This window comes from Nuphar pumila, chromosome 5 (assembly GCF_984573655.1).
Source record: "Nuphar pumila chromosome 5, dmNupPumi1.hap1.1, whole genome shotgun sequence".
In the NCBI taxonomy this organism is placed as follows: domain Eukaryota; kingdom Viridiplantae; phylum Streptophyta; class Magnoliopsida; order Nymphaeales; family Nymphaeaceae; genus Nuphar; species Nuphar pumila.
Genome location: NC_143253.1, coordinates 102,965,953 through 103,038,041, shown reverse-complemented (window position 1 = coordinate 103,038,041; position 72,089 = coordinate 102,965,953). Strand labels below are relative to the sequence as shown.

The 72,089-nt window shown below is 36.8% G+C and overlaps 2 protein-coding genes across 3 annotated transcripts; one reads left to right on the top strand and one right to left on the bottom strand.

Moving 5' to 3' along the window:
- Positions 1-15,015: 15,015 nt before the first annotated feature.
- Positions 15,016-27,023, bottom strand: LOC149837959 (uncharacterized). The gene is made up of 4 exons (XM_090007544.1): positions 26,601-27,023; positions 16,696-16,779; positions 16,244-16,333; positions 15,016-15,455 (listed from the first exon to the last, which is right to left on the bottom strand). The coding sequence occupies exons 1-4, from the start codon at positions 27,012-27,014 to the stop codon at positions 15,189-15,191; spliced, it is 855 nt and encodes a 284-aa protein (XP_089863670.1). The 5' UTR covers positions 27,015-27,023; the 3' UTR covers positions 15,016-15,188.
- A 16,173-nt stretch (positions 27,024-43,196) lies between these two features.
- On the top strand, positions 43,197-69,660 carry LOC149837958 (uncharacterized). 2 transcript variants are annotated; one of them, XM_090006297.1, is made up of 7 exons: positions 43,197-43,830; positions 52,260-52,338; positions 64,325-64,479; positions 65,920-66,046; positions 66,131-66,316; positions 66,995-67,066; positions 68,432-69,660. In XM_090006297.1, exons 1-7 carry the CDS (start codon positions 43,421-43,423, stop codon positions 69,248-69,250), a joined length of 1,848 nt encoding a protein of 615 aa, XP_089862423.1. In that variant the 5' UTR covers positions 43,197-43,420; the 3' UTR covers positions 69,251-69,660. The 2 variants fall into 2 exon arrangements, with proteins under 2 accessions (XP_089862423.1, XP_089862424.1); XM_090006298.1 differs by lacking the exon at positions 66,995-67,066 and having other exon boundaries at positions 43,220-43,830.
- The last annotated feature ends 2,429 nt before the right edge of the window (positions 69,661-72,089 follow it).

Here is a 72,089-nt window from a genome sequence, read left to right as displayed (position 1 = left end):
TCAACAGCTAACAACACGGCCGATAATGAAATGTTCTTTTGTGGGCCCACAGCATCTCAAATATCAGTGTGAGAATTTTTCCTTGTCAAGGGAAAAGCTCGTAGCACGTATAATACTTAAGGTAGGGACGGCAATGAACCTTTGAAATGGGGCGACGCCCCGCTTCGACGCATTTGTACTGGAGATGGAGGATATGAAACGGAGATGGAGGTTAAAAAATCATAACCCGTGTGGGGATGAAAGCGGGGATGAACTTACTTTTTCCCCACCCTGCAGCATCTCCATCATCGATCTCCGCCTTGTCCCTGATCCTTCTTCTTTAGAGATGGCAGTGGACCGAGGAGAAATGGGGCCCTACTCCGCTTCACCCCATTTAGACCCGGGATGGAGGACATGAAACGATGATGGAGGCAGGGATGGAGGGTAGGATTTCGAGACGGGCTAGGGTGGAGACTTTGTCACTCGCCCCCGCCCCGGTCCATTGCCATCCCTACATCATGGGGCCCTACCTGGGGTTTTCCTCGCCTTGGCAAGGGTTCCTCGTTATCAAGGAAAAAAAATGTCACAATAAAATTGTGATATTTTCAAATTTTTCTTAAATATTGTGACTATGATGAAGATGATAACCCCATGCACGAGTTGTGTATCCCATGCCAAAGCAGGCAGGCTTTATTGCATGTAGTTGTTTCATTCTTCTTGAACTGCTTGTTTGTTTTATGCAAGTTCTATGATAAGTTTCTGATTAGAAAATCGACTTATTATTGCACTTCAAACTTGAAGAAAGGATCAAGAGTCGTAGGAAATCAATGTCACATGGATGCGCCATTTTTACTGTGTCTAGTAACATGATACGAGATGTGACGTGGAGACAATATTTTATTATTTTTAAACATTTTTATATTTTTTTACTAACAAATCAGTACTAAATATATTCTTATATATTAAGAAATCAATAAAATATAATGAAATAAATTAGTGTCCTCATGTCCTTTTTTCAAAAAATTTGCAATCTAAATTTACGATTTACGGATCGTGTACTTTTCTTTGTGACAACACGAAACACGACCAAGATCATGATGGTACACCCCAATCGAAGCCTGGCTTTTTTAGCAGCAGATCCAAATATGAATCCACTACAACAAACCAGTGGATTAGTGATGACCTAAATTTGTCGCTAATCTGTCGTTAATTCGTCGCTAACAAGATTAACGATGGATTAGCGTCGGAATAGCGACAGATATCTTTCATCGTGATTTTTTTGACGCTAATAAGCGACGACATATATTTGTCGCTCGTTCCGTCGCTAAGTAGCGACATATTGTATCTGTCGTCAATTTCGTCGCTAAGTTGAGACGGAATAACAAATGACAACTTATGTTGCAAGGCCGTCGTTACTAAACGACGACTTCGGTTTGACGACGGATTTAATGTTGTCGTTAATCAGTCGCTAACTTCAACGGTAATAATAAATAGCGACGGATATATCTATCGCAAACAAGAAAAAAAATAAAAAAAATATTTGAAAATTAAATATCGAGAAAAAATTTCTCGTGCTACAATTTATATTTCTTGTATAATTTATATTTTCTGTGAATAAAAAACAAAGTACATATAAAAGGAAACTAAAACAATTAATCGTTCCACTTTAAAATTTGCAAGTTTTAATTATTTACAATTCAACATTTACATTTTCGAAACAAAAAGAAAGTAGAACAAATTCAACACATTAATCTAATCATCGCCAAGATTTTGTGCGTCTTCTTGTTCATTGTCTTGATCTGTCCCTTCAGCTCCACTACGCTGATTATCGCCAGCAACCTATACAAGAAAAGAAAGGTCAGTATTGATAGACAAAATATATTGAAATAAATTATACATTATATGTGATTCTATCATGAATGATATGTGTTCTAAGGCAGTAAAAAAACTTTATATGTGGTTATATCATGCTCATATGTGTTCTAAAGAAGTCAGAAAAACTCTATATGTGATTCTACCATGCTCATATGTACTCTAAGGTAGGCAAAAAGTTGTATATGTGATTCTATCATGCTCATATGTGTTCTAAGACAGTCAAAAAACTGAATATGTGACTATAGCATGCTCATATGTGTTCTAAGGCAGTCAAAAAAAATTATATGTGATTCTATCATGCTCATATGTGTTCTAAGACAGTCAAAAAACTGAATATGTGACTATAGCATGCTCATATGTGTTCTAAGGCAGTCAAAAAAATTTTATATGTGATTCTATCATGCTCATATGTGCTCTAAGGCAGGCAAAAAACTTTATATGTGATTCTATCATGCTCATATGTGTTCTAAGGCAGTAAAAAAACTGAATATGTGATTATATCATGTTCATATGTGTTTTAAGGCAGTCAGAAAAACATTATATGTGATTCTACCATGCTCATATGTGATCTAAGGCAGGAAAAAGTTGTATATGTGATTCTGTCATGCTCAGATGTGTTCTAAGGATGTCAAAAAACTGAATATGTGATTATATCATGCTCATATGAGTTCTAAGGCAGTCAAAAAAACTTTATATGTGATTTTATCATGTTCATATGTGCTCTAAGGCAGGCAAAAAACTTTATATGTGATTCTATCATGCTCATATGTGTTCTAAGGCAGTAAAAAAACTGAATATGTGATTATATCATGCTCATATGTCTTCTAAGGCAGTCAGAAAAACTCTATATATGATTCTACCATGCTCATATGTGCTCTAAGGCAGGAAAAAGTTGTATATGTGATTCTGTCATGCTCAGATGTGTTCTAAGGCAGTCAAAAAACTGAATATGTGATTATAGCAGGCTCATACATGTTCTAAGGCAGTCAAAAAAACTTTATATGTGATTTTATCATGCTCATATGTGCTCTAAGGCAGGAAAAAACTTTATATGTGATTCTATCATGCTCATATGTGTTTTAAGACAGTAAAAAAACTGAATATGTGATTATATCATGCTCATATGTGTTCTAAGGCAGTCAGAAAAACTCTATATGTGATTCTACCATTCTCATATGTGCTCTAAGGCAGGAAAAAGTTCTATATGTGATTCTGTCATGCTCAAATGTGTTCTAAGGCAGTCAAAAAACTGAATATGTGATTATAGCATGCTCATACATGTTCTAAGGCAGTCAAAAAAACTTTATATGTGATTTTATCATGCTCATATGTGCTCTAAGGCAGGCAAAAACTTTATATGTGATTCTATCATGCTCATATGTGTTCTAAGGCAGTAAAAAAACTGAATATGTGATTATATCATGCTCATATGTGTTCTAAGGCAGTCAAAAAAAATCTATATGTGATTCTACCATGCTCATATGTGCTCTAAGGTAGGCAAAAAGTTATATATGTGATTCTATCATGCTCATATGTGTTCTAAGACAGTCAAAAAACTGAATATGTGACTATAGCATGCTCATATGTGTTCTAAGGCAGTAAAAAAAAAATTATGTGTGATTTTATCATGCTCATATGTGCTCTAAGACAGGCAAAAAACTTTATATGTGATTCTATCATGCTCATATGTGTTCTAAGGCAGTAAAAAAACTGAATATGTGATTATATCATGCTCATATGTGTTCTAAAGCAGTCAGAAAAACTCTATATGTGATTCTACCATGCTCATATGTGCTCTAAGGCAGGAAAAAGTTGTATATGTGATTCTGTCATGCTCGTGTTGTATATGTGTTCAAAGGCAGTAAAAATATTATACTGAAATAAATTATATTCAATGCACCTAAGTTAAGGCAATCAAAGTTATATGAAATCTAATGACATGCAATATATCGAATGAAACTTTCATACCTAAGACGCACCTGCAATCGAAATTCCCCTGTTCAGCAAAAAACTGTTGAACTCAGCTCAGAGAACGTTGGCGATAGTTTCATGGAAGTAGTCATGCATTGTGTCCTTAACGATCTGGCGTACATCATCACTGAAAAAAATAGGATGCTTGGAGCTTATATCGACGAAAGAAGTCTGTGAGCCGTGACTGAAGGAAGCAACGACAGGTGAGGTGTTCATATTACTCTCAAACCCGAACACACGACCATTTTTGGGTTCACCTGCTGCAGTCACCCATGCTGCAGGATCAAATGATGGATGTTGAGTAGAGTTATCGTCATATCACTCTATCATTTGTTGTTCATATGTCTCCTACAAAATAATGTTTATAGTATGCATTAATAATTAAGAATTATAATGTTTATGATAACTTGTATATTACAATGATTATTAATAGGATGAATGCATATCGTTGTCGTTCTCGTCTTCTCTGATACGAAGTCTCTCGTGGTCTTCCGTTTATGTGTTTCAACAAACACATCCTTACATGGTACAATGCCTCTTTTTTTTGCTTCCTACGAAGTTAAATGATAAAAGATTTAGTTAACAGGTTTGCAACAATACTTATAAAATTGATAATATATATTGATGAGTTATCATTTTCTTCAGGTGGCTCCCAAAAGTCTTCGATTCACCTGTGTGTAGATGGGCTTTGAGCATTTTCGCTCGATTTTGTGCAACCTTCGCAGAGCGATTTCGAAATGCATCTCCCGCCCACTTGTCGCATATTTCCTCTCAATAATCTGTCCTGATAGTAATAGGGTCATGGCCCTTACACTGTAGTGGATCATCTATTCCACCAGATGTTTTTTTTGCTGCAGTCTTCATATGGTGCAGCATGTTTGCAAATCGATTGGCAGCCACCATCTGCCACACCTTCATTGCATCATGTTCCTCCACCGTAGTCGCGAAGCGATTCGAAGCCTATATATATTTTTAGAAAGTTAGTAGACATGACTATAAAAAAAATTTAAATATGAAACACATTAACTATAACAAACAACTGTATACCGTGAATGAGGAACACAATCTGTCTATCACCTCTTTTGGATACTCTTTTCATTGAGCGATCGGTCCTGGTAGATGTTGAAGAAGTGAATTCCTAATCTCGCGTACTACTTCTTGTAGCTCAAACCTCATGTTGCACATAAATTCGTACACAGTAAATATCAATATAAAATATTTATAAGATATGCAATAAGTGAAAATGAAATATTTACGATCGATTATCAATATACACTATTTGAATGAGTCTTCTTATGACAGACTAAAAAGACTTTGCATCCTATGTTGTCTCCTGACTTGTATGATCAACTGGTGTAGGTGAGTCATGTACAGGCGAAACATCATTTGTAAAAAAATACGTTAGAAATTCTCAGAATGCGCATTTCAACTAATCAAGCATCTAATTAGTTAAATGATATACCTATCAAAGGAATCTGTGAAGATGAAGGTTGAGCCTGGTTACTACTGGATGAATGACTACTGTAAGCTCCACAAACCATATTCTAACAAATAAAAAATGTCACGCAATACATTCAAATAATTCACATCAAGTATTACAATACATTCAAATAATTCAAATCATTAGAATACTTGCAAATCATTCATATCATTGCAATACATTCAAATCATTCACATCAAGTATTGTAATACATTCAAATCATTTGCATCAAGTATTACAATACATTCAAATAATTCAAATCATTCACATCAAGTATTGCAATACATTCAAATCATTTGTATCAAGTATTACAGTACATTTAAATAATTCAAATATAAGAACATCAAGTATTGCAATACAACTCATTCATTCGCATCAAGTATTACAGTACATTCAAATCATTCACATCGAGTATTGCAATACATTCAAATAGAGGTTTGTATTACAAGATTTTGCTCTCTAGCTTGAGAATTTTTCCTCATCACTTGTTTAACTTTCATATTCTTCTTCTTCATTGTTTGCCCATCTACTTAGTATATCATTTGGATCACATTCTTCTATGAATGTTTCATCATTCAATGGAGATATGACATGCATATCATGCGCAACATTGTGACTATAAGAGAAGTCATAGATATCATTTTGTTGAATTTATCATGAAATATATGATGTCATACAATCATAAGAATTATGATGCATGTATTGATAACTTAATATTTTCATGTGCAAACTATTCATTTGAAGCATGCTTTCATTATACAATTTAACATGGAAGTTATAATCAAATTGAAAGTAACTATATGCAATCATGGATACAATCATATCAAACATTGCAATACATCTAAATCATTCATATCAAACAAATGTCAAACATGTACCTGCAACAAATACACTTTAATATTCTGCTAACTACTACCATTCTTAGAATGAAATCCGTACTCCAAAAATAAGAACACTTCTATTCTCATACATTAAATCATGCTCAGCATGATCTCTAAACGCCAACAAGGCAGTCCTAGATATCAACAACTAAGTGAGTGTGTGAACAGTAAAGTGTTACATCCAATAAATTAAATAACATGTGATGCGCTTGCATCACTTACTCACCACGAGTATTTACCTGATTTGCATTGTTTTTTATCACTTACCACGGGTGGCGGGGCACAAGCGGGTTCCTTTGAGAAATCTGCAAGAGACACTATGTTAAAATGAAGTCACCACCTGTCGAAAAAAAAAAAAAAACCGAGGCAAGGTCGCCCTCCTACCGGAAAAGCAGAGGTTTGGAGGGCAACCCCCTGCCCGAATAAAAAAATGGCAGGAGGGCGTCCCCCTACCGAATAAAAAAATGAGGCATGAGAGCGACCCCTACCGAAAAAAATAAACGAGGCATGGGTCGCCCCCCTGCCGAAAAAAAAAGAGGCACGGGAGCAACCCTCTGCTCGAATAAAAAAATGAGGCAGGGGGGCGACCCCCTGCCGAAAAAAAAATTTGAGGCACAGGGGCGACCCTCTGGCCGAATAAAAAAATGAGGCAGGGGGACGACCCCCTACCGGAAAAAAAAACAAGGCAGAGGGTCACCCCCCTGCCAAAAAAAAAAGTGGCAAGAGGGCGACCCCCTACCGGAAAAGCAGGGGGCGACCCCCTACCCGAATAAAACAACGAGGCAGAGTGGTCGACCCCTACCCGAATTAAACAACGAGGCAGAGGGTCCACACCCCCCTGCCGGGAAAAACAAAACGCGGCAGAGGTCGCCCCCTGCCGAAAAAAAACAAACGAGGCAGGAGGGTCGACCCCCTGCCAGAAAAAACAAAATGCGGCAGGGGGCAACCCCCTGTCGGAAAAAATAGACCGCGACAGGGGGTCACCCCCCTGCCGAAAAAAACCAAATGCGGCAGGGGGCACCCCTCTGCCTGAAAAAATAAAACAAACGCGGTAGGGGGCGACCCCCTGCCCAAAAAAAAAAGGGGCAGGCGAGGGGGCGACCCCTCTGCTGGGGAAAAAAATTACCTGCGGCGGGTGGGGTGCGACGGGCGGCGGACCGGGGAGCGACGGGCGGCGGACCGGGGAGCGACGGGCGGTGGGCCGGGGAGTGTGTCTGTCGACGGGGCAATGGGCCGGGCGGAACGAGGGGCGACGGGTCGGGGAATGCATTGGTCGATGGAGGAAGGCGTCGGGCGGAGGGGTGATAGGCCGAGCGGCGGAGGAAGGCGTCGAACGGGAGAGGGCGGCGTCGGGAGGGCGGGAGAGAGGAAACAGGAAAATAGGGAAAAGGGCTTTAGTTAGGGATTTACGCGAAAATTAGCGATGGCTTTGGCGATGAACTTATTCCGTCTCCAAGCCATCGTAAATTTACAGGAGCCTTTAGCGACGGAATATTTTTGTCGCTGACATCGTCGCTAGGTAGTGACAGAAATCTTCCATCGCCAATCGCCGCATTTCTTGCGACAAAAACCGTCTGTCGCTCAATCTGTCGCTACGTTGCGACAGATTGAGCGACGAACGGTTTTCGATCGCTACATCCGTCAATATTACAAATCGCAGCGACAGATTAGATTCTCTCGCTAATCCGACACAAAGTTGCGACGGAAAAAATCCATTGCTAATATTCGTCACTACGTCGCATTTTTCTTGTAGTGATTTAGATCTGAACTAGATCCGATGTATAAAAGTTGAATCTAGATCCAAATATTATGTAGTGGTACTAGAGGATTCAATAAAATAAATGTTTGAAATTAAATGTAAATCGTGCAAGGCAAACAAATTTCACGTGGATTTGAATACAAATCCGATAGAAAATTTTGATTCACACCCAAATCTAAATTCCTAAAAGTCCAATCACATAAACCCAAATCCAACCTGTGCAGTTTTTTATTTTGAAGATCCATATCCGAAAAATAACTTCCGGGGTTCGAATGGAATACTGGACCAAGTCCAACCCTGTTGTACTCTAGTCCAAATTCATAATCCAAATACCCCATTTTTTTCGATGAATTTTTTTTTGGATGAATATCCAAATACGCCACTTAAGATCAGCATTCATGCTTGATGCTCATAGAGAAGGGAATATACATTTATGTTCGGTGACTAATTCAAGCTGTCAACTGTAATCAGGTTACTTTATTAGGTTTATCCAAGAGTTTTGATCATTTTTTTGGTTTATAAAACAAGGTTAAATGCACCAAGGAGGGTTGGTGTATTGGGGTGGGACCTTGGCGGATAGACAGGCAGTCAAGGTTTGATTCTCATGGGCATCGCCCTTCTGTGCAAGCTAATGCGTATCATAGGCCCCGAGGGCAGGGGTCCTAGCCATAGAGTTTTAGGCTGCCGGCACGACAACCCTAAGTATGACAGGCTGAGCTAGCGCATCCAGGTCTTTGTGCCGGACGCAATTTCTTCTACTTATAAATTCAAAAATAAAACAAGATTAATATTATAAATTTGACAAGTCAAAATTCAAACCCCATTATGGTCCTTTTCTAACTATTTTTGGTCTCTGTGTATGACCAATTGCCAACTTGTTTTTCAAAACTTGGTCGCATAGAATCGTAGACAGCCGAGCCAAGCCAAGCCCAGCCGTGTTAGCCATATGAGCTAAGTCGAGCCATACAAGCCAGTGGAGAAGTGGGCCCCAGATTTGCCCTTTTTTAAAAGTTTAATACTGAAAAAAAAAAAAGAAGGAAAGGAATTTGTTTGCTTCTCTACTTTTAAGGGAAGCACGACTCTTTGTTTTATTCATTTTTTATTTTATTTTCCTTTTTCAAAAGAACAAAATTTCATTTTTTTTTTCCTGATGGAAAATTATTGACTAATTTATTGTTCGAGTAGGAAAACCACCTTACTGGTGGGCCTGGGTCTGGCCTCCTCTGGTCCAAGTCCCATCAGGTTCGGGTCTGAAGTATGTGATATAAATTTGAACTCTTCTTTTGCTATAAAGATCGGTAAGGGTGCAAACGGATAGGACTAATTGGTCAGATATCCGGTATGAATTGTCCCATTATTTCCTGGTCCAGAGCTTAAAATAAATTCTAAGTGTGTTGAAATCCCTCAGACCTTTAGATCGAACGAAGAAGATCTGAGGATGACCAACGATCTCTCCTCCACTCCCTTTTAGGCTGCGTTTGAGAGGATGGTACCGGAGAAAATTGGAGGGTGTCGGAGGAGCAGTTATAGTAGTTTGATGAAACCCAACTTCTGTGACAAGTGTTTGGAAGATGGTGGAGTTGGCGTTAACCATGATTTTAAGCTCCCAGATCCCTCTTTTTCCTCTCTTTGAAATCCTCCACAATGAGGAGGTATTTGCAACTCCTTGTTTTAGAAGGATTCCTGTGGATGTACAATCTTTTTCGGCTTCACCACGAGTTTAAAATCAAAACCCCTATCGTCCTGTTCATAGAACCAAAGTTGGTCGATGTCTTATTTTTAACGGAAAATGGCATTTTAAAAAATGCTCCACAATTTACCAAATCGACTAAATGAACAATTTTGCAGGTTTTTATTTTTTATTTTTTTTACAATTTACCCTTCACAAGTGTAAATTTTTTATTTTCGCTGATCATGATGCTAAAAGTGGGTTGGATCCACGGAACTTGTCAATAAAATTGCATTTGAATTGTTATATTCCAAAAAAGATTACGAAATTCTAAAACACTTGCAAAAATTGTGATGAGTATCGCAAGGCACATTGCAAAAATCCATTAAGTGTTGCGAAAGTCCGTACCTTGCAAAATTACATATAAGTTTTACAGAAGTATAGTGAAATTCTGTTCTATATAAATAACGTTTGGTTTCTCAACCTCTTATTTGGATCTAGACGCCTTATTTTCACAACCTCAGTGTTCTTTTGGTCCTCAATCGATAGTCCCTAATCCTTTCGACGACATTCAAGCTTTGTGAAATCCCTCATCTGCGATGGTTCACCGACGGTGGCAAACCCCAAAAGCATGGGCGACACTTCATCGATGGTAAATTTTTTTAGTAAAAACATGGGCAACACTTCATCGACGGTGAGTTTTTTTCGGTAAAAGCATGGGTGGCACTTTATCGATGGTGAGTTTTTTTGGTAAAAGCATCAGTGGTGAAAAAATAGGTGGCACTTCATCTATGGTGAGTTTTTTCGATAAAAGCATCAGTGATACTTTATCGATGGTGAGTTTTTTCAGTAAAAGCATTGGTGATAATTTATCGATGGTGAGTTTTTTGGTAAAAGTATCGACGATGAGATCTTATGGTATGGGTGAAATAGGAAACCAAAGGTTCATAAGTTGTCCGTGAAAGTTATTCTCATCATAGAGAACGTGAAAGATGATGATGTAAAAGGCATTCACTCTAACGAACCGTGATAGCTGAAAAGATGTGTTGGGCAATGATGATGTAGAGTCAATGTATCTCACAATTAGTGTTCGTTCAATTACATGATATGGGTGAGATAGAAAAAATCAAGAGAACACAAAATGTAAAATCAACAATGATATACTATGTTTTCTCACTATCAAAGATATGGTAAAATTTAGCATTCTTGAGGTCAAATAAATGAAGGTATCTCTGCACATACTTTGTTTTCTCTTGTTCAAAGAGGTAATGAGAAACAACATTCTTATGAAAGAATGACATGAATGCAATATATGAGCAACTTCGTTTTGTGAAAGATTGAAATGAATGCAATGTATGAGCGGCTTCATTTTGTAAAAGAATGGAATAAATGCAATGTATCAGTGACTTCATTTTATGAAATAATGAAATGAATGCAATGTGTGAGCAACTTCACTTATAAAAAGAATAGAATGAATGCAATGCATGAGAATCTTCATTTTGTAAAAAAATGAAATCAATGCAATATTTGAGCGACTTCATTTTGTGAAAAATTGATGTTTTATTTTTAACTCTTTTTGTTTGCATTTGAATGCCCTATTTTCACAAATCCCAAATTTTGGCCCTCCTCCAATGATTTTTTAAGCAAATCTCCTGCAAATGGTGGAGGCGAATAAGAAATTTTGCAAGAAAAAAAATTGCAACCCTGATGCGAAATTCTCCATAATTTTCACATTTATAGTATAAAAATTGTGACATTACTTATTAAGTTCGTCAAGAATTTCAAAGTGTTGATTGCAAAATTCCTGAAAAGATTGCAAAATTCTTGAAATGTTTGCAGAATTCATGAAGTTTCGCATGCGGTGATACGAAATTTCTTTTTAGTGCGTGAAATTACTATTGCATTAAATGTGATGTTTTGTTTCCAGCGAAACACATATCGACAACACTTCATCGATGGTATTTCATCTTGTTGCTGGTTTTTTACTCAAAATGAAGGAATCTGAAAAACACACAAAAGAACATAGATTCTATATGAAAATATCTTTTCGATGATATTTTATTCATTGAAAAACGATGAGCAAGCGTTGAGATACAACTCTGAGAACATTCTTAAAATAAGAGATGAACAGGTGCAATTGCACCTATCTTTATAATTATATGATATTTTCTAGCCACTTTTGCCTAAAATTCAGAAAAAAATAATATAATAAGATCAAGATGTTAACTTTTAAATGCCACCAAGATCACATCGATCTGATGAACGGTTAAAAAGAAACGCCTTATGGAATACAGTCTGATTGGTTGTAAAAGTATGCAAAACAATTTTGTGTTCCGATGTTGAAACTCAGAAACGAGAACCCTTGAGGGGTTTTTAGTTGTTTTCAGTTCTCACTCAAAACAACAATGTTTGAGATTTGTGTCTCAAATTTTCAACAGCTATAAAAATGTGGGTTTTCAATATTGAATGATTGAGACATAGATATGAGAACAAAGGTTATTCTGCAAATTTTTAAAAAAATTCTCATGGAGGTTGCAAAATTCATGAGGTTTGCACATGAAAAGGGTAAAAGCATCCAAAAAATGAAAACCTAAGGAATTGTTTAAATGAGAACCCCTGAGGGGTTTTTAGTTGTTTTCAGTTCTGACTCAAAACAACAATGTTCGAGACTTGTGTCTCAAATTTTCAACAGCTATAAAAATGTGGGTTTTCAATATTGAATGATTGAGACATAGATATGAGAACAAAGGTTATTCTGCAAATTTAAAAAAAAAAACTCATGGAGGTTGCGAAATTCGTGAGATTTGCACATGAAAAGGGTAAAAGCATCCAAAAAATGAAAACCTAAGGAATTGTTCATTCGACGGATTTGATAAATTGTGAGTCATTTTTTAAAACGCATCATTTTTTATCGTACAATAGCGTCATTTTTTGTATTTTTAAATAATCTTTTACACAATAAAAATCTGTTGGACCCAAATTGGAAATGGCTTGGTCCTGCACCCATATATAATGTATTGGATCAGATTGCCTTAGTGGGTGTTGTCCAATGTCAAGATTCACTCTATTGTTACATTAAAATCCTGGGTTGGAACAGGACACAATTGATCCCCTAGCAACCTGTAGGATCGCCTTCAAAGATTACACCCATTTAGAAAATTGGCTGAAACAGTTAAGCTTATTTAACGACCAACGTTGATTGATCCAACTGTGAGTGTTGGCACAAGCTATTGAAGGTTAGACCTGGGTTCGTTTGGACCCACATTCAGGCTTGCTGCATAACCATCTAGGGCCTAAATATTAATCATATTTACTCAATAGCTCTAGTTGATCAGGCTTCCATGCTTGGACCCTACTAGATTGCATCTCCTACAGGATGGTGGATGGTGGATAGTAGATATTGGCCAGCGCCAACTTAACCCAGAATGACTCAGGTTATGAGTTCAAACCATAATCACAAACATTGTGGGTACTTTTATTTTTTCATGGTTCTATTGTGAGATTCACATGCCATGATCTGGATCCGATTTTTTTTTTTTTCATTGGCTCTGATCCGACTATATCCATATTATTTGCTCTTCAAATTTCATGTCATGTCAAGTTGGTCTCCAAACAATCAAGGAAGCAGGAGTTGAAAGTCTAAATCCTTTACTAGTGCTTCCAAAGAATAGAGGTATCCATAACTCCCTTGAAAACCGCTTCCATTGAAATCCAATATTTGTATATCTCTCAACTCCTTGCAAATCCCTCTAACACCGGCTCCCAAACAGAGCCTTATATTAGGTATTATGAATCCCTTATATAAGATCAGCTGCTTGCAACCACTCACATCTTCGATGTGGGGCCCACGTGATATCAACGAGTCCCATGCAAGCTCAGATCTAAGAATCTGAATTCCAAGGGTTTCAAACACCTCCTGCATGTGCATTTGGATTGGATTCGAGTTTGTATCGTCGACTCCATTTTAAATATTGGATCAACATTTTGCATTGGATCTATCTCCAGTCCCAAATCAAATTCAACGAACTTGTGGTTTTTACATGTAAAATTCTTGTTTTCATTCTCTTTTTTTTTTAGGCAGAGAAAGCTGGGGTTAGGCAGACCCCTACCAGTTATACAACCATACACCATATAAGATGTGATCTATAAGGTGACGTGCACTAACTGCTCCTGCCAAACAAGCCCGTTGGTATTTTCAATCTCTTTTACTGGTGCAAATACTATCATATAAGATTTGGATTGGGATTCAACTTTACTGCGCCGAATACATTTTGGATCCAGACTGGAATTCTGCTTAAAATTTGGATTTTAATTTACCATCATGCAGAGACCATAACTGACCTGTTTCTACCCCTAAAGCTAGGTGACAGAGGCACTAAATGGAAACCAGAAAAAAGCTTTCCCTTAGATAGGACCCTGACAATCCAGATCCCACTCTGCACTTATCTCACGTCACCTTTTTTTTCTCTCCATAAGTGCTTATAGATTGCATCTTGTGTGTTGCCATATTTGTTACTACACAGTTCATGATAATTGGATAACTGGATTTGGGTCATATGTTAGACAGATCCAGCTAGAAAGCAAACCCCTTTTTTTCTCCTTTGAAGAAAAAAAAACAAGGGCAACTTAACCAATGATACCAGATAAAGCATACCATCATTTTTTTTTTTTTTGCTTTCAAGTAAAAACAAGAGCCAATAAAACCCAACAATGGTACCAGATTTTGCACCTTGAAACCAAGTTGCTCTCTCTCTCTCTCTCTCTCTCTCTCTCTCTCTCTCTCTCTCTCTCTCTCTCTCTCTCTCTCTCTCTCTCTCTCTCTCTCTCTCTCACACACACACACACACACACACACACTCACAAGGATAAAAAGGTGAAATATGATAGTCGGATTTAGAATTGCACCATCTTGAGTGAAGACTGGGGCCCCCACCACAGTAAGAAATATTGTGATATTTGTCACTAAAATTGCAAAACAAACACAAATTTCTGCCACCTGTTTTAAACATTAAATATATCGTCATATATTGAAAGTATCACAGTTATTATCCTTTAAATTCATATTTCACGATTTTATCCCAATATTTATGTTTTCATCAGCAAAACCGAGAGAAAGAAAACGTACAATTTATCGACAAAATCCAGATTCTAGCCCTACCAGCACATTAAAGATGTTGGTTTGGTGGGTTACCATTACCAGCATTGAGATCGGTGTCTACTACCTACTTTCTCGGTGAGTCCCTGGTGCAGGAAAGATTGAACCCTGTCGAATGGACTCCAGCCGAGCTATGTGTGAGTGTGAAAAGTTGGATCTATATTTATTGAATCTCACCTGAATTGCTCCATTTGTCCTCTTGAAAAGAGAGAGAAAGAGAGAGAGAGATGAAAACTGCAGTTCCACGCAATCAGAACATTATCATAGAGAGATGAACAAATGCAGCCTCCATGTAATCAGAACATTATCATAGCAAAGCTACAACAAAATTTGAACCACAGTTGACCAAAACACATAAAGACCTACAACCTTTTCCTAGCTTGAATTGAGATCAATGGGAAGCTACTGGTTGAATGAGACTATGATGACATTGGTGTGGAACCAGATTCTACCTCAGGCGATTCAAACGGGATTGGCTTGGTTGGGGCAGGTAAACGGCCAATGCTATCGACTTTATCGAGCTGTTTGGGGGGCGGTCTCGCTGGTCTTGGTAACAGCCTTCCCTTCTTCTCAAACCACTCCGGCTTCAGCAACGCACGCAAGCCCAACTTGTTGTAGTAAACCCTCCTCACTGACCCGCCTGCTGTTTCTACTGCTTCCTTTGCCCTAGCTGTCACCCTTGATACCTGAATGCATTGCATATAATAAGAAAACAAGCAAGACGCTCTAGCAACTCTCAGTTACACCAAGTGCTGTCCATTTCTAAGAGGATGGTACCTTGATTTTATCATGCTTGATCATCCAAATACTCATAATACAGAGTTTCTATCAGCACGTTAAACTATCTTTAGATGGCAACTTTTTCTGTTACCAGGTCATGCTTTAAATTGAGAATTTTGATTTTCAATGATCTGGAACAGGGAAACCGTAAGTAGAAAATAACTTTGATAAGCGTGTGCATGTGCATGCATGTATGGGGTGCATGAACTAAAATAACGGTCTTCAACTTCTGATGTTAAGCTTCGAACCAATATATACAAATCTGAGTTTCAAAAAGCAAGGTGTGATCCGACATAATCAGCAATCTGCTCAAATGACAAAAAAAAAACCGTGATCAACAAAAGTAGCAGGTAGTAATAGTGAAGCTGGGTGACAGCCCCTGTTCGATCCGAACTGAGACCCCCCGTCATATGCCATGAATCCCACCACAAATGATGGCATTTCAGGCCCCCCAACCCAAAGAGGAGGACGAAGCTCTCATCCATCCTGAATGAAAATCATGGCCTGCTCAATGGGAACCTTGTAGTTTCCATGCTGAACAAGTTTGAGCATTTGTACTTCCATTAACACATCTAATTGACATGTTCATCATTTTAACAAATCATCAGTTAATTTTCCCACTCAGATCTCTAAAATGTTGTGTATATTGCTCAATTATAGAGAGTTGAAGGCTCAGTGGTTTAAATCTGCTAACCTCAAGATGAATTGGCCACTTGATCTGTTCAGCACCACGTCCCATCAATCTTACACCATCTTTAATCTGCTTGCCGATGGCACCAGTATCCTGCATGTGCAGATATTTAGATGTATATTCTCCATCTATGTCACAGGGACATGCCATTTTTGGCAGTGTCCCCCATGACACACACGGACATGCAGACACAGACACTGACACCTACAGTCCTTATTCTAATATTATTTTGATAATTTTTAATGTTTTTTAGCATTTTCAATAAAAATGCATATTTTATATTAAAAAAATAGTTTTTATTAAAAAAACGCGTGTTCTCATGTCCTATTTTTCCCAAAAAAATTGAATCTGCGAGATACACCCACATCACACATCCTTGTCTGTGCGTATCTTTGTGACCTAGCTTTCCAGACAATAAATTTGATGCAGAAAGTGAAGAGAGGGAGCAGGGATACCTTCAGTGTTTTTATTGTTATCAACTCTGAGGAGTCAATCTTGCCAGCATTTATTAGATATGCAATCTTTCCCAAGCCCACTGGCTGTTCTTGGAGTAGAAGAAAAATAAACCATATTAGAAACGCCTGCCTTAAATACAAGGCAAGAAACCACAACATAATTGAGCTTCCTGTAAGATGAATGCACAAAAGAAACAGAAAAGTCTAGAACCACAGAATCTTCTGATAACCAGATTGATAAAGCAGTGACAAGCCCAAGTTGGCAAACAACAAAAGATTGACTACTTGGGCCCATGTTTCACCAAGTTGACACGGAAAACAGAAACATAGAGCCCAGCTCCATTACCACATGAAAATGGTTTACATGACTAGAACCAAATTATGATTATTGAGCTACTATGCTTCCTCATGGTTTTGTTATGACCCTAGTCATCCACGGTTGCACACAACTGTTAGCACTAATTCTTCTACTCATAAAATGCAGCCCTCATTAAAAATTCAGACATAACAATAAATTCAGTTGCAGGACACACAACATGGTGCAAGCACATAATCCTAATATTCTTGATAACATCATTCAGTCCTGCATGTGCTACTCAGTGATAGGTTCATTGCAAGATGATAACCTAGTGAAAGCATCATTTCGAAGGATGGATCAAAAAACAAAAGGCATTGAATAGAGAAAAAAAAGAAAAAGATTGAACAGTGAACAGATTTTTATGTCAAATATGAGCACTGATATGAACGGAAGTTTTCAATGATACAGGCAATAATGATATTGTGAACAATTAAAAAAAATAGTGATGCAAATAGTGCACAGAGATGTGACTCATTATGTCCTTTTTCTCCTCGGAAAATAAATTAGAAAGAAAAATCAGATTAGGTGCAAAAAGAAAAGGACTGATAAAAATAATGCAGTACAAGAGGAGGATTCAAGGAAGGCATAAGACACAGTATAAGGATCAAACATAGGACAGAAACAAGGTAAAGGATAGTGAAAGATAGAAGCTAATTATGCTTAGAACAAAATTTATGAGATCATTGACTGATGCAACCTGCTCATTACCATGACATATTCTGTTGTAATCCAATGAAGAATGAAAGAATATCACTGCAGGGAGTTCCACAACCAATTGGTCAATTATCTTTAAGAGAGTGGATAATGAGTATGATACTGTCACTATTGAGATCACAGTACTTGGTCAATCCATGTAAATGTAATAGCGCATGTACAGTAGTTTAACTCACATAAACGGCATCACACATATATATATATATATATATATATATAGTATTTGCTTTCCTTACAAGGAGCATAGTTTCAGCACAGGCAAAGGCCAAATCAAAGCATCAAGAAAGAAAATATGCAACTAGATCAATAGTTTGGAAGTACTTCTTTGCCAAGCCTTACTCAGAAATGAATCTTAAGCTGCTTTATTCAAGATGAGTCCACCTTGCATAACAGATAACAGTAGGATGATATTTAAGGCAAAAAAATAAAAGGATGGTCATCCTTTCTTTAAAGCTAAATCACAAAGTCTTATAAAACAGTTGAATCAGCTTAAATTATCCAACAGTGAACTTAATACACCTATTGAAAATAGGAAAATCTAAACTTCATATTTTACTCCAATAATTTTACCATGAATTTGTGATATAAAACCAATGGCATGTTGCCTTTGTCAAATTTCCATCATTTTAATGAAGTGCCAAACTATTTTTTGGTGCATATGTTGATATACAGATTGTCATGACATAATTCATAACAAGTGAACTTGCTGCTTGTGACATCCGGCTTCATATCAACTGATGTTCCTCTAGGACTACTCGGTGGAATATACTGTTAATTGCTTCATTTTTTCCAGTTGTATATTTCCTAGATCAGTTCTTGCATCTTAATGTAACATCCATGCTTTTTGCAAACTCAAGCCTCCCATGGAATGATTTGCTCTCAATTTGATCAAAGAAAACAACTAAGAAAAGGTGAGGAGGGTAACCAGATTTAGGTTCAAGAGCTCAAAACTGAGTACCAATTTAAACTACTGGAGAAACTCAATCACCTTATGCAACTAATATCGATAAATATAAAGAGAACTTGTACATTAGCTCCCCGCTTCAAGAGTCGCCTCGTGCCGGATCGGTCCCCGCTTCAAGAGTCATCTCGCTGATGAAGGTGGACGCCCGCTCTGATACCACTTTGATGCAGGGGGGGTGCGACGCTTAAGCGTTATTTGGACCCAACCTGCTGCTCTTCGGCACAGCGACAGAAAGAACAAATCACCCCGCAAGGATCTGACGTTGTCGCATGCATGCCGAACGCTGAAGCTATTATTGCCGTGACAGGATCAGCGTTCCCAAATGGACAGACGCTGGAGGCTCCTTCCAAAACCACTCGTGCGGTATCAAAATGGCAATGACAACGTGCAATGACAAAGGCTCGGTCCAACCGATCGAGCAACAATCTTATTTGGAATTTAATAAACGATTACAATGAAGGTAAAGAACGGTAAACCAACACGCTAGTAGAACAATGAGTACGCCAATCCGGAATGCAGTAGCAATAGACTGAAACAGTAAAAAAAAAGTATGGTTGAATGCAAGAAATAGGAAAAAGGATGCTGCAAATAAAAGACAAGCAAAACAGGCTGAAAAAGGGAAAACTGCTGAAAGGGAAAAGCTGCTGGGATTTTTCAACGTTCTCTGCCTGTGCACGAAACCCTAGAGGGGGTTTTAAAGACTTTGGTTGGATCCGGGTATTGGGTCCGGGGCCGGACCCGATGCTGCTCTGGCATGATGTTGGATATGGAGTTGTCTGACCCGTACTCTCTGTACTTGCCTGGCATTGGTACACAGTGGAACCTTCCCTCCATGTCTTGGAACCAATATGGGAATTGGATCCACTGCTTGGATCTGATTCCCAGAGTGCAAATCTAGTCCCCTACGTGAGTCACGTTGTATGAACCCAAGTTCATCCTGCTCTGCATCAGATAGACGGACGCAAGAACTGCCTCAGCCCAAAATCTTTTTGGAATGTTTTGAGAAATAAGTAAGGTTCTAGATGTCTCAATGATGTGTCTATGTTTTCTTTCGGCCAAACCATTTTTGTTGAAGTGTTTTGAAACATAATTTTTGATGGATTATCCCATGTTTTTCAAGATAACTCTTAAATTCATTTGAGAGATATTCTCCTCCAGAATCGGTTCTAAAAATTTTCAAATTTTCGTCAAATTGATTTTTAATCATCATATAATAGGTTTTAAATGTTGAGAAAAGCTCATGTTTATGTTTGAGAAAGTATATCCAAGAATATCTAGAATAATCATCCACAAAAATCACGTAATATGCAAACCCTCCTTTTGAGATAACGGGTGTCGGTCCCCAAACATCCAAATGAACAAGTTCAAATGGTTTTATAGTAAACATAGATCTTTGATAAAAAGGCAAACTTCTCATTTTTCCAAGAGTGCAATCATTACAAGTGAAATTATTCTTACATAGATGTTTGGCAAAAGGTAAATAAAAAATCTTGGAGATATTAGGATACCCAAGTTTGTTGTGTCATACATTAATGTCTTTATGTTGCACAACATTACAAAAAGGATTCTTTGGAATACGAAAAAGATTCATATAGTATAGATCTCCCTTCCTAGAGCATTCCCCAATCAACTTTTCGGACTGGCGATCATGTATCCACCATTTATTAGATGAGAATTTTATATCACATCCATGGTCCAAGAGTTGAGAGACTGAAAGCAAATTTAAATTCAATTTTGGTATAAATCTAATTTTAGGGATAAGAAAACCTTGTTCTTCAAAATTTTTGATTCCTTTGATTTTAAGAGAAGTGTCATCCGCGGTTGAAACAAAAGTTGGAGAGAAAATTTTTAAATATTCGGAAAGAGAACAAATATTTGAAGACATATGAAAAGAGGCACCCGAATCCAAAAGCCAAGAAGTCTTACCGGGAGGAGAGAAGGTGGACGTGGCCGCTCCAAAAATTGTCTCTTAAGAAGTGGTTGAACTGCTTCCACAATTTGATGCAAGAAAAGAGCTCAATTTAAAGAAGATGAACTTTCTTCCTTTTGGGGTTGAGATGTGGTAGTCATAGCTAGCAACTTCTTCCATTTTGGGCAAACCGGTTTGATGTGTCCCGGTTTCTTACAAAAGTGGCACACAATCTTGCTATAGTCTTTTTTACCTCCTTGACCACTTGATTTTGATTTTTGAAGTGAGGAGGTTTGTAAGTTCTCAAATTGTTCTCCGATCTTGAAACGACATTTACACCACCACTTTCTTCTTGGTTGGAGGATGTTGCAAGAACACTTGGGTTGTTTTTGCTTATACCCATATGAGTTTCTTCCCCACTTAGTTTGGTAATAACATCCTCAAGAGAAGGGAAAGTGAAGGAGGAAAGAAGGGAGGATCGTATTTGTTCGAATTCGAGTCTAAGCCTATTTAGAAAATTAAAAATTTGATCCTCCTCCAATTGCTTATGTCTAAGCTCAATGGTTTTACCAGTCCATTTGGGTTCAAGCATGGCAAGTTCATCCCAAATGGATGACAATTCCGCAAAATATTCTCTAATAGTCATTTCATTTTGTTTGAGGGTCAAGGCCACTTTTGGAAGATAATACTTGTGAGATAAATCTCTTGAAGTATACATCTTTTCAAGATATTACCATACTTGAGAAGCTTTTTTGAATTTTATGATGTTGGCATTGATCTTTGTCTCAACGGATGAGAAAATCCATGATAGGATTTTAAAATTTCTCATCTCTCATTCCTCATGCTTCTTGAAATAGTCTTCTAGAGCTTTATTTCTTTCTTCACCTTCAAGAATTTTTATTTCTCCTCTTTATACCAAAGTAATTTTTGGTTTCGATTTCGGTTCCGGCATTAAGCCTTGAACATATCCCCAAAGCCCTTTACCCTTGATATGGGCTTGCATATTTCTGGCCCAAACATGATAATTTGAGCCACTCAATTTGAACCCAAAAGAGAAGTGTGAATCCTTTTCCCCCATTTGAGAAGAGAAGAAAAGAGGAGAGAAGAAATGCTTACCACAAAAGGGTTCCTTGGAGCTTACTTGATGAAGTATGCTTCTTGATACAAATGGCAAAAGGTCTTCACGCCAAAATCCAAGAGAGTGTGGAGTGCATGACTTTCGAGGCGCATGATGAAATGAAGTGGCACACTATTCACTTCTATAATAACCAAGCTCTGATACCATGTGAAAATGTCTTTAAAGAGACAACATGCATACAAGCACTAATTCCTCACAAGAGATGTGCACAAAGGCACCCAAAGAACACTTGAATGATTATGCACAAAGGCATAAAAATAAATCTCTTTATTGAAATGCAAAGGAGCATGCGCTCTCACACTAAAAAAACTATTTATGTACAAGGGGAGAACCCCTATTTATAAGAACCAAAGAGAGACCCTTGGAGGGGCTCCAATCTAGTCGTTGGACCGTTGGAGGGGCCCAACGACTAGATTGCCCCTAAGGGTGGCAATCGGGTCGGGTTGGCAGGTCAGCATACCTCAACACGAACCCGACCCGTTTATTAAATGGGTCGGTTGTGGCAAACACGAACCCGACCCATTTATTAAACGGGTAACCCGACACGACACGGTTAACCCGTTTAATAAACGGGTCGGGTAAACGGGTTGGCGGGTTAGCGGGCGGGTTGGTGGGTCGGGTTCGGGTAAACGGGTTGGCAAGGACGAGGTCGAGGTCGGAGAGTCGGCCGTCGAAGAGGGCGTTCACGGCAAAGGCGGCGGCACTGGCCGCGCTCGAGCCAAGGCCGCTGCCGAGAGGGAGCCCCTTCTCCAGCGACACCGAGATGCCGACGGATCGGACACCGAGGGCCCGGAGGGCTGCGATCCCCGCGCAGTTGTGGAGCGGGTCGAGGGTGAGCCTGGGGGCGCCGTGGATGGTGGCGATCGCGATGCGGCCGGGATAGACGGAGGGATCGACAGTGACGTGGTCACCGAGCCCCGAGACGGCGCAGCCGAGAAAGTCGAAGCTCGGACTGAGGTTAGCAATGGTGGCAGGAGCGAAGGATCGAACGGTGGAGAAGACGTGGGTTGGCTCGAACTTGAGGGTCTCCGACTTGAGCCGCCGTGACCTGCATAGGACGACGGTGGAGGGTCTGCAATGGTTGGGGTTAGGGTTAGGGGTGCAGCTGGGGAAGGGCAAGGGGGAGAGACAAGAGAGGGCATCTGGAGGAGGTGATCATTCTGTGAGAAAGAGTGAGAGAGAGTCGCAAAAGGGGGCAGTTTGTGGGCAGGGTTTAGGGTAGGATGACGCTGAGGTGTTTTGTTTGGGTTTTGGATCAATGACATGACCCGCCCGCCTAATCTGTTTATTAAACGGGTTGGCAGGTTGGCATACCCCTAACACGAACCTGACCCGTTTAATAAACGGGTTAAGCGGTTCGACCCGTTAACGACACGAACCCATTTAAGCCAAACCCGAACCCGCCTAAGAAGCGGGTTGGCGGGTCGGGTTGGCAGGTCGTGTCAGAAATTGCCACCCCCCCCCCCCAAATGCAAGTACGAAAAAAAAGAAAAGAAAAAAGAAAAAGAAAGAAAAAATAAAGAAGAAAATAAAAAGCACAAGCATATTCCTATTGGAATATGCGTAAAATGTGAAAAGTCTAAATTACCCTTTATCGGGTTAGAAAAAGATATATATATACATAGAGATACGTATACATATATATATACGCTATATATGTATATGTAGCTCTCTCTATATATATAGAGAGAGAGAGAGGGAGAGATAATATATATATATAATAGGAATACATTTTAACATTAACTTCATAAACTCATATCCAAATGCTTCTGGAGCAATACAACTCCCATAGGATGAACGCTGATGACAATGTTGTTGAAGGTGTGAACAAAATATTAGTTATGGCCAAAGACCTGGCTATGACTGAAAATGCCATACCAGATTGTATGCAAATATCTACAATCTTGAACACTTTATTGTCCTCCTAGCAAGTGGTCATTGTAGCCCTTAGACTTGATTCCAAGAACCTGAATCTAACTGAGCTACCAGCCCAATTATCCATGGAACAGAAGCATATAATCAAAGGAAAAAAATGAATTGTTGGTAGCTTGAGATGTTGGGAGTGGTAGTCGTGTTACACCAGAACCCTATCATTTAAAAAAAGGTCAAAATAGGCAATCTGGCAAATTTAACAAGGGTGGTCCAATATTTCATAAGCCACAAGGAAACGCCACTTAGGTTCAGTATTACAAGTGCAGAAAACTTGGACACGTGAAAAAGTGTTTTTGAAGTCGTGGTGACAAAAGGTAACAATCCCAACAATAATGACAACAACAATGAAAGAATGAAGTAGAAGCATGATGTCATTTGTGTGGCATTCGAATGTCACTTTGTGGATCATGACCTTTTAGGTTGATGGATGGATTCAGGTGTGACCTGACATATTGCCAAAAGCAAGGACAGGGCAACAAATATGCAAGAGTACCAACCTAGAGAGCATTGTGTTTATATGGGCAACAATACCTATTGTAATGTCTTAGGTGTTGAATCCTATAAACTTGGTGTACTAAGCACCAACGTGTTATGATCGATGTTTTATTTATTTCATCCATGAGACAGAATCTAGTATCTATTTCAGCCCTGATAAGAAAGGGCTTTGAAGTCAGATTCTTCGAGAAAAAGGTTATTATGGGTAAACATGCTTTTATTAAATTTGAATGCATATTTGTCGAAGACCATGGGTTATTTACAATTTAAACTCTTTATTTAGTTTTATTTTGAATAAGTGTTGTGATAGACAAGCTTTATAAATAAATGTTGATTGTTTTTACTCATTAATGATAATATTGTTTTTTATTTGAATGAATGAAAAATGTGAATATTTTTTTTTTCGCATAGGATGACTTTTCTCTATACAAATTTAATTGCTAAATGTGTTGATTATTATGGTTATTTGTGTGCTTGACCACTTTTATGATTAGTCAAAGCAATGAATCGATGAGTATTGTTGTGGATGAAAATGGATCTAGAAAAATATAATTATTTTGTAAATGACAAGAAAATATGTCCCTTATATTGAGTGTGTTTTTCTTTTATTGTGAATTTGCCAATATCAGGATAATGTTATTGGAATATTTGTACTTTTTTTAAGGGACATGAGGTACATAATTTTAATTTAGTTTTTCTAGAAAGCAGGAATATGATAAATATGATGTTTTTACTTTTTTTATTAAAAAAATTTAGAAACATGCTAGAATATATATTGTTTGCACGCAATATTAGTTTTTACCATTTGGAGAAACCGCTTCATTAAATGTTTGAAGCTAAAAATATCAACAGAGGTTAATAAAATTGGAGTTGAAAACTCCATGAGAATTGGAGTTGAAAACTCCATGAGAATTGGAGTTGATACCTCCATGTGAATCGGAGTTGAGAACTCCATGATTAGGCAAGGATGAATTTTTATCTACCTAGTATTAATGGCTTCTTAACCATGTCACAGGGACTCTGCAAACTGGGTGCCGCACCCGCGTCGACGTGATGCGATGCGTGTGCGCGTGCGGTCAACCTGACCCTGGGTGCGTTGACCGCACCTAGGGTCATTTATGTCCAACTTTTGGACTTTATATATATATATATATATATATATATATATATATATATTTTTTTTTTTTTGCCGCACCCCCGCACCCAATTTTTTTAAAAGTGTCGCACCCCCCGCACCCGCACCCATGTGACATAGCTTCTTAATGATAATTTTGTTATGATAGAGTAGTGAGCCTCATAATCAGATTTGAATTTGAAAGTTTTAAATAGTGGGAGAAAACCACTATATTGAGATTCGACCATGTCCAAGAGGAAGATTGTTGGCCCTAGGATGGAGGGCCATGTGGTCATGGAGCCCTTATCTCTAACCGTGTGGAATAACCTAACTAACTAATTTACCAAAGTTTACTTAAAGTATAATTAAGTATTTGTCCTAATTGTTTACTTAAGTTTTATCTCTTATATTTACCTATTCACTCTACATTTTGATTGTTTAACTTAGTTAGATAAGGTTGGTTGTTTGAATGGTGAGTGAAATAGAGAAGGGTCGTTTCACCCGGGATTACGGTTGGCCAAAGAGAGGAGGATGACTTTATAGAAAGGAAAATCTCTTAGAAGATCAAGTAAGCAGAAAATATACATCACAAAAATCTCTCTTTGGGAGATTCTGATTCCCATGAGATCACCAGCCTAACCGCACTTCCTTTCCTTATTTTTATCACCATTCTCCATAGCTTCCTTTGTGCTGCACCCAACAGAATGTTAAAATTTTGATCTAGATAAGATAGTTTCCATAATTAAAATAGAAGTAGTTACAGTCTTACAGATGAATGTTTTATACTATGTAACTCTTCACTACAAAAGAGGCTATAAGATTTCACGTAAGATAGAGTTGGATCATAGAACAAATATATTTTTTCTCCTTCTTCCGGATTCAAGAAGCCTCTATTCCTTGTGGACCCAAGGTCGCAATGATCCATTTCTATAAATCCCCAAAGCCATAGATCACTCACAGAATATACCAAGAAAACAAACTAAACGAGCAAGCAAACACAAAAGAATGAAGTGCCCACAACGTACCTTCATTGCAACAATCAAGACTGAAAACACCCAACCCAGCCCAAAAAAACAACTACTATATCTAAGCCAAGAATATTCAAAATAAAGCATCTCAACTAAAAAAAGCTCGAAAACGAAGCAAACCATGTCAAAAGAAAACAAAAGATGGCACCTTTGAGCAGAATGCCGAATAGCTAAAATCTATAACGTACGTCGAAAACCAACAAGAAACACAGCTAAAAACGAAAAAATCACAACAAGAAGGGAAGGGCCGTGCCTGAAACGTCAAGCTGAACGGGTTCTTGAATCCCCTCTTGGGAAGCCTCCTTCGCAGCGGCGTCTGCCCGCCTTCGAACCCGAACTTCATCGTCCCCCTCGCCTTCTGGCCCTTGTGCCCCCTCCCCGCCGTCTTCCCTTTCCCCGACCCTATCCCTCTGCCCTTCCTCGTCTTCTTCTTCCTCGACCCCTTGTTGTCCCTGAGATCGTTGAGGCTCAGGAGGCTGCTGTAGGCCCTAAACCCGCCTCCAAAAGGATTTGGGATCATGGGGGTCGGCGAAGAGGAAGGGATTCCATTGTTGGTCGACGGTATGATGCTGGTTTCTGCTCTGAACTTCAAAGAACAAAAAGAAGAAGAAGAGGAAGCAGAGGAATTGATGAAGAGGCGGAATGTGGGTGATAGTCTCCTCCACATTCCTTCAGATTTCTTTTGGGAATTTGGGAGTTCTCAGATATCGGAGAGCCAACAACAATTTGGTTTTGGAGAGAGAGAGAGAGAGAGAGACTGCCGTTAGTTGAGCTACTTAGTTTATTGTTACAACGGGTCGGATATGGTTGATGTTGGAGTTGATCCATGTTTACATTTGCATGTGGGTTTCCTTGCCCAAAAGAAGTCACCACACTTTGGCTTGCGCCAGAGGTGACACCCATGGGATTTGAACCTAGACCACCTGCCTAGCGGCCTAGGTCCCATCTCACTATGTCAAACCCCTTTAGGGCCGAAGCAGGTTATGTGCCCCCCCCCCACCCCTCGAAGACGACCGTTAGCTACATCGCGTGTTCAGGGGTCCCAATGAGCGCCATGTATGTAAGCATGTGCGGCTTGTATCCCCATGTTTGCCAGTTAGCGTCGGAGTTCAGTGCGATTGCAAAGACTTAAGTACCCTTTCCTCCATTGGTGTCATAAAGCGACAATTCTAAAAAAGGAGCGGTTGCAAATACTTAAGTACCCCGAAGATAGTTATTTAAGACTCAGTCCCTGCATTGCAAGATTATCCGAGAAAGGAATTTCCCTTCAAGAAGGCCATGAACATCAACCCTCTCTCTCTCTCTCCCTTCTCTTTCTGCCTCTGTCCACATTCAACTGAAGATCCTACACTGCTCCATCAAGCACCGACTCACATGCACACTGATTGTAGCATGGTTCAACTTGATGAGTTGTGGAGCCTGATTCATGGTTTTTGCCCTTACAGGAGGAGGGTCTGGGGACTCCCACTAGCGTGGGTCCCACTGTGCGGTCAGTGGGCAGGGGGCCACCCTTACAGGAGGGGGTCTCTGGGGAGGGGGGGCAATGCCCCCCAGAAAAAAAAATGGGGGGGCCTTGTATAAATTCTTTATTTTCTTTCTCTCTTATAACTTTCAAAAAAGCGCAATAAAGTATTTTATTTGATCATGGTGCTCGTATGTTTCCTTAGGTTGTTTCTTGCTCGAGGTTTTCGTAATACCCTTTTCCGCGATTTTTTGTTTTTTTTTTTGCTACGCGATTTTCGTAAATCGCTACTCGATTTAGCGATTTTTATTTTATTTTTTTTGCTACCTGATTTTCATAAATCGCTACTCGATTTAGCAATCTGCCATTTTTTTTTCGCTACGCGATTTTCGAAAATTGCTACTCGATATAGCGATTTAAGAAAATTGCATAGTGATTTGCTGTTTTTTTTTTCGCTACGCGATTTTCATAAATTGCTACTCGATTTTGCGATTTGCCATTTGTTTGCGCTATGCAATTTTCCTAAATCGCTACTGTGTGTAAATCATAAATCACGATGTCGAACACCACCCCCTTGAGCATGATCTTCGTCGTGATCAGGTTGTAGTCGCCAGTTGTCCCGATGGCAGTCTTGAGGTTCGTGATGGGGAAGCCGGAGAGGAACGTGTCATTCCCGACGTTGGCGGGGAGGTGGGTCCTGTCGAAGAGCACGGCGCCGGAGGTCGAGATGAGGACCTCACAGTGCCAGAACCTGACGAATGTCCGCCAAGACTTGAGGGTGCGAACGCCCGTGTTGAGCAGCATCAGGGTGGCCTGGAAGGCATAGCCTTGATTGAAAGTATTGTCGACGTAGGGGTAGACGGATTGTACTTTTAAAGACTCTGTTGTAGGTGTACTGGAGAAAGATTCTGTTGTAGGTATCCCTCGAAGGCGGAGAAGGGTCGCCGTAGTCGGTTGCCCGCTGGACGAGGGCAGCATTCTGGTCACTGCTAGTAGAAAGAGGATGACGATCACCATCGGATCGCCGGCTCTTTTCCTCCCTTAATTTCTTCTCTAGAGAGAGAGGGTTTTACAGTGTTTCACGGATAAGGAAGAAGAAGAAGATGACGATGGAAAGTTCAAACGAAAAAGAAAGAGAGTGTTTTATGTTTGTTTCGTTGTTTGGATTTTAAAGAGTTAACATCATCCTCGACTTTCTGGATGAAAGATATTTTTGTCCTTTTTTTGAACCGTCGTTTCCCTTTTTTTATATGGAGGACATTTTTATCATTTTTTTGAATCGTCGTTTCATGGCAAGAATAACAAGAAAGGGTACTTAAGTCTTTGCAACTGCACCATACTCTGATGCTAAGTAATGCCGACACACACAAAAATACGAGCCCCATGTGCTTACATATGTGGCGCTCATTGAGACCCCCAAACACGCACTATAGCAAAGAGTTCATCTTCGGGGGAGAACACACACCATCCTCCCCTTTAGGGCACATTTGAGTGCATGATGTAGCCTGTTATGATATTTTTAATATATAAAAATATTTGCCAAAAATGTTATTTAAAATATATGATTATTTATCGATATTGTTAACACTAAAAACGCTTTTTGATATTTCATATTATTTGTATTTTATATGTACATTAACATTTTATAAATTTATATATGTCGATACTTTCCTGATATTTTTGTTGAAAACCCACATTTTCTAATATGGGTTGGCATTTGATCATGACAATATGAGGTACAAATGCCTCTGGATCAAGAACTTCTTGTTTTGATCCAATCAGACCTCATGGATGGATTCATCATGGTTGAAATGCTAGAAACCAATTTAGATGCCATGAAATATCAAACCTTGTGAGCAATTGATTATTTTTTTTAAGTCTTGTAACATCATACCTACATGTCATAATCAGGCGATTTAAATACCATTTTTACTTAATAAAACATGTAGATCACATATATGACATTAGATTAATGAAAAATATTAACAAAAAAGAAAAAAAAACGTTTATACCTCTTTGCCACAGTAATAAATGCTAATCCTTTTTTCCAATATTTCATAATATTTTCCTTTGCTAAGATTTATTTAAGAATTTGCCTATGTGGGCATTGATCGAATAGTGCAAATGGATAGAGTTTGTCAGACTCCAATTAAGAATGGCAGTGGACTTGGAGAAAAGGGAGCCCCACCCCGCCTTGCCTCGTTTGGACCGAGGATGGAGGATGTGAAACAGGGATGGAGGCAGGGATGGAACTTACGCTTTCCCCCACCCCGCCCCATTCTGTCTCCATCTCAATCCCCGTCTTGCCCCGCCCCACCCCGTCCATGATCCTTCTTTAAGGATGGCAGTGGGCCGAGGAGAAATGGAGCCCCGCCCCGCCTTGTCCCGTTTGGACCGGGGATGAAGGACATGAAACAGGGATGGAGGGCAAGATTTTTAGATGGGGAAAGAGTGGAGACATTGTCCCTCACCTCCGCCCTGGTTCACTGCCATCCCTACCTCCAATTCGCATCCGGCACTTTGTGTTCGGATTATAGATTCTAAAAAGTAAGATAAGGGAGTTTTGGGATTGGATTTGGATGTAATTAATCAGATCATTTTCATAATTGTATCAGTATACTTGTTGGATCTATATATGAAATGGGACCAAGCACTCTTTATTTGTGTTATGGATTTCATTCAGATCTCAGTTAAAAGTGGGGTATATGGTTCAAAAAAGCCTTGCCTATGTCCGATCCATTTGCACCTAGGCCCATTTAAGATTTTAGGCACGGAGTTAAATGGATTCATATACCGTTTGGGTATAGAAGGCTACATTTGAAATCAATCAGTATCCAAGTGAACACATAATCCAAATCCAAATCCATATGATCCTATGAGTTTTGTTAATTGCATTTTAGCTTATTTGTATCCAAGAGATAGCATTTACAACCTTAACCCTAGCGGGTAAGAAACCCCTAGATGGAACTCATAGGATGAGGTTGTTTTGACCAAATCTCACCTTATGGATGTGTTCAGCATGACAAAAATAGTAGAAATGGACCTTTGGATTGTAGTTTTTCAAGTAAAAATATGATTTTTTTTTTATGTTTGAAAATTTGTTTCACCGTAAGCTGCAGATTTTCATCCCTAATAAAATCTACTAAACTTTTTATTTAGATCACACATGAAAGGTCAGATGAAGAAAAAAAATTGAAAAAAAATAAAAATATTACATTTTTTCACTAGAGGGTTCCTTACCCATGAGGGTAGCAAACATTACTATCCGCTTGATGAATGGCAACCATGAATATCAATAGTTATCTTTAATTTAAGATTGGCATTGGGTCGGACATAGGTCATTTTGTGGTTAATCCACATTTGTATGGGTCCAACTGTTTATGATCAGGTGGATATTGATATAGGTTGGTTACAAGCCAATCGCATTTGAGATCACTTTGACTTTGGTTGCAAGTGGATCAGAGATGTTGGATCATAATTCAGATCACACAGTTTCAGAATCAACATCATGACATAAATCAGGATATACAGCAACATGAAAATCATGATTAACAGTTGATCGAAACATGAACAGGGAGCAAGCATATCGATTTCCGCATAATACCAAAATCCAGACAACAACACATGAACAACCAGATGCATAGAACACAATAAAAACAACGTAAACATGTTAATATTGTATAACAGGCTAAGGCGTGCGAAAGTACTCCCCTTAGAGAAGATTCGCCCCCACATACAGTGCAAACAGGGTCTGACATCCTTCCCCCAGGATACAAAGCCTCGACGATCAGGATTAGTGCACTTCGACGGATCATCCTTCGAAGACAACCTCTCTAAACCGCTGTTGCAGAAAGCCCCTTTAAGGAAAATGCAGAGAGAGAGAGAGCAACAGGGAGAGAGAAAATGCAGAGCCTTTCTTTCTCAGAATTTTGTGCGCCTAGCATATGCGTAATCCTAGCCCTAACCACGTTTTTATAACCCACGAACAATTACAAAAATGTGGAAAGGATCCGTTATGGAATTCAAGGAGTCAAGACCCGTTAACGGACACAAACTACGAGGAGTCGTGATCCGTTATCATTTTTCATAACCCATTAATGAATCCAAATAATCACATAAACTTTGGGCAAAAGGTACTTTGGTCTTGATTGAATATGGCCCTAAAGGGCCAATTACCCGAACCCAAACATGAACCCGAGCCCGGCCCGGCACGACACGACACAGCGGGCGGGCACGCGCGCACGCGTGTGTGCAGTAATCATCCCACTTTCTTGTTCTTAGGAACAAGTGTAAGAGTTTACATGTAGGTTATAAGTCCCACAACAAACTCAAACCTCTTCAATATGAGACCATTCAACATCATCAAGTCCAACCTTTTCCAAAAAGGAAAAGCGCCCACATTTTCTTCATTTGAATTCTCTCTCACCTCCTCTTCTTACACCCAACAAGAGATAGTTGGATCTTTGATCCAAATCCAACATGTTTTTTCATATTCTGATCCTTAAGATTTGAATGTGTGTTTGCATTGGATTTGGATGGACCTACTTAAATCATTTTTGGATTTGGGTCATCCTTTTAAGTCAAATTTAACTCAGGTTTGGATTAAAATCTGATCTAATTGCACTTTTGTACATTTAAAAAACTTGTTTCCTTTACTTTTTTAGGTAACTTTTTTTTTGTATTACATGGATTGGAGGCCTTGTCATGATGGTCTTGGTCCGTCGTACGTACAACATAAAACTTCGTAGGCACCAATATTGTTAGTATATGTGTATCAGCAGATACCTATTGAACTCAAGTTAAACATCTAATGTATGAACATTTCTATTGCATTTGCATAACTTCGGTTATTAACAAGTGAAGTTATGCAAATTGTGTCAAATTTACATCCCCAAAACAAGACAAAATATTTAATGATCAAATATTATGTTAATTTTACAATTGTGTCAAATTTATAAAAATATTTTATTAGCCTTTACAAATGACCCAGAATTGTCCACAACCTAGCTTCCTAACCAAGGTCCTCCGACACCTCATTATCCGATGTTTCATCTTTCTTCGCCTTTTGTTTGGTTTTTAGACTTTTATGGTGGTTGGCTTCACTTTTCTTGTCTTTATTTTCTATTGTGGCCCTTTTTGTTTTTTGCCTCTTCGTCGATCTTCTTTTGGGCAATCTCATTTTTTTTTCTTTTTCACTTTCTCGTAGAATTTGTTCATAGGCTTCTTGCAGTCTATTGCATCAGCCTAAAAAAAATATTATTTGCAAATGACTACCTAGATTGTATATCAAAAACATAATAAACATGACATATAAACACGTACCTTCATGAATCTAAGTTTCATATTTATGCCTAAACGGAGCATGTAAAGTAAGACAATTATACCATAATCAAGCATGTAATAATCATACGCAAAGTCAAGAATATGTACATGTACATGTATAAATTAAGTTAACAAACATATGCAAAGTAATTACCCATTTTGTTATTGAGGAACATCATCCACGAAAAATGAAATCCAATCAGAGTAAGCATTATAGCCAAAGATCTCTGCAAAAAAAAAACTACATCTCAACATTATACCTACCTAGTATGAGAGAAAAATAAGGATATTATTCAATAAGTAATGAATTCGTATGAGATCTTTGATGTTATTAGCTACGTTAATTGTGGTTTCTATGAAATTGTACAACCTAAACTCCCTCACATTTATATTCATTTCTTAAATAACTGAATGTTGGTTGCCTTAATTGAAAGAAATTAAGATCTCAATATAAATCGAGTTGAAGACATAAGCATGTAAAAATTTATGTGATGTAAATATAAATGTAAGTATGCAAAGTTGTTCAATGGATACCTTATCATATTCCTTAAAAAGATATAACACTTTTTTGTTCTCCAAAAAGAAATGAGCCCCTTCTCGCAATGATTTTGATTCGACCATTTGCTATGAACAATTAATATTAAATAATTAATTTATATTAGTCGATAGAAAAAAAGGACTATCAATTTGTAGACTCACCAAGAAATATAAAAGTAAATGGTCTTTGGCAGTTTCATTCGCATTGCCATATATTGTTTGTGGTACTTTTGGAGTCTTTCTATGGATTTTTCTAGATGCTACATAATATGTGATACATTTGCGTTAAATTTAAAGAAGTCTACATATAAATGTAACAAACAAACAAAGAAATGTGCAAACCTAACACATACGCCAGTGTTCAACATAGTGCCCATGTAAAATTTATGCTCTTTTGGCTCTTTTTTGTTGGTCATCTACCTCGTTCTCATAAACATGTTTTCATAACCAATTGAAATTAAATATAAATGTGTATATATCAATACCACTGGTTGTATATACACAAACTTGTTTCATTATAATCTTACCACAACTGGATCTTTGCTTGGGGTGAGAGTTTGGTTCCCTTTCTGTTGTTATATTTTTCTTTAAGTGTAGTAGTATACATTGCGAAATACCTAAAATATACAAGACATTTGAGCATTTCATTAAAAAACTTTAGATAAATATATAAAAGCAATTCATTCAACAACTCTTAGCAAATATACATTTTGCAACAAGAGGTACTCAAGCATACTCTTATTTGTACTTTCACTTGTTGTAGTCAACCTCATCACATACATTGCACTATATCCTAACCATAATGACTTTCAACCATCCATGATTGTCTAAAGTTTCAAATATTGTGTGAATATAAAACCCTAAGTCATATCTTAGGTTCATTACCTTGAACCTTACTCTCAAACTCATATTTAACTCATTCTCCCACGAGTGTCATCATGAAATAATCACGAGTGATCTCATTCTCAATCTCAAAATGTTATTAGGGTTCACACTTTATATCATACTAAGCATGCAATGAGGTAGAGTCTCTACAACATTAAATCGACGGCGACCCACTCACTATGGTGGCTGCACTCTAGCCGTAAACTAGGTAGTCATTTTCACAGGTCTCCACTTTTGAGATTTAAGGGGTTAAGTATGATAATTTCAATATAAATTAAAATGACATTACCAGATTCAAGAGACTTATGGCTAATCACAATGCATGTTATTCAAAGATTATAACATAGATATGTTATCATAAAATAATCTCTTTCAAATATGCATGACATATCACGACTGACATGTGCATATAGTCATCTCATTGCAATTAACTCATGCATGGTCATTCTATGCAAATCATGTTCACACTAAAGAGCTACATCTCTAAACATGCTAATATACAATCAATAATAATAATATGCAACATAATATAATTTATTCACATCTAAGATTACTTATAATATCCCTTATCTCAAATACGAATGTTGTACTCTTATCACAATCGAGTCTCAAGTGGCTATAACAATAAAATATGATCATCACACAAGCATGTTTATATTAATACACATGCTTTCTTTATATTTTGACAAAATTATCGAAATACCCCTCACGAGTTGATTCGTCAGACCTTGATTTTTTTGCCCTTGTATGTTTGATTCTTTCATGTTGAATTGGATTAAGAGAGATCTTAATCGCACTTTGATTATCATAAAACAATATTGAACTTGGTATTTGTTGGTTTAGATAAAACAACAAATACCTGATCCAAGTTATTTCTTATGAAGTTGTTATTGATCAATATTCAGCCTCAACACTAGAACGAGCCACTGCCTTGCTTCTTGCTACTCCATGGAACTGGATTTTTCCATTGAAAATACAATGTCAAAAAATTGATCTTCTTTCATTTGGATTTCCTACTCAGTCCGTATTTGAAAATGCCATGACGACCAATATACTCTCGCCTTTGTCTCTCTTTGATAACAAAGTCCATCTCCAAGAGCACCCTTTAGATATCTAAGGATCCTTTTAATAGCTTCAATATGACTAGTGTGTGGACAGTGCATGAACTGAAAAACTTGACTTATTACATAAACAACATCACGATGAGTAAAAGTTAGATATTGAAGCATACCTACAATACTCTTATACCTTGTAGGGTCATCAAAAATCTCTCCTTTATCACATCCAAGTTTCTTCTGCAGTATACTTGGAGTTAGTATCGACTTGTAGTCTTTCATCCCGACCTTGGTAAGTAGATCAACTATATACTTATGTTGAGTCAACATCAACACATTGTTTCTTCTGTCGAATTTCACACCCAGGAAATACTTGAGATTTCTTCAGTCCTTCATCTTAAATATCTAACCCAACACCACTTTAATCTCATTAATATGCTCCTTGAAATCCCCCGCAACTATGATATCATAAACATAGATAAGTAACACATTTATCCAACTCTGAACTTTATAAATGAAAAGGGAATGATCTAGATGAGATTTGCAAAAGCCATGTTTCTGGATTTCAAGTGAGAAGATTTCAAACCATGATCTGAATGTTTTTTTTAGCCCATATATGATCCTATTCAACTTGCACACATAACTAGTCAGATCCTTTTCACTGTATCCTTATAATTGTTTCATGTACACTTCTTTATTGAGGTCTCCATGTAAGAAGGTATTTTTAACATTTAACAGAGTCAAGAACTAACAATGATCCACTGTTAATGAAAGAATAACTTTGATAATTTTTCTTTTCATAATAAGACTGAATGTTTTTTCATAATTTAGTCAATACTCTTGGGTAAATCCCTTTGCTACCAGCCTTACTTTGTACCTTTTTATGTTGCTATCTGGTTTGTATTTGATTTAAAAAACCCTACTATCGAGGTGGTATCCCATGTGGTAAATGGGGTCTTATGCCAAACTGAAGGCCTAGGTTTGAATCCCTCTGCCACATGGGGCTTAAGAGATATCCGGTAGGGGTTTGCCTAACCTCAGTTTGCCTATAAAAAGAAACTCATCTTTTTTTATTTAATTGAAAAAATCACAGTAATGAGAGACTATACACTTGTATACATTTTCTACATGACATGTCAATTTAAATGTGTAAATAAAATCTTCATAACCAAATTAATGTTATAAATTAATATATACAATCATAATCAATTGAAATATTTAAAGTTATTTAAATTGATCAAATTTTAAATAATAAACACTTGCAATTAGAAATAAACATTATCTATAATCAATAATCACAACTATGATTTTAGTTAATATCATAAATAAGATCAAGCTTATTTAAATAAGCAATTTAATATGCCAAAACAGGAATTATTTGATTGTTATGCAATTTCAAATTTGAAAGAAGAGGAATTTGATTTTGGCTTAAAAAATCAGCATTTAGATAATTGAATAAGTTTTCCAATGCATCAAAAATCATTAAATTCTAATATGCAATTACAAAGTTATGGCTTCTGCAAGCTGACTATATCAAGTTCTATCAAATTTTGAGTATGATTGGACACAAATATATGTATAATATCCAAGCACTAATTTGAATAAATAATATACATAAATCAATAAGGACATTGAGAGAGAAAAAATGTACCTTTCACTAGCCAAAGCTCTCAAATCCATGTTGATTGAAAAAAAATAAAAAATAAAATAAAACACAAAGCTAAATCAACTTACTTTAACTTGAACAACTATCAAAATTGATTTAGGTTCAAGTTTTTGTGTCCACCTTAGGTTTATGAGCACACCAAATAGGGTGGATTTGAGTTTGTTTATTGTCTCCGTAGCACAAGGCTATATAGAAGGATTTATCCATTGTTCCTTCTTAGGGTGAGATATTTTATTTATAGTGCGAGGGTTTCATGTAATACTTACCAAATTTTTAAATTTTTAAAATAATTAAAAAAGAATTATTCTTGCATTTAGTTTAATTTATTATTTTTGGGTTAATTAATTAGCTATTATTCATCAGTTATATTTAATTAACAAATTAAATAATTTGTTTAAGAAATTAAGAGAGAGTAGATCTAAATTATCCAAGTATTGATTTGGATTTACGATATCAAATAAGGTATTCGGGTTTGGACCTTAGTCATGATTCAATAAAATCAACATACAAAATTTTGAGACTAGAATATCCAATTGAAGCAAGCTAGGATCCATTGGATCTTAAAATTAATTGGGTTATAAATACCTCCTTAATCCACCAAAATCCCCTAAATCACTCACCAAACCCATTATCTCACCTAATTCCCTTACAAATCTTTCCTATTTATTTTCCTTTTTCATGCCAAAAGGGTTATAAATACCCCCTTCTCAAGTTGTTCTCTCTCTCTCTCTCTCTCTCTCTCTCTCTCTATATATATATATATATATATATATATATATATATATATATATATATATATATATATATATATATATATATTTGGAAGACCTCGGGAGGCTCCACCTCCGGACACCGCCCTTCTCTGATTGCCACCACCTTGTTTAGCGGACTTGCTCTTAACATCATTTTCAAGAAGACATTAGTTTCCAGCTTCATCGATCAACTCCTTGTGGTTGATCTCGACAACATTTTGCTATTTCAATATGCAAATGCCGTTGTTTTATTTGGTTCGGCCAATCCTTCACAAATGGCTAGAATATGGTGGATCCTGAAAGCTTTTGAAATTGTTTTTGGGCTCACCATCGGCAAAAAGAAATGCAAGCTACTTGTCATTAACACACTTCAGTGCCATGTGGATGTGGTTTAGGCATTAAGAGGTTGTCGTTGTTTAATTTTGCGCTCCTCTTTCAGTGGTGGTGGCCTTGGTGAATGGGGCCCTTCCTTAGGGCACGTTTGGAAGGCTGTGAGAAAAGTGATGCAAAATAATATTTTTGGCCGGCTTTTTCGCCGAGAGAGTTTTTCTAAAAAGTATAGTTTTTGATAGAAAACATTCCTCCACACGGAATGTTTCTTACCAAGAGAATTTTATTTTTACACTCCCAAACACCCATCTCACAACCACCATCAACATCTACCTTCTCACCACCACCACCACCCACCTCCTCTCTAATTTTTTCACATTTTCCTACTCTGTTTTTCTCATGCTACCCAAACAAGCAAAACACTTTCTTTTGAAAAACTTCTAGTATCAAAATCTCTCTTAGGCAAAACTTTTTTTTTTCCTATGAGAGTTTCTCTCTCTTCCAAACGTGCCCTTAGCCTAAATTCTTGAAGCGCATATACAATTTGGTGGATTCTCCCATTCATTGGAAAGCAAATCATTCCGGGAAGAAGGGCTCCTCGGTTTGGAAGGTTGTCGCTATTTTTTTTTTTATCAATTCCTGTTCCTTCTGCTGTCAGTAGAGCCTTCAAATGGTCGCTAACGCCTAATAGCGAATTTACAGTTGCCTCATGTTACTTGGCTAGCATGGACGTTGGGATGGAATTTTCAGTCACTGTTTAAAGCTTCCTGACAGAACCTTAGCCTGCAACTGAACCAGTCATCATGCTTCAGGATGCTGATTCTAGGCTCTCCATTTGTGATTTTCTCCACTGGGCTTGGAAGTGATGGCTAATTTCAGCTATTCAATCAGACGTTTTTCACTCTGCACGAGCTGTTTGGCCGAGTGAGGATATTTCATGGTTGGGACCTTTGTCTTTTAAGGCCTTTTGTTAATTTTGCAGCATAGGCTTCACATGATGTAAATTCTTTGTTCTCAAGACGAATTCTCTTCGTCTTTGCTGATCTCTTATTAAATAATTTTTTTCTCAGTCTAAAAAAAGATGTAAATCACCTTTTTTAATAAAATGTGACAACTTTTTTTTTTTTTTTTTTGTAGAGCTGAGTTAGGGATGGCAGTGGATCGGGGCAAATGCAGGGGACAAAGCCGCCACCCCTGCTCAGTCTCAAAATTCTGCCCTCCATCCCTGTAAGGGGTTTGATTTTAACCTCCATCCCCATTTCATGTCTTCCATTCCTGGTTCAAACGGGGCGAGGCAAGGTGGGGGCGGGGTTGGGGAAAGCATAAGTTCATCTTTGCCTCCATCCCCGTTTCATGTCTTCCATTCCCGGTTCAAACTGGGCGAGGCAAGGTGGGGGTGGGGTTGGGGAAAGCATAAGTTCATCTCCGCCTCCATCCCCACATGGGTTTTGATTTTAACCTTCGTCCCCACCTCCATCCCTCTCTCATGTCCTCCATCCTCAATCCAAACAGAATAAGGTAGGGAGTGCCATTTTGCCTCGGTCCACTGCCATCCCTAGCTGGGGGTTAGGCAGACCCCTAATAGTTATACAACCATACCATTTGGGGGTAGTTGGAACTTGCAACTTGCAACGTCCCCCACACAAGGTGACGTACACAATAGGAGCCCCCGTTGGTAAATGTGACAAAATTTGCTGTAAACAAACTTGCACTAAATGATCAAATGATTCCTTACTCCACACATGGTTTGTAAAAACTATGCTCGTGGGGGCACATGTGAGCAGGTCCACACTGTTTAGGGTGGGAGTAGGGATGTCAACAGGTCGGATGTATCTGAATCTGAATCTGAATCCAGTTATTCGGATTCAGTTGTCAAATTTGGATCCGATAAAAAATGGATTTGAAATCAGTATTAAATTTTCATTAAAAACTGGATCTGAATCCAATTAAACCCAATTTCGACTAAGGTCTAAATCTAATTAAGTATAAATATCAGGTTTTGGACTAGTTGGATATGGTTTTATCTTTTTCTCTGACTCTGAAACCGATTATGTCAGATCAGATAAGTGATTCAGTAATACCTAGATCCAACCCCAATCCGACCAGTTGACATCTTATGGGGGAACCATGTGGCGGCTGCCCCTCCTATAAAAAAGGGGGAGCCCAGTAAGTGTTTGGCCCCGAGCACATAACCACGCCTCCAATCACATGGTCTGGCATCATGGATAGGATGGTCTCACCCAATGTTGTTTATACTTAGTTGCAAACACATGTTAATATTTCTTGTAGTATTTGAATTTTATAAAGTTTATAGGTTATTGTTTAGATCACGACTTATCACGTCTTTCAAAGAGTGTTCACTAAAGCGAAAGTATTGGTGAAATCAGAGCTGTTGTATACAGAGAACATGGCTCTGGACGGTGTTGGGGATGTCCTGCAAAGCAATCGGTTAACAGTCTTCATATCAGCATCTAACAAGGGTTAGATGGGTTGGTTAAGAGCTTTCAAGGATGGCAGGATAAGATCGAATTCCATTCCAAGCTGGGTGTCCAACTTGACAAATAAGAAGACCTGATTAAGACTCGGGTCCGGACATGAAAGTCTGATTAATACATGGACTCGGGTATAGTTTGTGAAATTTTATACCAGACTTGGGCCCGATCCGAGTTCCGATTAAGACCCATAAATTTTCAATGTAAAAATGATAAAAAATATTATTTTACTAGGTATGGTCTGGGTCTGATTCATGTAGTTCTTATCAGATCCGGGTATGGTTTCTCTTATAGTAGACCCAATTAAACTCAGATCCAGATCCAATATCATATCCGAAAATCTGGTCCCGGTACTAACCAAACCTGATCTGTTGACACCTCTCACCATATGCACCCTTAGGATGGTAATTGAGTTGCTAGCTTGAAGTCTGATATTTACACATAATAGGAATTGGATTCTAATCCCATTTGGATCTTAGTCAAATTCTAATTCAAAACTCAATACAGAGTCTGATGCGATTGTTAATCTGATCTAGAATTGACTACCGAATCTGATTAATTGGATTCGGGTGGGATGTCTGAACCGTTGACGTCCGTAGTATCTAATAACTCTGACGGGCAATTCACGTCATTATTATAATAGATCTACATCCATCACATGAATCTATGAGACCATCTACATCAGTGTTGTGAGAGGCGTACGCCTCAGTACCTGAAGCGTACGCCTCAAAGGCAAGGCGCACGCTCAAGGTACTGAGGCGTTGCTGTGATGCGCCCCTCATCAACCTCCGACCAGTTGTGACCACCGACCACCGGAGTTGCTGTGCTGCAGCTGCGGCTCAGTCTTCTCCGACCACCGGACGACCGGCATATCCCTCGCTTCTGTACCAGCTGGGCGCGTGGTCCTTCTCTTACTGCATCCCCTCCCACCGCTTCACTTCCATACCAGTTGTGAAAGGCATACGCCTCATAGGCGAAGCGCAGGCTCAACGCCTCGCTTAGCCTCATCGCATTTAACAACCTTGATCTACATCTCCAATAATGGACCACACTAGTGGAGCAAAACCTCGTAACAAGGGGAACATGAACAATCTGACCCAAAATCATTTATGTCAGGCACGTCACCTTGTGTTGGGACGTTTCAAGTTCGAATCCCAATGGTATCGTTGTATAACTGATTGGGTTTTGCCTAACCCCAGCTTGCCTATTAAAAACACATATAACAAATATGTGTATGTTATTAGGATGTATCAAGCAAAGAAAATTCTCGGTGATAGTGGGACAGAAGCAACCCTAAAGGATCCGATCCAGTAACATGGCTAAAAGCAAATCGTCTGAATGATATAATAGGAGAAGCATCCTCTCAACAACAAAAAAAAAGACATAATAGGAGAAGCAGTGAGGGTTCACTTTTTATCATAATTGTACATTTCAAAGATGGCCACACTAACTGGATCTCAAGTCAATAATATGGAAGATCCACATCCACAGCAAGAAAGTCGCCGATTTAGATATGATCATACGAATGCTCTGAATCTGGATCCTGATTTTAAACATCAAATCCAAATATGAATCCCATTCCAAAACTAGATCCATCGAAATAGGATTGAGTTTGGACCTGAATTTTATATGGCAACACTGTGTCTAGAAAAAGAAAAAAGTTTAAAACATTAGTTTTACATGTACAAAGCACAAATGGATCCGATTTAGTCCAAATTTGATATAAATCCAACACAAAAATGTCGATCCACATCTGAGGGAGGAAGATACAGAATTCTGAATCAATGAAGCGGATGTTATCCGGTATCTGATCGAATTCTATTCCACTTAGTTGTATTTGGTAAGCCAAAACAATATCCGATTATGACTGGATGATGATATGGTTTTGATTTTTTGCTGCCGAATCCGAGAAATATCCGAATTTGAAGGATATTTGAATCCCTTTATAAGTAGAAAAGTGGATCTGGCATGAGTTTGTCAGTTATCACCATTCGAATCTGAATCTGAATCTGAATTGGTGTCAGTTTAGCCAACATTGGATTAGTCTAATATGGTATTGGCCACATCCAATCTGAATCCGAACCATTCACATCCCTATATGAATGAAATCCAAAAATTAATTTGGATTCTATTTTGAGATCCATATCCGCAAGTGGATCCGGAGATGTTACACCCTGACATTGCCAGGAGTCGTTGGGGAGGAGAATTACGATATACGGGCCAAAAACGTATAATGGTACGGTACGGCGTAGATTGACCATATTTCTTGTTATTTCCATTAATGCCCCCGAAGAGTTTTAAAATATCCGTCCTCTCTTAATAACTAAAACGAAAAGAAAGAAAAATTCGGAATAAATAAAATTAAATAATTTTCCGATCCCATCTCCCCCCCCGGAGGACGCTACCTATGTGATGATCCCTGCCGATCGTCCGATTTCGGCGTCTTCGATTCGTCCGCCCAGATCCCTCCCTGCCGTCGCGCTTGGAAGGGCGGTGCTTTTATCGTTTTCCGGCATCCCGAAACCCTAACCCTAACCATAATTCGAGCGGTGGAGGGGAGCGTCTGACCCTTATGGCGGACCACGAGGACGAAGATCTGCAGATGGCGCTCCGGATGAGCCTCCAGCACGCGCCGGAGCCGAAGCGGAGCAAGCCGAGGGAGAGCGCACCCGCCGCCGCGGATGAGTCTCCGGAGGAGAGGAGCCGGAGGCTGCAGAGGGAGACCCTGGCGGCGGCAGCCGAGAGGAGGATCATTATAGGCCGGAGCGCCGCCGGATCGCTGCAGCAGCCTGCCGGAGCAGGCGCGCCGGTGCCAGTGGCGATTGCAGGAGCGCCGGAGAAGAGTGCGGTGGCGAAGGCGCCTGCATCCGGAGGCGAGGGCGGGGAGTTGTCGCCGGGAGATGCAGAGAGGTTGTTCTCGATGGTGTTCGGGGAAGGGGTTTCGAAGGATATTATCGAGCATTGGTGCAAACAAGGCATCAGGTACGATTCTCTCTCTAGATTATTACATCTTTTTGATGATTTAGAGGTTTAGAACTGCTCTAGCAGATTTAGGCTTTCTGATGGACAGACCGTTTTTTTATTCCTGAACGACGTGTATTTCAAAATTTTTTTAATGCTTATCTGTCAAATTGATAATGGTTTTGATGATTGCTAGAGTTTTCCCCAGATTCTATATTTTCCATTTATATGAAAGCTCAAATGTATCATACTTTGATCGTCTATTGAGTGATGTATTTGTGTCAGTGTTTCTGCGTGTTGGTATTTTTAGTTTGTGTTGCAAAAGAATCATAGTGCATGAGATTAGGGGGGCATGGCATACATTCACAGGGTAAATCTTATCCCGATTATTTATTTGATATTTTTCTGGGAAAAAAATCTGTTTGTTTGTGACATCATTCTTTTACTAGTGGAATTAGCGTGCAATGCACGTGAGATTGCCTGGGAATATGCTGAGAGAAGGATGCAACCACTGGATATTTTTTTTATAGAAGATTGCAGTCTTTACTGGATGTCCAAAGTAGCTGTTGTAGGGGGTGCAGATAGTTGCGGCGTTTATGTAGAAACGGTTTCGGAGATACATGATTCCATTAGTAGATTCAAATATGTTTCTCTAAAAAAAAAGAGAATCTCGTAGTAGACTCAAGCAAGGCTTATTTGAAGATTTATAAGACAAACATGCTATTAACATAGGGAGTCATTTGTACATGTGAAAGCACTATTTATGCATTAGCGATGGTAAACTGGAATGCGGGACTATGATCCTGTTTGATGAGGATGAAACATAAGTATATACAGGTATCCAGAGATATATTCACTTGTAGACATTCACACAGAGGAAGCTGTTACCAGCTTTATATGTTGGCATCAGAGATCTCTATTGGTGGAGATCTTGTACTTTCGTGATATGGTAATGGTCTGAGCTGAGAGTCTCCCTTTGTAGACATGGAAGAGAAAGAACTCACCTAGAATTGAAGTCATTATTTTGATCGTTGCTTTCCTTGTTAACTCTTGGAGTGCCCAAAGTAGATGAGATTAGTCATGTATTATGATAATTCTAGTGAAAGTCTAATGACGATAAAAAAATATATGGAGTTTTGATAGAGCACTTACATTTTCCATTTTCTTGCTTCTGTCATTTGTGCTTTTCCCATACAAGTTGCGAGACAGTGTCATACATTACAAAATCCAGGTTTACAGTCCGGTCTAATACTCTCATATGCACATTGTACTTATCATGCAAAACATTTTTTTTAGACCATAGAGTGTACCATATTTACGAAAATATGAAATTGCTTGTATTGGTTATGTTCTGATGGTTGAAGGGTGAGAGTATTGGGTCAAGTGTTTGTTAATAATTGATTTTCATCGTTACCATACCATGATAATTACACGCATCGTATAAGGTCCAATGATAATAATTATTAGGTAAATATACAATCATCTTGGAATTGTACATGTCTATACGACATTAAAAATGCATCCTAGAAAACGAACGAACGAGTTTTGGTTATAAATTTCATTATGAGTCACATTTTTCGTACTGGTACACCAACTCAATTGTAAATGATACAAATGCTTGGATCTTCTACACTTTGGCTGAATTTCTTTTCACAGCGATGACAAGCGTCATATCATGGGAGTGCTTTCAAATATACATTCGTAAGACAATGATAAATAACAAAAACCGGGGTCTGAACAATCAATAACACATATTGAAGTTTTGATCTATACTGTGAAGAGTAAGTTTGTATAATCCAAAGTCATGGCACACACCTTGTGCATATATGATTGTATTATGACTGACTGGATGGTGGTCATCGTTGTTTGCATGTTGCAACCTGGATCTCATGGACTCAAGAAGTCATGTTTCAAATAAAAATGTATAGATAAACCAAGTCAGATACAAAGTATCACCAATAACTTGGATACCATGCATACTCAACTTCATGTGGGTTGATGAGTTGCTTAAGTTTTACATTGTTAGGTAGTTTTGAGAAAGAAATGGTAGTGAAGGTCCAGAAATGCAAGACTGTCGCGGGTAAGTTCATAGGAATTGAACGGGTTGCTACTTGTTTACTTTGTGGTCTTATAGCTGGCATGCTTGAGATCAGGGTTAAGGTGGTTAGTATTTGTTATTGAAGTTAGATTGGTGTTTGGGAGAACAGAAGATAATCATAGCAATCATATAGATGGATGGTTTGAAAAAGTTAACACAAGCAGAGAAAATAAAAATAAAAAGAGAAGTATGAGAACAACAAACTAGTATATTTATTAAGAGAAAACAAGGGGGGGATTTTTTCTAAAGAAAGAATGTACTAGTGTGATCTGTTGTTGTGCTATTTTGTTCAAAGGTTGGGATGACCATCCTTTCCCTTTTTATAGACAAATGAGAAGGTAGCTGGTCTAACTGTTTTAGAAAAGCATGTCATGTCCAGTAGTATGTGGTAGTACAACCTGTTTTAGTCACACTACGAGCTATTTGGAAACCTAGAGAGCTAGGTGCTTTGAGGTGTGAATACGAAATTTGGACCTTGGTTTTGATCGGTTGTGCCGCAAGGAAGACCATACTCTGCTCCTTTAAGAATTATACTAACCATACCCAGTTCATATGGCATAAAATAATATTTTTTATGTTGTTTATTTTTTACATGAATGGCTGATATAAACAAAAAAACTTTGCAATTTTGAATCTTCACTGGGTTTAGCAAACATCATATACCATTCCACGGATTAAACAACTTCCTTTTGATGTCTCAATTATTGCAATTCTATAATTCTTGAATCAGTGTTGTGAAAAGCGTTGAGGCGTAGCGAGGCGCTCCACCAAAAACCGAGGCGAGGCGTAAGCCTCGAGGCGTAAATCGTAAGCCTCCAGTTTTTTTTTTTGAAAACTTTAAAAAAATTATAAAAATATATCTAAAAATACAAATAAATAAAGAAATGCTTTATTGATGAAATAACAACCAATAAGAAATAGAAAATCTTAAATAAGTACTAAAAAATATGAGATTAACATATAAAAGTAACTAAAAACTTGTTATATAACTGGAAAATATATGAGATTAACCAAAAAAAGTTAAAATATACTAAGAAACTGATTACATAACTGAAATAACTGGAAAATACATGAGATTAACCTACAAAAATTAAAATATATGAGATTATTCTAAAAAATATGAGATTAACATATAAAAGTAACTAAAACAATGATTACATAACTGAAAAATATATGAGATTAACCAACAAAAGATAAAATATACTAAGAAACCGATTACATAACTGAAAAATATATGAGATTAACCAACAAAAGTTAAAATATATGAGATTATTCTAAAAAATATGAGATTAACATATAAAAGTAACTAAAAAACTGATTACATAACTGGAAAATATATGAGATTAACCAAAAAAAGTTAAAATATACTAAGAAACTGATTACATAACTGAAATAACTGGAAAATATATAAGATTAACCTACAAAAGTTAAAATATATGAGATTATTCTAAAAAATGTGAGATTAACATATAAAAGTAACTAAAAACTGATTACATAACTGGAAAATATATGAGATTAACCAACAAAAGTTAAAATATACTAAGAAACTGATTACATAACTGAAATAACTGAAAAATATATGCGATTAACCTACAAAAGTTAAAATATATGAGATTATTCTAAAAAATATGAGATTATTCTAAAAAATATGAGATTAACATATAAAAGTAAACTAATTACATGACTGAAATAACTGAAAAATATACGAGATTAACCAACAAAAGTTAAAATATAGTAATATACTGAGAAACTTATTACATAATTGAAATAACTGGAAAATATATAAGATTAACCTACAAAAACTTTGTTGATTATGTCTCAGAAATCTTGTTGTAATTTTTTTTTTTGCGCCTTGAGGCACAGAGGGCCGCGCCTCAAGGCATGTTTTTGATAACACTGTCTTGAATAAATGCAAGAAAAAAAATCCAAATATAAAATAGTTATCTTGGGTTTTGGGATTTCTGATGTTAAAGTGTTTGGTGCACAAACTGTGGCCACAAAATGTAAAAAGTATAATCTATCTTAAAATTGAAAATTTTGATTTTGACCAGTTTATAACGACAAAAGAACAAAAACTTGTGAAATTAAAAAAATATGCAATCTACTTAAAAGTAGTACGCCAAGTGTTCTATTTCTTTCCCTACTACCCCATCGTATATTACAATCAGATTCGCACAAGGTGCGTGCTACAATTTTGGATTGTACAAACTTGGTCTTTACTGAAGATACCTTCAATATGTGTTATTGATTGTTCAAGCTTAGGTCTTTGTTATTCATGTTTGTTTTACGAATGCATATTTGGACGCACTCCCATGGTATGATGCTTGTCGTCGCTGTGGAAAGAAGTTAAACCGAAGCACAAAAGATCTAAGCATGTGTATCATTTGCAATCGAGTTGATGTACCAATACGAAAAATGTGACTCATATTAAAATTTATAATCAAAATTCGATTGTTCATTTTCTTGCGTCCATTTTTACTATCATATGTACATGTTTAACCCAAGCAGTGTTATAAAAAATGCGCCTTGAGGCGCAAAAGGTGCGGCCCTCAAGGCGCAAAAAAAAATTTTACAACAAGATTTCTGAGACATAATCAACAAAGTTTTTGTAGGTTAATCTTATATATTTTTCAGTTATTTCAGTTATGTAATAAGTTTCTCAGTATATTACTATATTTTAACTTTTGTTGGTTAATCTCGTATATTTTTCAGTTATTTCAGTCATGTAATTAGTTTACTTTTATATGTTAATCTCATATTTTTTAGAATAATCTCATATATTTTAACTTTTGTAGGTTAATCGCATATATTTTTCAGTTATTTCAGTTATGTAATCAGTTTCTTAGTATATTTTAACTTTTGTTGGTTAATCTCATATATTTTCCAGTTATGTAATCAGTTTTTAGTTACTTTTATATGTTAATCTCACATTTTTTAGAATAATCTCATATATTTTAACTTTTGTAGGTTAATCTTATATATTTTCCAGTTATTTCAGTTATGTAATCAGTTTCTTAGTATATTTTAACTTTTGTTGGTTAATCTCATATATTTTCCAGTTATGTAATCAGTTTTTTAGTTACTTTTATATGTCAATCTCATATTTTTTAGAATAATCTCATATATTTTAACTTTTGTTGGTTAATCTCATATATTTTCAGTTATGTAATCGGTTTCTTAGTATATTTTATCTTTTGTTGGTTAATCTCATATATTTTCCAGTTATGTAATCATTGTTTTAGTTACTTTTATATGTTAATCTCATATTTTTTAGAATAATCTCATATATTTTAATTTTTGTAGGTTAATCTCATGTATTTTCCAGTTATTTCAGTTATGTAATCAGTTTCTTAGTATATTTTAACTTTTTTTGGTTAATCTCATATATTTTCCAGTTATATAATAAGTTTTTAATTACTTTTATATGTTAATCTCATATTTTTTAGTACTTATTTGAGATTTTCTATTTCTTATTGGTTATTATTTCATCAATAAAGCATTTCTTTATTTATTTGTATTTTTATATATATTTTTATAATTTTTTTAAAGTTTTCAAAAAAAAAAAAAATTTGGAGGCTTCGCTTTACGCCTCGCCTTGGTTTTTGGTGGAGCTCCTCGCTACGCCTCAACACTTTTCACAACACTAAACCCAAGAAAATTGTATATTTAACTAATGATTATTATCATTAGACTTTATACAATGTTTATGATCATCGTGGTATGGTGACAGTGAAAATCAGCATCTACATAATGTAAAATAAGTTACATCCATCTCCCAAATTATTAACAAACACTTGACCCAACACTCCAATCCTTCAATCATCTGAACATAATGAACACATGCAATTTCATATTTTCGTAAATACAGTACACCCTATAGTCTAAAAAAAACGCTTTGCATGATAGGTACATGGTGCATGTGAGGATATCAGATTGGACTAGAGACTTAGATTATGTAATGTATGGCAACATCTTGCAACTTTTGTACGGGGAGAGCTCATACGACATGAGCATAAAAATAAAAAATGTAAGTGCTCTATCAAAACTCCGTATGTTTTTTTACTGTTAGAGTTTCACTAAAACTATCATAGTATACGACTAATCTCAACTGCTTTGGACATTTCAGGAGGCAACACGGAAAGCAACAATTGAAATAATGACTTCAATCCTTGGTGAGTTCTTCCTCCTCCATGTCTACAAAGGGAGACTCCTGGACCCTCTCTCTTCCCCACAATGGCCTCTCTTCATCTCCACCCACCTTAAAAGCTGCTACCTTAAAACCTACTAAAACCTATAACTTGCCAAAAATGGGCACGAGATGCCAAAGAAGGCATCTCATGCCGCCATTATTCAGCCTTAGCATATGTTAGACAAAACTCTAATAAATTTTAAGTTCACCAGAGATGGAAACTGAAATCAGCCGGCTGCTCATCATTTATCTCTGCCAAAATGTGGAATTTTTTGTGCTTGATGGCATTTGGTAGTCTAGCCCCTCAATATTTTTAAAGTCTAACTCCACAGACACTGAGTGGCATTGGTCAGGGGTTTCAGATTTTGAAGGTTGAAGTTTGATTCCATTGAAAAGTTATATGCAAGTTACTGATCACTGTTTATCTATTGGGAAGATATCATCTCACTATTAGAATTTGCTTACTGGATGGACTCAAGTGAATGGGCTAATGGAAAAGCAACAGATACCTCTTAGTTTTTTTTTTTCAGAAAGATCTCTTGTTGCTACACCAACTCTCAAAGAATAGTTTGTCACTCTAATATCGTATCACAACGTTAACAATTTTGGCATCCAAAATAGTTGGACAAGGATAAAAAATCCATGTATGGTATCACACAATTTGCTGTTTTTGTGTGTGACATGTCTGTCAATGAAATGATGCGAAGCTTTTGCGTCTATGCAATAAGTTTCATGTTACCAAACATTTGGTGTGTCATCTTCAACTTGCACAGTTTGGCATCTGCATTATGGGTACTTAATTGAGCATTATTATGTAACAGGGAATATTTATATAATGAACAAGGATAAAGAGAATGAACAAATGTATAATGAAAGCTTAGGGTGACACCAGTAACGGAGAATATCAATGAGTGTCCTTGTGCATGAGTTGGGCATGTAATGCAGAATAACATTAATGGGCTGACATCCTACATGCCAAGGGGAGAAATGAATTAATGATTGAGAACACTAAATACTATCGTGTGATGTAATTCGCTTTAAATTAGAAAGATTGGAGGTACAGTCCTGACAAACTGACCCATGCATCTCGAACAATGTTGATCATGATGTCAATGATGATTTTCCTGTCCTCTCATGCATTGACATGCACTTATGCTTCTGAGTATCTTGAACTTTGTGAGGAAATTGCATATATACAATTACATAATAAAGAAGTGACAAGAAAATGGAAGTCATTTGGATGAGTTTCAGTTGCATGTGCTAAGATGGGAAGCTGGATATCTAGAATAATGAGGAAAAGTATAATAAACATCATTATGCTAAGAATATTTGGCTAGTCCAGACATTGAAGAAAGTTAAGTGTTATTTTAAAATGAATTGGGCCATTCTTATGACACCTTCATGGAACACCTTTATTGATACATGTTGCCTAGAGAAAGGGAAGGAAAATAAGTATTCAAATCACAAACCTTGCTCTATGTTAATAATCTGTTAGAATTTGTGTTGGAGACACATCTATAAAATCTTTGGCTGAGGGAGTTTTAGGGCCTGTGGCTTGTGGGAGAGAAATTCTTTTCTTTTTAAATTATGAGAGTTCAGGCTGTTCTTTTTGCCTTTTCTTATGATGTAGAATTCCAATTTGGGTACTTGGTCTTTTTAGTTCTTTGTTCTTTTTCCTTTTCTCTCTCTCCTCTACCTTCTTGTAGTGGATATTATAACATGCCATTATGAATAAACTTGTAGAACTAGTATTAGTTTGCGCCCTCGTACTTACCCATCATTGACTTGCTCTGTGCATTTTTTGGGTACTACCTGTTTAAAGTTTGTCAACCAATGTGTTCCTGCTGCTGCCTCAGTACATGCTTGTGGACACACTTCCAATTTCTATAAAGCTAGGTTGTTATCAGAAAATCTTTTGTTTGCAATTCAGTTCAATTTGTTTGACATCTTCCTTATTAATTGCTTTTTCCCAAGGCAGTTTTCAAAGCATTTCTTTGCAATGTAGCCTTCGAAGCACTTTTTGGATGCATGTAATTCCATTTTAATTGTTCAATATGTAGTTAAGAAATGAAGAAGTTGTGTTCATATGTTGAGGTCCTTAAGATATTTTGTGCGCAATTCTGTCTTCACTTGTGTTATGTAACATTATATGCATTTTTGTAGGTTTAGCTGTGATCCTGAAACTTCTATGGGTCTTGTGCAACATGAAGGAGGGCCATGTGGTGTACTAGCACCTATTCAGGTATACCCTGGGCGTTTAAGCATTTTTTTTCACACCACTACTTATTATAATTATATTGTACCAGAAAGAGTTCCATGTCAAATACAGAATTTTGACCATCATGGTTGTGACAATAAAAGGCATATCTTTATGCATCACATCACATGGTATCTGTCAGGAAATAGGTAGAAATACAAATAACAAGTGATAACACTTGAAGGTCCAATAATGGACACGAAATTACAAGCACATAAAGTGCAAATACACAAACCCACTAAGAGGAAATCACAAGTACATAAAGTGCAATTACATAAACCCACAAAGGGGTAATGCCAAAAGGCTAAAAATAATAATTTTATGTCTTCAAGAGACCAAATGGGTAGGTGAAAAAGCTAAAGTGATAGAACCTTGGGGATATAAGATTTGGTATACAGGAATAAATAGGAATAGGAATGGAGTAGGGATTGTTATGAGTCGTCAGTTTATAGATAATGTAGTTGAGGTCCGTAGGAAGGGTGATAGAATTTTACTTATTAAATTAGTATTAGGTACGGATATTATTAATATTATTAGTGTTTATGCACCTCAAGTAGGTTTAGATGATTCCATTAAGCATCAATTTTGGGAAGATTTAGATGGAGTAGTACAAGAGACATCTTATGGAGAAAAGCTTTTCATCGGCGGTGACCTTAATGGACATGTAGGCATTAGTAGGGATGGATTTGAGAATATCCATGGAGGCTATGGTATAGGAGAAAGAAATGAAAGTGGAGAAAGGATTTTAGATTTTTGTTTGTCCTATGATATGATCTTAGCAAACACTTGGTTTAGGAAGAGGGAGTCTCACCTAGTAACATTTAAAAGTGGGGTTAATACGAGTCAGATAGATTTTTTCCTACTTAGAAAGAGAGATAGGGGTTGTTGCATCGATTGTAAGGTTATACCAGGAGAAAGTGTAGCTACACAACATAGAGTCTTAATTTTAGATCTTAGAATTAGACAATGCCGCAAAAGGGATAGACATAGGATAGATCTTAGAATTAAGTGGTGGGCACTGAAAGGAGCTAAACAAGGAATGTTTGTAGAGCAGGTAGTTAAGGAAGTTGATTGGTGTCTCGAGGAGGATTCAGAATCAATGTGGAATAAGATAGCGGGTGGTATGAGAAAAGTAGCTAAGGAGGTATTGGGTGAGTCTAAAGGCGGTGCACCACTAGGTAAGGATACATCATGGTGGAACGAGGATGTCAAATTAGCTATTAAGGTTAAAAGAGAGGGTTATAGAAATCTAAGTAAGAGTCGTGATAATGAGAATTTGGAGAAGTATATGATAGCAAAGAAGGAAGCTAAAAAAGTTGTTCGAAACGCGAGGGCTAAGGTATATAAGGAGGTTTATGACAAGTTGGATACCAAAGAAGGCGAGAAGGATATTTATAGGCTTGCAAAGATGAGAGATAGGAAATCGAAGGATTTGGGTATGGTTAGATGTATCAAAGATGAAACGCAAAGGGTTTTAGTCAAAGATGAGGAGATTAAGGAGAGATGGAAAGATTATTTTGATAAGCTATTTAATGATAGTCATGCTCAAGATCTTGGAGACTTCTCCATTCCTTTTCATGAGATAAATCGTGACTTCATGCGCCAGATTCAAAAGAAAGAAATTGCAGAGGCTTTGAAGAAAGTGAAATCAAGAAGGGCAGTTGGCCCAGATGGTATACCTATCGAGGCTTGGAAATGCTTGGGAGAGAAAGGTTTAGAATGGTTGACAAATCTTTTTAACTTGATTTGGCGAACAAATAAGATGCCTAATGAGTGGAGGAAGAGTACTTTGGTGCCTTTATATAAGAATAAGGGTGATATACAAGATTGCACAAACTATCGTGGTATAAAGCTCATGAGTCATACTATGAAACTTTGGGAGAGGGTGATTGAGTCTAGGTTGAGGAAGGTTGTCATGATATCGGAGAATCAATTTGGTTTTATGCCTGAAAGATCAACTATGGAAGCTATACATCTTCTTAGACAACTTATTGAAAGATATAGAGAGAGGAACAAAGATTTGCATATGGTTTTTATTGATTTAGAGAAGGCATACGATAGAGTACCTAGGGACGTTCTCTGGTGGACAATGATGAAGAAAGGTGTTTCTCTCAAGTACATTAGTATAATTAAAGATATGTATGAAGGAGTAGTAACCAATGTCCGCACTTGTGGAGGCGTGACAACCAATTTCCCGATAACGGTGGGGTTACATCAAGGATTTGCTTTAAGCCCTTTCCTATTTGCGATAGTGATGGATGAGCTTACGAGATCAATTCAAGAAAATGTACCGTGGTGTATGTTGTTTGCTGATGATATTGTTTTGATTGATGAGTCTAGAGCTGGGGTTAATGCTAAGTTAGAATTATGGAGACAGACATTGGAAGCTAGAGGTTTTAAGTTGAGTAAGAGTAAGACTGAATATATGGAATGTTGGTTTAGTAAGCAACGAAGTAGTGATGGGAGTGTAGTGAAGCTTGGTGAGCAAGATATACCGGTGAATGATTATTTCAAATATTTGGGATCCATCATTCAAAAGTATGGAGAAATTGATGGAGATGTAAATCATAGGATAAAGGTTGGGTGGATGAAATGGAAAAGTGCTACTGGAGTGCTGTGCGATCGTAGAATGCCATTGCGGTTGAAGGGAAAGTTTTATAGGACGACTATTAGACCCGCTTTACTATATGGTACGGAATGTTGGGCTGCCAAGAGACATCATATTCAAAAAATGAGTGTAGCTGAGATGCGGATGCTTAGATGGATGTGTGGAAATACAATAAAAGATAAGATTCAGAACGAAGAGATACGTAAGAAGGTAGGTGTTGCACCCATTGAAAATAAGATGCGAGAGAATCGTTTACGGTGGTTTGGACATATTCGGCGAAGGCCTAATGATGCTCCAGTTAGAAGGTTGGAGAAATGGGAAAATATATTAGTTAAAAGAGGTCGGGGTAGGCCTAGGAAGACTTGGATGGAGATGATAGGAAAGGATATGAATGCTTTGAACCTCACCGAGGACATGGCGTTGGATAGAAATGATTGGAGGAAAATGATTCATGTGGAAGACCCAAAATGAATTTCTTTTTTGGTTCATATCGCTGACCCCAATTGTTTTGGGATGAAGGCGTTGTTGTTGTTGTTGTTGTTGTTTGTAGTGTAAAAAACTCTACACAAAAATAAGGGGGAACACCCTTTTTATATACAAAAGAATGAGAGTCTAAGGGGGCCATTGGGGCTCCCTTATTGTAGACGTTGGGGAGCCCCAACGGTCATATATATCACTGTTGGGGACCCCAACGTCTACAATAGTGGGGTCCCCAATGGTACCAAAAGATAAAAAAATAAAAGAAAAAAAGAAAAAGAAAAAGAAAAAGAAAAATAAGAAGCAAAAAAAAGTTGTTTCATAAATCAACAACTTTGTTACATGTGAAAAGACCAAAATACTCCTATCGGGTATTTTGGAATAATTTGAACAATAATATATATATATATATATATATATATATATATATATATATTAACACGCCCCCTCAAACTTTACGGGGAAAGGACGGAAAGTTTGAAAGTACGAACAAAAGCAAAGGAAGGACTCCAAGTCTTCAACGGAAATAGCTATCTTTATAGCATATCAGAGAATTTTGCAAATGTCAGCCTTCAACTGTCTTTAATGGTGATCATTCCCAGACACCTTCATTGACTATCTCCATGATGTATCAAAAGTACTTTTCTATCTCATCTTTAAAAACCTGTGGAACAAACCAGAGAGCTTCAAGTATACAAGAAAAATATCTTTGCCGAATATAATTTAAAAACAAGAATATAATATTTCAAATAATATATATTGAATCAACAAATTTTTCAAGAAACCATAACATTGATCACGAAACAATTTGATTATTAAAGAACATATGATTCATAAAAAATAATAAGAGATAAAACAATGATGCATAAACAATATTCTACGCATTTCAATCAAGCATCACGTGAAAATATCGTTAAGCGGATTAAGCTCAAAGGCAACTTGATAAACTCACTATATTCTTAAAGAAAGATATTTGTGCAAAGGCAAAAGAAATTGCTCACAAAAGAGCAAACATGCATGAATTTAATATAACAAAAGGTTTAGAAAGAGCTAATTAGCTTCATGTAAAGAATTATGTGAAACCATATATGCATCATGCAATTAAAGCATTCTCAATGCACATAAAAGGATAATTATTTATATCAATAAAAATGCATATAACAAACATGAATTTAATATAATACATCAAGTTCCTTTAATTATGAACCAATCATCCCTATTATAACAATACACAAGTGTTTATGTAAGGGACATACTTACAATAAAAACCCTCAAGGGGCTACACACGAAGACTCATGAGTATGCAAAAAGGCTTTATCTATAAACATTTCACAAAAGATTTAGAAGTTTCAAAGAGAGATTTAAAAAGACTTATATAAGGAAGGAGAAATGGAATTTGTAAATCAACACCAATTTGTGAAAAATTACATTCTTACAAATATCAAGAAGTGATATTTTGCAAACCTCAACAATACAATGCAAGATGCATAAATTATTTTAATCAATCATTTAGACAACTTTTGAAAAAGATTTAAAAGATTCTCAAATATTTGAATGAGTAAATTAGAGCATTGGTTTAACCATCGCAAGCAGTCACCTCCTAGTCCTCCAAACCTCAAATATCAAGTGTGTCAGCGACTAGACCAAGAGCATAAACAACATGCCACTAAAGGGCCAAAGACACACACAAAGGTGTGTAAAAAACATCTCGTGTATACATATAATGACACTTGAAACGAGTGTACCAACGATTAGAACAAAAGCACAAAGCCAACAATGGGCTAAAAATCACACACGAAAGTGTGAACAAATATCTCTTATCTACATATAGTGATACTCAAAATCAAGTATATCATTGACTAGAATCAGAGTACAAAGCCAACAATGGGCTAACAATCACATACGAAGGTGCGAATCAACATCTCTTGTCTGCATATAATGACACTTAAAACAAGTGTATCAACTACTAGAGCAAGAATACAAAGCCAATAATGGGCTAAAAATCACACACGAAGGTGTGAATAAACATCTCTTGTTTACATATAATGACACTTAGATAAGAGAAATAAAAAGAAAAAGACAACCGAGGTAAGAAAGCTTGTAATAAAAACACATTAATGCAATCAATATCAATTTTAACCACATTTCGAAACACCATGTTTTCAAAAAATAGATAACCATCACAGATACACATAATTAAAAGCATTCATAATAAAGTCAATGGCCAAAGAACAGACGAGTGATACAATACTTACAATCAGAGATCACATAACTGTCTTTTAGAGTCAAACTACAAGTTGACAATCTAAAATGATATAACACGAGGTGCACATAACTCACCTCAACAAACATCTCCGATTCAATAATAACAAGGCCAAGAAGATTGATGTATCATATAAAACTTTGTGATGAACAACACAAATGTCATAAGAAGGCAATAAATACTCACGAAAAACATTTTCCAAACAAAATACTGATTTGAAAAACAAAGTTTCAAATCAAATTCAATAATGATAAACTTGGACTCATATGCTCATGTAATTATATAAGCATGTAATGAAATGGTGGTCTTCCATGAATGCACGAAGAACTCACAAAAAGGTGTCTATTGGAGACACTACAAGCATAACCCTTGAAAGGGTATAAATGGAAGAACACTCTAAAAATAAATAATATTTTATTCATACACAAAATGCTTAAGAAGCATTGATTCATAGGCAAGTTATGTAAAGGGCTAACTTGATTTGGTTCATAAAAAGGAACCGATTTGAACATATAAAGTTCCAAATTTAAAACTTTCACAACTAAGATGAAATCTTAGAATGAATCATATGTTCAACAATGTCTCATAATATTTTTTTTTTACACTTTTTAATAATCTAACAAGAATCATGCTTATTATAAGTAATTCTTAAAATGATTCATGAGTACATTAATCAAGGGACAAGTGCACTAAGGCATATTACATGAAGGGGTCCAATGACTCTTAAAGAGAGGATAAAAACAATATATATGATCTCAAAAGAAGCTATTTAGATTTAACTCACAAGTCTACTACGAGACAATCAATGCCTATTAAAGAGAACCAACGCATATATAAAGATTCTTAAAAAACCATACGAAAACTCAAGTGCATACATTCTCATAAAGAGATCAAGGGGACTCATGTATATGCAATAATCTAAGTAACTTAAAGCCACATATCTCATACAAAAGACATGCATACGAACAAATTTAAACATATATGCAAGTGATAGATTAAAGCACTAAAGACATTATATAAAAATTTATATTTTAAGTGTTCAATGAGTTAAGAGTTTTAAAATATCGACACTCATGTCCACCAAGTATGCAATACAATATTTAAATCATATGCAAGGAATATAAGATAATTCTATGAGATAAACAACACAATCATAAGTTTCAAAACACCTAATGTCATCACTATTGTTATACACACAAGTTCAAGTAAAATTATACTTTGAAATACAACATCATTATCAAATTATTTTAAGATATGAACATGATTTGACTTTTTATTATCATGATTGGTTCAAACAAACCATCTAAGGCCAACAACACATGTTCAAACATAAAAGTTTTTGAAAAATTTCAAGATTCAAACATGATACATATATCAAATGCACTAAAGCGTGTGAAGAATCTCACAAATAGTCAAGTTAACAAAAAACTTGACAAGAAGATTCACTCATCAAATGCACTAAAGTGTAAATAACACAAAGTGCACTAAGGCACAAATATCACAACGTGCGCTAAGGCACAAGAACACATATGAAATATCGAATATTATTGAGAGACAAACCTCACTTTCAAAAGTGATACATATATCTAATTTTTCTTAAGATAAGCAAAAAAGATAAGAAAAACAAATTCAACGCTGATAAAAATACCATTTTAAAAATTTCAAAGCATACATTTTTTTTTTATTTTAATTTAAAAGAAATAACATAGAACAATGTATATATATAACGATAAAGAAAATAAGTTATATATATATATATATAACGATAAAGAAAATAGATGTTTTTCTCATGCAAAGAATACTTAAGAAATTCATACCGAATAAATCCAAGGAGAAGAGAAGAAAAGAGAGGTAACGAATACTTCACCACCTTCTCAAATTTTGAATGACACGCTTCTCGATGCACCAAAAGAATAGCTTGATCACAGTCGAGCTATGATACCATGTAAAGAAATAGGTGAAAATACAAATAACAAGGTCTAATAATAGACATGAAATCACAAGAACATAAAGTGCAAATACACAAACCCACTAAGGGAAAATCACAAGCACATAAAGTGCAATTACATAAACCCACAAAGGGGTAATGCCAAAAGGCTAAAAAGAAATAGTTTTATTAGGAGAGTGTAAAAAACTCTACACAAAAATAAGGGGGAACACCCTTTTTATATACAAAAGAATGAGGGGCCATTGGGGCTCCCCTATTGTAGACGTTGTGGAGCCCCAAAGTCTACAATAGTGGGGTCCCCAATGATACCAAAAGATAAAAAAAAAAGAAAAGAAAGAAGAAAAATAAAAAGCAAAAAAAGTTGTTTTATAAACCAACAACTTTGTCACATGTGAAAAGACTAAAATACCCCTATCAGGTATTTTGGAATAAACTGAACAAATTTTTGTGTGTGTGTATATATATATATATATATATATATATATATAGAGAGAGAGAGAGAGAGAGAGAGAGAGAGTTCCATGTCAAATACATAATTTTGACCATCATGGTTGTGACAATAAAAGGCATATCCTTATGCATCACATCACTTGGTATCCTGCTCTTCTGCTTCCTTTTCATTTATTTTCTTATACTGCGTAAATTGTTGCAATAGATAGGAACATTGCATAGATTCCATTTAAGGTGATTAATGTAAGGAAATGACACTTATCCCAACACACTCCACAATGGTCTCCAAGAACATACAACATTTGGATAAAAACATGCGAGCTAAAAGGTTAGCTGAAAAAGTGAATGAACAATTTTATTCATAATGGACAAATGAAATTACATTGAATAACTCTAGTCATAATGGACACTAGAGATACAAAAGGAAAAATTGCATAAGTTCCTCACTACAAACTCTCAAAACACACTTAATATTGCTCATCACTCTCTCACTTTACAGGGCACACAACCATACCTTTTATAGAGAAAAGTAAAGGAAAGAAGAAGAGAATAAGTAGAATAGAGAGGAGAGGTCCTCTCTCGTTAAAGAATGAGAGAGAGCTCCCAACGGCTAGAATTCTAGCCGTTGGGAGTAAGTTAAACTATCTTTGACTTGACTCCCATATATATTTGCAAATACAGTGACTCACTTATATTACATTAATCTTTACACCCCCCCTCAAACTTACACTGTAAATTTGAAAATACAAGCTAAGAACCCATTACATTTGATTTCAACAAGTACTTTCATTTGTTTCTTCCTTGAAGGGTGCTCTTGATCTTCAACCATATGCTCTAAGTCGGTCTCTAAGATTTTTAATATCATCAAAGCTTGAGAACCTGAAAAAAAAACTCACAAAATAGCCCAACTATACACACATATATGAATCATAAAGATTTTGAAAAAGATTTTTAATTATATATTATGGAGAGAGGATGGTCAAACACACGTATAGTATATAAAGTTAATTTAACATCATTTAACGTGAACAAATCATACTATAAACTTTTTATCACTTTAATCATTCATGAGAGCATGCATTATTTAAAGTGAATACACATATTTATCACATAAAAAACATAATTTTTAAATGTTGGACTCGCTATAATTTTTAAAGTGAATACACATATTTATCACATAAAAACATAAAAAACATAAAAAACATTATTTAAAGTGAATACACACGGTCAACCAAGTGTCAGACTCGCTCAACGCATCGGGGCCGAGTCCGTCCACATTTTGGACTCGGTCAACTTTGACCGAGTCTATTTTTGTTCATTTTTAAGGCAAAAAATTAAAAAAAAACCCAATTATATATATAGCCAAACTGTGCAACTACACAATCACAGACTGTGTGCACAATCACATGTGCACAGTCACAGACTGTGCAACTGCACAGTCAACTGGGCACTTTTTTTAAATATATATAGCCGAGTCTCCGTGTCCAAAATTTTTGAAATTGCGCCGCACCCGCACCCATGTGACAGTTTTATCAATATTTCAAAATACCATGGTTTCAAATAATAGATTGTTATCACAGATAAACAGATTTATAAGTATCCATAATAATAATAATGATGGTCACACAACAAATGAGTGATACAACACACTCACAAATCGAGAGATTTAAACAATCGTCAGTTAGAGCCAAACCATAAGGTGACAATCTAATCTGACATAAAAACTAGGTGCATACAACTCACCTCAACAAACATAGTTGAATCAAATAACAAGGCCAAGAGAAATGATGTATCATAAAAAGACAATACATACTCACATAATTCATTTTCCAAATAGGTGAGTTCATATCAAATATCTGATTTGAAAAAACAAGTTTCAAATCAAATCCAATAAAGTTAGGTAAAAACCTTAGCATAAAAATTTGTGCAATCATATGCACAATAATATTTCAATTGATGCAATTTTATGCAATACATGATATGTTATGCCAATTTACACAAATTTTAACGAGTCATGCTTAATAGTTAATACTCATAAAAACTACTTGAGACATATACCATGTAAGGAAACAAGATCCTCCAAAATATATTCACCGAAACAACACATTCATATGATGTTAGAAAAGACCTCTATGAGAGTATAATATTTTAGTCTCATAATTAAAATTAACCTAAAGAAACATCACAATATATTAACAATCCCAAGGTAGTCCATGTATACACATACATTAAGGAACATTCAAACATGAAATTTAATATTTTGCAAAACATGAACAGATAAGATTTTAAGAAATCACATATCTTTGCAAAATTATAGTTTTTCACTGTATATTCACAATTCAAAAACATATATTTCATATATCAAAAGATAACAATCTCTACTTATTCTAATTTTAAAAGAAAACATGTAATATTAACATAACCTGTTTAGAAAAACCACCTACCCTACATATAAAGGTAGAAAGACAAAGATACATACAAGAATGCGAAATCCTTGAGTCCATACCATTTATAAATACAAATCATTTTTAAAACCATGATGCCAAGGCTCTAATACAATGTAAGGAAATGACACAGATCCCAACACACTCCATAATGGTCTCCAAGAACATAAAATATTTGGATAAAAACATGAGAGCTAAAAGGTTACATGAAAAAGTGAATGGACAATTCTATTCATAATGGACAAAGGAAAATTACATTGAATAACTCTAGTCATAATGGACACTAGAGATACAAAAGGAAAAATTACATAAGTTCTTCATTACATAACTTTCAAAACACATAAAATACCTAATACTACCCATCACTCTCCCACTTTACAAGGCACACACCCATACCGTTGTATAGAGAAAAGTAGAGGATAGAAGGAGAATAGAGAGGGGAAGTCCTTCCTCATTAAAGAATGAGAGAGCTCCAAACTGGCTTTGACTTGACTCCCATATATATTATATATATTTATAATATTTGTAATATATATTATTACAATCTATACATAATATATATATATTAAACAATATATATATATATACATATACATATATATATATATATATACACTTATATTACATTAATCTTAACAATTAATTCCTTATTTCTGCCTCATTTATGCTTTTAATTCTGTAAAATTCTTCTAACTATGAAATTTATGTTATGCCTTATGTTAGAAAGCAATAAAATTGAAATGGTAGATGCTTGTGCTTATTGCATCAGAAGGCAAGGACGCACAGCCTTGCCAATGTATTTCACAAGTTAATACTGTTAGTTATAACTGTTAAACTCTTTGTAATGCATATGATTTGAATCATTGAATGAATTATTTTCCACATTGTGTTTGGTACCTCATTTTTATACCCTTATTTTCTCAGTTTTTTTTCTTGGGTCCTTCACACCAATTAGCTTAACCCCTCCTATTTTATTCTCTTCCAAGTTAGGAGAATTAATTATTTTCCACATTGTGTTTAATATCCTGATTTGAAATTTATACCCCCTTTTCGTATTCCTTTTTTGCTGGCTCCTTCACAGCCATTAGCTGAATCCTTCCTATTTTAGCATATTTGAAGTTGGGAATGGTGCAATCAATGTATGATGTCTTGGTTCTGGAAAGACATCTATACAAGTCAAAGGCGGATTCACATATATTTCAAAATAAGCATCAGAAACAAGTACTATAAGTTTAACATGCATATAGTCAACATGCTCCCCTGAAATCGTCCTTACTGGTCTTGCTCTCCCCCCTCCCTTTCTGCTTTCATGAATGGTGACTATACTGAACATCAATGCTGTTGTCACCTGGTTAGAGGTCAGTCAGGTTGCTAAGTTTTTATTAGGTGAAGGATGAGATGGTGGAATGTTATGTTCTGCTATGTGAGGATGACAATTTTATGATGATATCCACATCATGGATGAAGAATGAGTTGAAAAACTTCTTGGGCATTGTTTTATTTTCTGTGGTGCATGAAATTGATGTAATTCATTCAATCGGTGGTTGTGGCTGTCATACATATGTAGCTTATCAGTCTCTACTAATTCAATGGAACAAGATTATTATGCAATCCATTGTAATGCTAGCACACTGGTGCAAGTTGTTTGCTGAGGCCATAAAATTGTCTGTTTCTAGGCTGAAGCCCATTGGCATTTGATGGTGAATATCTCCTCAACATGTCAAAGCATGATATTCTGTGTGAGACACTTTTCATATAATCTTCTATGTTCTGTAATGCAGGCCTTCGTCCTCAAATACCTATTGTTTTGTACGGATGAATTATGCAGCTCCAGATTCAACATACAACCAAAAAATTTAGTGCTGAAGAAACTTTCTCAAAGATCTTGTACGCCTATGGAATACTTTTCTTCTTTGACTGAAGGTGAAAAGACTAGGTGATTATTCTCCCATTTGTCATATCCAGCATAGAAAATACAAAAAAGGACATCAATTGTATACATATAAAAAACTATTTAAAATATCTGGAATGAACACCATTTACTCCAAGATTGTTTGACTTCTGTGCGTTATCATGAGCTCTGAGAGCAGGCTTTCTGCCGGTTATCACATACTTGACATTTTACCTGTTCAATTGAGTCACAATATTTTTTTCCAATATTACAATGTGAAAAGAGCAGTGATTTCTAAACACTGTCACAGGCAGGCACACATTCAATCATGATAACCTTATCTGTTGGTCCTTAAGTTGGTTGATGTTGAGTTATTTGCATCTGCAGCTTAACAAGGTTATTACAATAAATAATATGCTATATTAGTGTAGCTTTTAAAGTCTTATTTAGTTTTCATTTACAAATTTGGAACTTCTTGGCAGGTTCTAGTTTTTAAATTTACTGATGATTTGGTGTGTAATTGGTTGAGCCACCAACCCTTTTTGCAATTTCCGCAGATACTAAAAGAAAATGTGAAAGGCGGTTAGGCATAAATTGCTGCTATATATACATTGCCAGAATAACCAAAGATGATTTGTTAAGAGATAGGATAAATATTTCACTACATATTCTGAGACTTTATTCATTGGATGGTGACATAAGACCTTGTGATATGGGATTGGCATTTTTGCACACCATCTCGTCTACTTAGCTTATTTTTCTTCCCTTTCCCTTCTTGCTTGGGTTGTCATCTTCCATCCTTCTGCATTCTCTGATAAAATTTCTCTCAAACACGTGCAAAAAGAAAAACGAAAAAGAAAGTAGGGACATAGGGCAGCAGTTTCCATGTGCTCCATATCATTCAATTGGAATGTACAAGAAATTTGCAGCTATACTAATTCTTTGCATAACGGGTTTGAGTTATATGTTCCTGTGCAAGCACTTCTGTGACATCTTTAGATCCAGGCCTACTTAGGCCTGTAGCCTGTACGAACTGACCAGTTGAAATTGGACGTTGGTGCATGCAATCTGCTGAACTGCAAGCATCATATTGCAAGTGCTTAAAGAAAAACAATAGCAACAAAATCGGCGGTATCATTGATAAGTTATTGAACATCTGACTGAGAACCAATCATCTTATAACTGATGTCAGAAGTTTAGATTTGTAGTGAAGTAAAACTTGAGGCATCACTGTAGTAGGCACAGCTAGATGTGCATGTCTCTTTTGGTTGCATTTAAAGTCCATTCTTTAAGTGTATGTCTATTGGTAAAGTACTTTCCTACTGGCCAATCCAAAAAAAAGTACTTTCCTACTGTCATCTGTTTTGCTTCGGTTTGAGGTACATCTGAAGTTGTTTGAGTTGAATGCTTGAATAATTCTGAAGAGAATTGTTTGGTCCAAGATGCTGATTTCTTTTTTCTTTTACTCTTAAAAAAAATAATCAGAGCATTGGTTCTCAGTATGGTAGAAATTCTATTTTCATGTGGAAATGGAAAAAAGGCTGTGGTTGCAACATTGAGCGTTCTCAATCATCATTCTGGTGAGAAATCTGAAGAGATTGACAAATCTGAGGTAAAATCTATTGTAGTCATATGTCCTTTTTAGAATGAACTTTTTTTATGTGCTTTTGAACGGGTGTATCTTATGAATTTGCAGATAATTGCAAAAGCCTTAGAAGGTCCTTCAATTGAATCAGCTTCTGACTTGCAGAAATTTCTACGGATTCATACACATACTTCACAGATAGCTACTTTTCATCAGATTAAGGCAATGCTTCCTGTTTTCCAAAGTCGTATGGGGGCGATCCTGTTCCTTTTCTCTGCACTGCTTTCTAGAGGACTGGTATGCAGATGCTAATATAACGTACTTTTTTCTCATTATAATTTTTACTCCTAGTTGTGTTTATATAATCTGTGAGTCTTCTGGTACCATATATCATTGTTCTGTGCTTTAAATTTAAATGTTCACTGTTTAAACTTTGGTTGTGGGCAAGCGATGTAATCTCTCTCTCATGCGACATGATTTGGTATCTGGTTGAACATGGCAGAACTCTAAAAGCTTAATTTCTGTACGTCTGCCATCACTTTTAGGTTATCTCATGTGTGTTGTGCTTCATCCCCACTATTGTCCACTAGCTCTCTTGGAAGGGCGCCATAAAATAGAAGATATGTGTTTATTTCTTTGCTATTTCACTCCTATCTTATCATTACCATTGTTCTAGATCAGCCAACTCTCTGTCAATTCCTTAAGGCATTATGGGCCTGTTTGAGTGTAAACCTAATTTACTGACAAGAGTTTCTACCAAAACTTGAATTAGTTCTTGATGGCTTTGAGTGACCCAAATTAAGTCACTTCTATTATGGAGTCAGGCTGCATATTTACGTGGAGTTGACTGAGTCTTGGGTCACAAACCTGAGTCTTTAATATACTCTTTGATCTTTCAAGGCTAAGGATTTTTTTCTCTTCGCTCATGGGATTTCTGAGACTGTCTGTGTATGAGGAGACCTTTTCTGGTTGCAGGAGCGTATTCAAGCAGACAGGGATGATCCTAGTCTCCCTTTAGTTACTGCTCCATTTGGACATGCTTCACAGGTATGTAATGTGTTCTTTAGAATTTCAACAAATAATTTGTTTTTCATTGAACTCAACTTATGAACTGCACTTGTTTTTTGGTTTCTCACATGCTAGCTGCTTTGAACTGTTACCATCAGATTTATGTCAGACAGCCAGATTGATTGAACTGGGTTTTTTTTTTTCATGTTCTTAGATACTCAAAATGGAAAAAGAATGCTTGACCCTGAAGTCATGTCGAGAAAAATCCCCAGGATTTTGTTCTGCCGCATCTGAAGTTATAATCTCTTTTTCCAAACCTCAACCTTTTTTGTTTCCCTGAATGTTCTGCAACATTTGTGACCTGATCCGCACTCCTACATTTGCACAGGTGGCAGAACCACTATTTTCTTTGAATTTACAACATATTTTTCATCGAAATCAGCATCGTTGCTCATTCAAAACATGCTGATATTCCCCATTTACCAATTTCAAATTATCAAACAATCAAGTTTGCCTAAGCACCTTGAACATGTGGCTACTTTGATGTGGTTTTATTTGGGTCTGTTGGTTTCATAAGTATGAAAGGCAGTGAAAATCATCTCTACCATACTGTATTGGCTTGGAGCAAGTCCTTCATGTCTTGTTGACAATGTGTAACGAGAAAAAGCATAAATCATTGTAAGCCCGAAACATTCACATTGGTAAACTGATAAATTTAATACCAGATTCTTTTTTCCTGGGGAGTTCTTATCTCCGTATTATTTTATATTGAAGGCTCTCACGGAACCTGCAACTGGCACCTAGTTTCCAACCCTATAATACAAGCTTTGGATAAGAAGCTTTGGGTATAGTTAATATTTAAAAATTAACTGTAATCTGGAGCATTTTTCACTAGAAACATGAAATAAAATTTCTGCTGTGACTTTGGACGAGAATGGTCTAGTGAAATTTCTTATGTCACCATCCTCATCCTCATCAAGCCTTATCCCAACCACGTGGGGTTGAAATGAAGCTAGGTCACATGGATACGGATGTGAATATGAATGTGATACAGATTTGAGACATGAGCACGTGATTTTTTTTATAATAACGAGACGAGGACGCACATTTTGTCTATAGAATGTATTTGTTAACAGTAAAATGCAAAAGTGTATTAATAATATATAAATGGTGTCAGACGTGTCATAGCATGTGACATTGTGTCTCCACGTGTCATGTCATCTGTAAAAATGCAGAAAAAATAATTGATAAGAAAAGGAATATATTTGAATTGTAGGAACAATAAGGACAAAATAGAGTGCAAATATGATAATATATCATTGTATTTTGGTGATACTATTGTGGTGTTTTTTTAGTAGTAATGCTCTGAAAATAAATCACTAACCATTATCTTTTTTTTAACAGGAGATTGTGAACCTGCTTCTTTGTGGTCAAGCTGTACCAAATGTATTTGATGGTAGAATGGATTTAGGTGGTGGCATGTTCCTCAAGGGCATTCCAACTGGAGTGGAAGTAGGGTTCCTTAGTCTTCTCGAATCACTCAACCTCTGCAAGGTGGGCCAGCATCTAAAGTGCCCCAAGTGGCCCATCTGGGTGGTTGGAAGTGAATCTCATTACACTGTGCTGTTTGCAATTGACACCACTGTACAGGATGAAAACAAACTAGAACAGCGAGAATCGGAGATCAGAAGAGCATTTGATGCTCAAGACCAAAGTGGTGGTGGTGGTTTTATAAGTTCGGAGGGGCTTCAGCATGTTCTTAGAGAAACAAACATCAACATGCCACCAGAAATGCTTGAAAACCTGAGCAGCACAGGCTTCATTGTGTGGAGTGAATTCTGGCAGTCATTGCTACAGCTCGACAAGAGCTTGGGTGGCCTGAAGGATGCGTCCGGGCTCATTGGGAAGAAACAGTTTGATCTGTACCATTTTAATGGGATTGCAAAGTCGGTTTCAAATGGTAACCAACTAATCGAGGGGGAGACTTTGCAGCAAAGACCAAGGCTTACTGAACTAAGCATTACAGTGCCTCCAAAATGGACACCTGAGGACTTCCTTGTTGAGGTGACCCCAGATTTAACCAGTGAGAAAGGTGAGAAGGACTGCGATGTGGAAGTAGATCAGCCTGAACGTTCTCAGCACGCTCCACTAGTGGACTGCATTAGAACCCGTTGGCCATTGGCTGTTTGTAGTTGGATTGGTGATTCACCAAGCATTGTCTGAATTCAGGAGCAGTTGGCATTGAATGTGATTGATTAACAGCTTGAACTGGAGTACCATTGGATGATTTTGATCAACCGTTCCTGGATGTGATAAAAGATGGCCAAATATTCTAGGAATTGGCTGGATTCCAGCTGCGGCTTCGGTGACTCGCTTAGATCTTTTCAGGTTTGAGATTCAGTGTTCAATTTAGCTGGAGAGAGTTGTTTGTGATTTAGTTCCCCACTCCCATGGCGAAGAGTAGGGAAATAAATGGTAGAATTTGATTTGCCTTTAGCATAGAGTCCCTCGTTCCAGGCATCTGGAGATGCTAGTGTCTGTAAAAGTTGGCCCCATGGGGATGACGCTGGATGCGCCTTTATCTATTTGGATATTTGATGTATGTAACAGCATCTGATGCCATTTTTTCCCTCTATTGATCCTTGAGATACCCAGGTTTGTCTGTTGTAAACTTTTAGCTTAATTGCTTGATTTAATGAAAAGCAAGAAATAGTATATGATTAGGATATAATAAAGGACTATTTCAAGAGGTAATGTAGATGAACAGCTAAAAGTTATGAGCTGCTGGTTAGATGAAGATTGATGTGCATAGCATGTATTGAGGATTGTTTTTTTTTTTTTTTGACTATTAGGGATGAGTCAAGCTGGTTCAGGTGGACTGGATGTACAGTCGAGGATAAAGACCAATTCCCCAAATGTCTGCTTTGTCAATTGCCTTGCCTTTTTTTAGGTGAGAATACCCTTTGTCTTCCATATAAAATCTGGACTTTAAATTTGTGTATTTAAATTACTTAACTAGTATAGGTATACTAATCTCTGTAACAAATATCACGAGATTTATGAAAATCTTGTGATAATATCGCGAGAAATTGCTTGAAAGTTTAAAACAGCAATTTCTCATGAGATTTATAAAAAAAAATACCGTGATTTAAACACAATATTTACATTTTAAACGGCTATTTATCATGGAAAACCATGTATTTTTATTTTTAAATGATTTTTATTAATATTTTGTTAAAAAAATAGTTTTTATATTTTTTAATTTATTTTTTATTACTGATATTTTGCTGAAAAAATACATGATTTATGAAAAAAAATCAATTTCTCATGAGTTTTTGACAAACGAGACGTTTGTCACTATGATATGAATCCGCCTTGTAGCGCCCCCCCCCCCCCTTTTTTTTGGGCGATGATGAAGTAACCACCAGGATCAAGCCTTAAGAGAGTGGATCGGCTCCACAATCCTGCTCCATATGAGTCACACATGCGTTCATTGAGATGTCAATGGTTTGGATTTGGATTGAATATTTCACTGAATGAGAATCCGTTTAGCCAGGTTCGGCAAAAGGCATGACATTTGATTAATAATTGGATTCAGGTTTATCTTAAAGTTTTGTCTGAAAAGTAAATTGGAAATGGATCTGAATCTGACCAATATCCAACTGTTTGAATCTGAATCCAATCAGTCCATATTTGATTAGGTCGGATGCAGTTACACCTACATGTGAACCAAATCCCACCTGTTTGCATCCCTGCCTATGATAGAGCTGTCAATGGATCATGGGCTTGGATTTGTCTCAAGTATTCGACCTGATCCAAACCCAGGATGTCCAGGTATGGGATAAAAAACACAGACCTGATCCATACCCAGGATGTCCAGGTATGGGATAAAAAACTCCGACCTGAATGTTATTTGGGTTGTCCCGAACCCACCTTCAGTAAAATGTGATTTAGGTTTGGGCTATTATTTATGTTGGATATTATATTCAAATGCTGATTTTTTTTTTTTGGGGGGGGGGGCGGGGAATATATACTAAATAACCTCTAAATTATGTGGGTGGAGTTTGAGATTCCATTTTCTTGACCTGACATAACCTGAACTTGAGTGCCTGTTATTTGTAGGGATGTAAACGGTTTGGATTCGGGTCAAATGTAGCCAATACCAAATTCGACTAATCGGACATTGGCTAATTGGACTCAAATTCAGATTCGGATTTGGATGGAAAAAAGCTAATACTGAACTGTCAGAATTTGATATCCATCAGATTTGTTCATGAAATCATTATACCGAATCTGAATCAATTCAGTTTTCTTAACCGAATCCGACCAATCAATTTCAGAATCAGGTCAGATATCAGATATATCTGATCCGTTGACTTCCCTAGTTGTTTGGGCAGGTTTGGGTGCACCGTGATGGCCTGATGGGTCGGGTATCCTACCTGTCGGACAGCCCTACCCATGAAGAAGAGGTTACGTATCAAATGGGTATTGGTGGGAAACAGATATGCGTCGGACTCGGATATTGGCAGGTCCATAATGGGATATATATTGGACCTAGTCAAGTCCACCTAAACAGATACGGAGACGGGGTAAATCGCCTCTTATCCAAACCTACTCATGTACACGCAATCAACCGTCCCTTCACGTCATGACCTACTAAACCATGTAATTGTGCCACGCCATCAGGGTTGAAGGGACCCACCTGAACCGACTCGGAGAACTCGAATTGTAAACTTTTACTAATCAACGGCCGAGAACGTTGGTCTTACTGTAACGACAATTCGCAAGTCCTCATCGAATAGTACTCCAAGAATATGCTTCTTGTGCCGTACTCCATTAAGGTTGGCGGAGAACCAAGGTGGGACCCACCATCCTCAATAAGACAACCCCGAGACTACTGGATATTATATCCGCTCCACTACGGCCTCGCCGTCCATCTGATTAGATGGACGGCTAAAACGAGCTCTGTATGGATCCTCTATGAGGCTATCCATCGCCAAGTTTTCTTTTTTGAATAAGATGCCTTTCGCTCACGTTCTCAACTCTGTGAAAGGATTCGTTC

What these genes read in the sequence shown, in the direction of transcription:
- LOC149837959 (XM_090007544.1), bottom strand. Translation starts at nt 27,014, where the DNA reads ATGTGGAGGAGACTATCACCCACATTCCGCCTCTTCATCAATTCCTCT. An exon ending in CGTTCAGCTTGACGTTTCAG is followed by an intron (nt 16,780 to 26,600) that starts GCACGGCCCTTC and finishes CTCCAAGAACAG; the next exon opens with CCAGTGGGCTTGGGAAAGAT. An exon ending in TAACAATAAAAACACTGAAG is followed by an intron (nt 16,334 to 16,695) that starts GTATCCCTGCTC and finishes CTGCACATGCAG; the next exon opens with GATACTGGTGCCATCGGCAA.
- LOC149837958 (XM_090006297.1), top strand. Translation starts at nt 43,421, where the DNA reads ATGGCGGACCACGAGGACGAAGATCTGCAGATGGCGCTCCGGATGAGC. An exon ending in ACTGAAGGTGAAAAGACTAG is followed by an intron (nt 64,480 to 65,919) that starts GTGATTATTCTC and finishes AAAAATAATCAG; the next exon opens with AGCATTGGTTCTCAGTATGG. An exon ending in CATTTGGACATGCTTCACAG is followed by an intron (nt 67,067 to 68,431) that starts GTATGTAATGTG and finishes TTTTTTTAACAG; the next exon opens with GAGATTGTGAACCTGCTTCT.